Source organism: Chanos chanos, chromosome 11 (genome assembly GCF_902362185.1).
Source record: "Chanos chanos chromosome 11, fChaCha1.1, whole genome shotgun sequence".
Classification (NCBI taxonomy): Eukaryota; Metazoa; Chordata; class Actinopteri; order Gonorynchiformes; family Chanidae; genus Chanos; species Chanos chanos.
The window spans coordinates 11,482,116-11,544,239 of NC_044505.1; the positions used below are offsets into that span (position 1 = coordinate 11,482,116).

At 41.5% G+C, this 62,124-nt stretch overlaps 4 protein-coding genes across 6 annotated transcripts; 3 read left to right on the top strand and 1 right to left on the bottom strand.

Annotated features, from left to right (window-relative positions):
* Positions 1-6,506: 6,506 nt before the first annotated feature.
* Positions 6,507-12,099, top strand: bdh2 (3-hydroxybutyrate dehydrogenase, type 2). The gene is made up of 10 exons (XM_030788366.1): positions 6,507-6,538; positions 7,298-7,395; positions 8,518-8,596; positions 9,186-9,282; positions 9,616-9,724; positions 10,133-10,193; positions 10,509-10,622; positions 11,189-11,247; positions 11,594-11,686; positions 11,917-12,099. Exons 2-10 carry the CDS (start codon positions 7,324-7,326, stop codon positions 11,968-11,970), a joined length of 738 nt encoding a protein of 245 aa, XP_030644226.1. The 5' UTR covers positions 6,507-6,538; positions 7,298-7,323; the 3' UTR covers positions 11,971-12,099.
* Positions 12,100-12,104: 5 nt separating this feature from the next.
* Positions 12,105-25,181, top strand: si:dkey-162b23.4 (sodium/hydrogen exchanger 9B2). 3 transcript variants are annotated; one of them, XM_030788364.1, is made up of 14 exons: positions 12,393-12,432; positions 13,043-13,085; positions 13,175-13,378; positions 14,135-14,342; positions 14,775-14,945; positions 17,263-17,405; positions 17,543-17,670; positions 17,914-18,089; positions 19,273-19,379; positions 20,513-20,662; positions 21,644-21,752; positions 22,109-22,245; positions 22,592-22,775; positions 24,242-25,181. In XM_030788364.1, the coding sequence occupies exons 3-14, from the start codon at positions 13,286-13,288 to the stop codon at positions 24,295-24,297; spliced, it is 1,662 nt and encodes a 553-aa protein (XP_030644224.1). In that variant the 5' UTR covers positions 12,393-12,432; positions 13,043-13,085; positions 13,175-13,285; the 3' UTR covers positions 24,298-25,181. The 3 variants fall into 3 exon arrangements, with proteins under 3 accessions (XP_030644223.1, XP_030644225.1, XP_030644224.1); XM_030788363.1 differs by having other exon boundaries at positions 12,105-13,085; XM_030788365.1 differs by lacking the exon at positions 13,043-13,085 and having other exon boundaries at positions 12,105-12,432.
* A 1,302-nt stretch (positions 25,182-26,483) lies between these two features.
* On the bottom strand, positions 26,484-30,306 carry cisd2 (CDGSH iron sulfur domain 2). The gene is made up of 3 exons (XM_030788367.1): positions 30,204-30,306; positions 27,776-27,990; positions 26,484-27,360 (listed from the first exon to the last, which is right to left on the bottom strand). Exons 1-3 carry the CDS (start codon positions 30,304-30,306, stop codon positions 27,271-27,273), a joined length of 408 nt encoding a protein of 135 aa, XP_030644227.1. The 3' UTR covers positions 26,484-27,270.
* Positions 30,307-31,086: 780 nt separating this feature from the next.
* suclg1 (succinate-CoA ligase GDP/ADP-forming subunit alph) lies at positions 31,087-46,812 on the top strand. Its single transcript, XM_030787951.1, has 9 exons — positions 31,087-31,157; positions 32,975-33,075; positions 35,060-35,176; positions 36,068-36,280; positions 36,617-36,674; positions 37,851-37,934; positions 38,067-38,218; positions 43,731-43,919; positions 46,284-46,812. Exons 1-9 carry the CDS (start codon positions 31,124-31,126, stop codon positions 46,308-46,310), a joined length of 975 nt encoding a protein of 324 aa, XP_030643811.1. The 5' UTR covers positions 31,087-31,123; the 3' UTR covers positions 46,311-46,812.
* Positions 46,813-62,124: the final 15,312 nt, after the last annotated feature.

Consider the following 62,124-nt stretch of genomic DNA (forward strand, 5'->3'; position numbering starts at 1 on the left):
AACTTTACTGCTCCTGTCAGTCTTCGGGGCCCCGAACAGTAAGTGGTTAGAAAGCTCAGTAATGGTCAGATAGACTGTACTTGTTTTCTCAACCTCAGAGATGTACCCTTATAAAATGAAAAGAAGTGACACGTAGACCTCAGTGCAAATTATATGTTTCCCAAAGAGAGAGAGGCAGAACTCAACATAACTGTCAGAAATGACATACTGCACTGCATATAATGTCAAAATTCTGGTATTCCTGAAGGACAGCTCCACTGACCGAGCACCTACAAAGCCGTAAGAGATGATGCAACCGTAAAAGAAAATAAAAGAAAAAATCCATTTTTGGTAAGCTTAACAAAGCTTCATTTTGGTGAGTTTAAAAATGTCTTCTTATTTGTGGTTAACTTTAAAAAGCCTCATTTTGTTAAGCTTAAAAATCGGCAACAAAGCCATACTGTTTCCATTCTAATGAATACAAAATAAGCCTGTGGAAATCGGTGGTTGCCTGAACTGACTATGAAAGGTAAATGAGTGGTTCTGTCAGTCCTGCACACTGGACAGCGCAATGAAAAAGAGAGAGTGAGATGGAGGAAGAGCTGGTGAGGTCTACTGTATTCACTACACACAGTGTCACAACCCTAATTAATCGTCTACCTAATTTTGGGCCCTGTCATTTGGCATACGCCGACAGATGTGTGTGTGTGTGTGTGTGTGTGTGTGTGTGTGTGACAGAGAGAGAGAGAGGATGAGTGATCCACTTGCCTAAACCTGCTTTTATTGACTATGCGCCAGCACGTTTACCTACATGTTCTCTTCGAAAACACGTAGGTAAACATCTTCGAAAAACATGTTACGATTGTTCATGGATTGCCAATGCATTCAGAGCAGAACTTATATTCATTCGGAGCACATGTCGGACGTCATGAATCCATGTGTGAGAAATGGCTTATTTTCTTTCTTTACGGAGGTTATGTTCCTACTCTTTTTAGGTGTCATCCACTTGACCATCCACATTTCCTGTGCGCTTCTCATTTTCTCGTGGACATGCACCTGCTCCCTCAGGGTGATACTCTTGGGTTTGTCATGTCCTCTGGTTGCTATGTGACCGACTGGTAATCTTTCAGAAATCCTGTGAAAATGTAAACAGCCGCCAGTCTTTGCAGAACGTGCGGATTCCATTCTTTGATTTTTTTTTTTCTTTCGTTCTTGTTCGTCTCACTTTCTTTCCTTTTCGGCCTTTTTCCTCTCGTCTTTTTTTTTCTTTCTCTCTTTCTTCCATTCGTCTTTACTAGAGACGTGCTGGTGTTTAATTTACGAATTTTAGAAGTGTGAGCGATTAGCCTTTGCCAGCCAAATCTGATATGAAGTCTTGCTTTAGCAGTTAGCCACACATATCTAGAGCTAGGTGTAAAACCTTTTACAGGGTTTATCTATGGTTCAAAACTGTTTCCCCACATACGGTCCCTGTCTGTAGAAGTGGAACTGTTTCCTCTCCTTTTCTCCACTTTCGCATACCCACATTGTCCAGAATGTGAATTTTATCTAAAGGGAATCCCCCCCACCCCCCCCACCCCCCCCTCATTGTTGCGTTCTCGACTTGAAACAGCTCTGCTGGTAGAGGCTAAATGTATATTAAAATTTTGAATGAACATTACTAATAGCTTTTTTTTGTTCTAAATTGAGGTATTGCAGCCAATTAAATGCATAAAACAGACATCAGATTATTGTTTTCAAATATATGTGCTTGGTGTTGAAACTTAATATATTGGCAAACATGGCGTAAAAAGAAAGTAAATTGTTTTTGGGGTTTTTTTGTGTGTTTCTAGCATAACCTAGCATCCACGTTCACAGTAAAGTTGTACCCTAAGTCGCGACAGGAGCTGCTGTCTCTTGTTTATGTGACTTCCATTAGGATCTGAATTCAAAATTTGTATGCGCCACCAAAGATTTAACAGTAACCCAGGCCGTCACTGCTTGAATATACTGATATTCACCACATAATCGTCAGTCACACCATGGTGTCCAAGGTCTTTTTACACGAGAGAATGTTTCAATGGAAAATTCCCTCCCTGTGTTTATAAACCGTAACAATTGGTTTCATGAATCATCCGCTGCCTTTTCAAAACGACTGCCAACATTCATTCCCTGCAAAGGTTGGTTACACCAATAACCATAATATATGACTCTTGTTTGAGGAAACCACACGCCGTGAGATTATCGCGTGGTTTTTGAGAGGTTGCGGAATAGTTTCAAATGACCCCTCCAGACAACCTGTCACACCTGCTATTCTCTACTTCAATTCACGTCCCGTCACCCATAGAAGAATTCTCCCTTTGCTAATATTGGTTTTAAGCTTTGAGACAGGCTATTGCCATTTATATGCTTAAGACCATTTTCGTTGGTACAGAACAGAGAAACAGTGCACGAGCCACTGTTCAGTGACAAACAAGATCCATAAAAGTATTTCAGCTCCGTCGGTTACACAGCAGCCCGTAATGTTGTTTTAATGACGCGGAATGTCGGAATTTCTCTCAACGCGTTTGCAAAGTCGCTCATGGCTGAGCTGCGTATAGGTGCTTATACGTCAAAATAATTAAGATCTTCCATATAGACAGGCTAATTGATAGATTGTAGGACATGAGAATTTGCATTCTGTTCATTAGACCCTGTGTGAAGAATGAGGGTTCATAATTATATTCAGCGTTTATGTGCCGTTCAAACATTCTTCGTTATCTCTACAGCTCAGCCTTCGACTCTTCGCCACACTTTGAGCGTTTGCGTTCCTGCCAAGGTTCAGATTTATGGAACGCTGATAGAGTAGCTGTTTCAAGTGTTTCTGCCTCATGACTGGGAAAAACAAAGCTATTCCAGTAAGGCTTGCTCTGTGTGTGTGTGTGTGTGTGTGTGTGTGTGTGTGTGTCTGTATTTGTTGAGTTCCCCACCTATGTTGTTCCACGCCTGCAGACGGCTTGTATATTTTGGCATGTTAACACATCTTACCCCTAAACTGTTTGTCTCATTCCTCAGGAAACTGTTTTTGCTTTTATTGCGTTTCTCCATGCGTATAATTACAGTCACTTTCGGTAATAAAAATTTATTTTTCTCCCTTCCCCTTGTAGCCTGTATCAAAATGCTCAGAGAAACCATTGCTTTTCACACTTATGTGTGAACTGTTAAATCAATGCTCAAGATAAAACAGGAATTAATTCTGCTCATTCTGTTGCTATTCTTTGCCTTTGCCTAATGGTGTTTCACATGGTGGGTTTTGTCAGCCATCTCTTTTAATTGATTTGCAGGAATGTGATGGGAACAAAGCACATATGGTAATAGCATTGATCTATCGGTAATGTAAGGGGCCAGATGTCTGTTTCCTGGTCTTGTTAATGAAAAGACTGTTCGCTAATTAAGAAGTGTGTGTCCATTCGTTACGCTCGCCCGAGGATGAATTCCCACTCGATGACATCTGCAGTTCTACTCAGTGGTTGGGGTCTGTAGAGGGCAGTACAACAAAGTTTATTTAAAAAAATCCAAATATTACTTCTGAAATAAGAAGCCATGCAAACAATTTCTGTATTGATTTTTGCCACAGCACTGATACTTGTATCCACCTAATGCGGCGTGTGTGTGTGTGTGGTTGTGAGAGAGAGAGAGAGAGAGAGAGAGAGAGAAAGAAAGAAAGGAAGGCGGGGAAGGGTAAATTGAAGTTATCTTGTGTTTTCAGCTCACCAGAAATGACCACTAACTACATTCTGCTGCTACTTCTACAGAACGTTTAAGCTCCTTTTTTTGGTCAATTCCTGCAGCAAAATATGGGTTTTTCTCTCAATTTTTTGTTTTTTTTCTGGAAAGGTCCATTCTGCCACTAACAGTGCAAAGTGCTTCCGTTACTTCCATGACCAGTTACAGTCATGTCTAATGAAAGGTGAGAATTCATAGAAATCAGGGAAACTTTTTTTTTTCTGTCCTATGTACTCCATGTATGCGCTCTGTGCTCCATGTCCGCTCTCATTCCATGATGAATGGATTCATTAATGAGGGGCTGAAAGAAAGAAGTCTCCCAGTGACCACAGAGTTAAAATGGGCAGGACCTCAGAGAAGCCTTAGGCCGTGCGACCTGCTAGCTTTCTCTTTTCATTTAATCAATAAACCATTAAAAGTTCCCTCAAACCTTAATAAGATGTTTTCAGTCACAGTCGATAGATAGGTAACCTTTTTCTGTGTGTTTATACACCCTACAACGACATGAAATATTAAGTTGTTTTTTTTTTTGTTACATTTATTTTTGGGATAAGATTAATCAAAAAATGCATGGAAAAAAATGAACTTATCTGGTTTCCGAATGCAATCTGCTTTGGAATGTTTGTCGCTGTGGAACTGTGAAGTGTTGGCCCTTGACTGAATGCAATACAGAGTGGCTCTTGAGTCGTAAATGATTTCCGGGGTGAGTTGGACTTGAATCTGTGTTCAAAACATTCTGAATGGTGTCCTCTGATAGTAAGTACCCCGTACTTACACACAGACACACGCACACATCCCATACATACACGCAAACGTGTACAACTGAGGAAACGTCAAGTCAAGTGATTTCTTGATACTCAAGCAGTAATTTACTTCTATGACGTTTGGGCTGCACGTGCATTAGTCTCTCAGGCAAGAATCAGACTACGTGGGCGGAACGAGCCAGTGTCAGTAATGCGCAAGCATGGCTAGCGCACAAGGCTAATGCCGACGGGCGATTCAGATCCCGACACACGAGTGTATGTATCCCCTTGTTCATGACATCAATCGCCCTTCTGCCTCGTCCGCAGGTGTGGTAATTAGGTCGGGAGAACACTTATGGTTCGATATAGTCTAGAAACCACTGGGGACACATACCTATCTATTTAGCTCAAGCCTTTCGACCAGCCGCGTTCAACAAATTGTGCCGGTAATAGCATCTGATTGCGTCAATGATGAAATACGAGACGTAAAATTTGCATTCGCATTGACGGTTTTCTGTCACGTGCTTGAGATGTTTCTGAGTCAGAAGAAAAACCATATCTCAAAAGATTTCAATGAAACTCAGATGGATAGTGTTGTCTTGCAAGAAATTGATCAAACAATAATCTAGGCCTATTTTAGCTATGATACATCACGTAATAATACTAAAGTTAACATAAATATAATAAAATGACGGAGTCCTAGAGCCTGATATGTTTCATGCTTCAAAGTCTGTGATGTCATTTAGTTATCATAGCACCATAATCATATGGAGCAGGCTAGTAGCAAACGTTGTATATATGACTCAAACAGCCCTTGATTATCAATAACATTGTAATGTATAATACATAAAGTAAATATATGTTGTAAACCTAGCCTGAAATGTACCTAGAGCAAATGCAGTAAACATCTTATCAGTGGCACAAACACTGTTTTGAATGTGTTTCTGTTGACTCAATGCTTCGGCATCCATGTGATATATGTGTTGGGTTTTGTGAAGTTTTATATTGATTTTCCTCCCTTGTTCAGCTAACTGATGCATCATGTTTGAGGCCGCTGATCTGGAGTCAGTCACAACTCTCTACTTATAAAATGCTCCACAACAGTCATCTTTGGTCTACTTTAACCTTAAAATGAACTGAAGTGACCCAGGAGCGTGGAAATTTACATAACAGAGGAACCGGCAAAACATGGCTAGAGAACAACGTGGACATGTGATCAGTAGTTATCGATATCCCACCAAAATAAAAGATGCGTCATAATGGATGTCTTTTGTGTGTAGTTGACGACCAATGTAGTTAAGGAAATCACAGATGGATGTTGAATTCAGCCTTAAATTCTACAATTTTTATGTTTTTTCCCCAAGGGTGCTGCTATTAATTATTATTTATTTGTTTGTTTCTTTGTCTATTGTAGGAAGAAAAAGATTTATCACTCACAGGATTGATTTTTTTTTACTTAGATTTCAGCCTTTTACTGATGCAGTTCTGCTGTCTGTACCCCCACTGATCTTGGCTCACTCACCAGTAAAATCTGATCATCTGTAATTCCTAAAAACAGTTTATCTTGCGGTCTCATCCCTTTGAGAGGGCCAGTTAGTCCCAGGAGACAATGCTCTAAGTCTCTGGCGATGTTTTGCACTTCAGTGTCCTTTCTTGTCTGGTGTTTAAATTTTGAATGTGATTTTGAATTATTTGAGAAATGCGAAACTGTTGGAGACTAACATGCCTTTGATTTGGGGCAAAAAAGAAGCTTCTGGTACTTACTCAGCCATCATACACGTAGAGATACATGCCTTTACAACACTGCTGTAATATATTCAGAGTACAGTATATATTTGAAAACCTTTTCTGATGTTTAGATGAAAAAAGTCGTAAATTCTCTGGTAGTATTTCAGTAATGCTGTCCACTTTCTCTCTGCTGTTGTTCTGTCTACGTCCAAACCCAAATGTGCTTCATTTGGGAAGACCACAATTAGATAACTCATCGGCTTAGACGGCGACTTTTATTTTGATACAATCTTTGTACTTTGCACCCTCGAGGTTGACGTGCGACGCGAGAGAGTTGTTGGAAAGTAAGTAGCCTAAGTGCATGCGAAAGTGGTCTTAGTCTTAAGAATGCACTTATCAAACTTCATTCGCAAATCAGCACTCCGCTAATTATTGCAGATGTGACAAATTGCCTGCTATCTCAAGATTTCTTTACCCAATAAATCGCTCTGTCGGTCGTCGATCGAATTCAGTGCTTTGCTCATGTGATTTTGTGTGTGTGTGTTCGTAACTTGCGGTTTCTCTGTCCAACGGAGGCCTATTTTGTTGGGAGTTTTTTTTTTTTTTTGTTTGTGTGTGTGTGTTGCTGAATTGAATTATTCTTTGTGGCCTTTTCAAAGTATTTCTGGCGCTCTCATGCCTCTGCTGCTGCGCTGAAGCGGTTTCTTTGTAATAACTGATTCATTTAACTGTCCATGATGACAATTGATAAACATATGAATGAACGTCCGTTGCTCTCACGAAATTTCACTTCTATTATCAACCCTAGGTGTTACTTCCAGTTAACACATAGGAGTCACCAAGCCTTGTCTCTGGTCCCTGGGGCAGGCTAAAGTCTGTTTGCTGGGAGACAAGCGCCCCCTCTTTCCTTCCAAACAAAGTCATGGTTTTCCCGAAGGAGGCCATCCTATCATGTATCACGGGAAATAGATACACACCATCAAACAGCAGCTCGGTTAAACATGAGATTCCATCAAATGCAATTTCACTTTCTGTGGTTGTGGCATGTGCTCATGTCTGCTGTCCACTCGGGTTAGCAACCTTTTTCATGATTTGATCTCTAGTCACGTTCGGGTCAGAGGAGAGGAGAATGGGTCGACTGGACGGCAAAGTGATCGTGTTGTCTGCAGCTGCGCAAGGAATCGGAAGAGCAGCGGCCATAGTAAACCCTGTTATTTTTTATTTTTATTTTTTTTATCTAATGATATTTTAAACACACAGGAGACTCAAACATATGATTGTTATTGTACAGTATTGCAAATTTAATGTAGACACATTGTGGTCATGTCGGTTTATTACACATCTTAATGACGAAACAAATCTCATCACCCCACAAGCACCCCACTGATTGCTTTGTTTTAATTGGGAGAGAGAGAGGGAGAGTGATAGAGAGAGAGGGAGAGAACAGGAAAGGAAAAAATCCTTTGGTAAAAATCTGACTAGTAGGCAACAGTCTGGTCACATGGCAACAAATTAATAAACGAATTCACAGCTTGTAAAGTTACATGAGTAAATTTTTTTTTTGTCTAGGGGACTGCGACTATAAGATTAGAGTGGTATTATGTGAATCAATCAATTTTCAATTTGGGGTAGATGTCTCTGTTTAATAATAGAATATCCATTGTGTAGCTACAGGCTGTTTGGAGACTTTGAGCTGATTGTGTGAATCAGCCAGTGAATAACGTATTGCGCAAACAGTTTATTTTTTCATGACAGAATTCCATTAAAGTGTTGAAGAACCATAGTGCAACAAACATTTGCAGTGTTATGTTGTGTTATTAGTAAGTCCATATAAAATTCTCTGTCACTTTGAAGGTGAGAGAAGTCTTGTAACCAGTTTGCCCCTTAGTCCTTAAGCAACGTGTAGCTTATGGGCGAGAACCGTGGACGTGTTGTAGAAAAATAACCTAACAGTGAACGAAACCCATTACCAAGACGGATTAAAAAACGCACTGCTGACCAGTTTATAATACACCAAGGAAAGTCTCTTCCATGAAAATGTCTTTATTGGGAATGTACAAGGTGGGAGGTGATGGGGTAAGCAGTGCATGACATTTGTGCTTGTGACTTTAAAATAGGCATGGCTGAAAAAAGAATTTAGACCCTTGTGCCAGTAAGTCAAAAGTATTTAGACTTCCTGTGGGGGTTAGCTTTGTTTCACTGACTGGTGGTTCCATCTATTTTGAGTTTGTCACATGCAAGTTTTGATTAAGCTCAAAGTTGAACATGCTTAAATTGTTGCATGGAAAACAGGTATAAGAATATGACATTGCAATTGTTTTAGGCCTTTGCCAAGGAGGGTGCACAAGTCGTGGCCACAGACATAAATGGAGAGAAGCTGAAAGAACTGGATGGCATTCCAGGTACAGTGACATTTGTCTGGCTCACTGCTGCCATCTATTGGACATAGGTCAACAGACAAGCTGGTTATGAAAAAAAAAGAAATTAATTAGTTTATTATGGGCTTTTATGTCTGCTTTCCCACCTCGATTTCATCTAACTTTGGTCATTCATCTTGTTTTGTGAGATGCCTTTTAAAACTGAAGTGACACTAACTGTCAGCTTTTTACCATGGCCAAAAATACATGAATGAATAAATAAACAAAAATAAATAAATAAATAGATAAATAGATAGATAGATAAAGTTAGCATTTTCCTTTTGAAACGTTGCTTTTCTGCTCTTGTGTTGCTCCGACTAGTCAGACGTCATGCCCATATATGGTCATATCTCCTATCAAACAGAGTAACATCAAAGGTTAATGCTATGCTTCTAAGCTTTCGATATATATGCCTCATCACTCACACACACTAATCTCATTCATTTGGACATTAATGGCTTCACGTGTCCCTGGGGGGTATTCCTACTCTCATTGCTCTTACCTTTCACCTCTGCAAGAGTGTTTTTTTGTGTTTTGCGTTGACTTTTTGTGCTTTTGAATTATTTATATTAAGGAATCAAGACCAAGCTTGTTGATGTAACCAAAAGGGACCAAGTGGAAGCTCTGGCTAAGGAATTTGACCGCGTGGACGTTCTGTTCAATGTTGCTGGGTAGTTGCTTTGAATAGTAAACATAATCACAGACACACACGCACACAAAAATGCACACTAATAGTGACGAACAGGCGAACAGGAACAGACTTTTCATATGCATTGCAAAAGCATGTTTTTATATCTGTGTGTGACTTGACACTTTTTAATTTGTCACAATAGCTTAACTCTCTTCTAAACACTCTATCTATCTATCTATCTATCTATCTATCTATCTATCTATCTATCTATCTATCTATCTATCTATCTATCTATCTATCTGTCTGTCTGTCTGTCTGTCTCTCTCAATTGTTTGTTCTTTCTTTCTTTCTTTCTTTCTTTCTTTCTGCCCAGGTTTGTCCACCATGGCTCTATACTGGAATGTGAGGAGAAAGACTGGGATTTTACTATGAACGTGAATGTCCGTAGCATGTACCTGATGATCAGAGCTTTCCTGCCCAAGGTGACCTTCCCATTGTCCTCTACAGGATTATCTTATCCTGCATGGCCTACCGCTTTGTTCTGTTTATCCAGAGAAAGAGCAGTTCTGTAGGCAGAGCCATGTTTCTCCCCTTTTAACATGCCATCAGATTAACGTTGCTACGACACAAGAGTTTAACCCATAATCCTCCTTTGAAAAGCAAGCACTGACAAATTGCCCTGTAGTGGACAATTGTCCTCTCGCTAAATGATTCTGATTACTAAAGACAACGGTCAAAAAAAAAAAAAAAAAAAATCCACAAAGCGCCCTTTGGCTTAAATGAATGAGAAAGGATTTCACTGTACCTATCTGCTTTGAAACTTGTTCTGCCGAAGAATGAGCATGAACCTTAAATCCACCGTAAACTCTCTGACCTTTGTTTCAACTCAGATGTTAGCTCAGAAATCTGGAAACATCATCAACATGGCGTCGGTGGCATCTAGCATCAAAGGTAAAGTTGCTTTTACACCGATAAGAAGCAACAAAACTACAGTGAGTCACAAAACCCAGCCCATATTGGTTCTACAGTAGAACATTCATAACTTACAATCAATATACTTCTTTCTGACTCAGTTCAGTCAGCGATACTAAATACATTACCCACTTTTTTTCTGTTGTGCAGCTGTGACTGGGACCATATAAAATATGAATAGTTCTTTCTTTATTAATTTACTGAATATCAGGGTTAGGTAGGTTAGGCACATAATTTGAAAAGTTTTGGATGTATACTCTTCATGTATTTGTTTTTCTTACATATGAAATATAGGTGTGGTGAACCGTTGCGTTTATAGCACCTCCAAAGCCGCTGTGATTGGTCTAACCAAATCAGTGGCAGCAGATTTCATTGAGCAAGGGATTCGGTGTAACTGTATTTGCCCTGGTATGTTGCTTCAATTATCTTTTCAATACTAAGTGAACTGATACTATTTTTCAAAAAAAAACTGTCATCAAAACTGTTAAAATGATTACACCTTACTGTCATTAAAGCCTAATTTCACTAAAAATAGCATTCACAATTTTTCGTACCATCTACAAAACCAGCAATATGGTCAACTATTTATGCAGATTTGAGATTGATCTGTTGATCAAATTATGAGTACTGCATATACAAAAAAAGATATACAAAGGATTTTCATAATACTGGTCCACTGTTGAATGTGTTGCGGGTTTCATTTTACAATCTACTTTTTTTTTATCTGCTATGTAGCCTCAGAAACATTGTGATATTATTAATTAAAGCAGCTATCCTAGTCAGAGGAAGCCCTTGGTAATAGATATGACTTTGACTTTCCATTTGTTGGGAAAGACTAATGCATTGTTTGAAATGAGGAAAAGGATCGAGCAGGACCGACCGTAGTTTCTGACCAATCTGAGCATTCATTGTGGTAATTTGGTCATTGCCGTGTATCTGCTGTGGTGCTAAGCGTTCTGGTTTTGTCTCCACAGGGACAGTGGACACACCGTCACTCAGAGAGAGGATCAATGCCAGGCCTGATCCTGAGCAGGTGCGTATTTCCGTCCAATCGCTGTGTCTTCAGAACCGTCCAATCCCAAATTCCTCTTCCTTCTCTTCTTCATCTGTCATCCGAGGAAGAGATCTTGAATGACTGGATAGGTTAATCCAAGACGGTAGACTTAGTTGCTAAACCAGTTGTCACCTATTTTAGTCCTTTCTCACCAAGTCCTGTCCTCTGCAGGCCTCTATGGGAAAGTTATTGATATGACTTTGGGACTTAGCCTCGACTCGCAGTTTACCTTAACAAGCCTGATATGTTACATACTGTACCTTTTGCACTATGCCATAGCATTGCTCTGTTGCCATTATGTCTGGCTCTCGTCTCCTGTTCTCAGGCTCTGAAGGACTTTTTGGCCAGGCAAAGAACAGGCAGGATGTGTACTGCTGAAGAGGTGGCCCACTTGTGTGTTTATCTTGCATCAGATGAGGTGAAGATACTCTTTCTCTCTCTCTCTCTCTCTCCACATACACACACATATACACAAATGTGTGTGTGTGTGTGTGTGTGTGTATATATATATATATATATATATATATATATATATATATATATTGCTCTATTACTGGTTCAAACTCTGGTCAGGCACCTCTGTGTGTATCACCAGTCTAATGGAACACTGTGTAATTTGACAATGAGTGTGCATTAATCCTCTTCCAGTCTGCTTACGTGACCGGGACAGAACACATCATTGATGGAGGATGGACGCTCTGAGGAACATAAACAGGAGGGCCTCCCAATGGAGCTGACTCACATTTGAAAAATGTACTAATCTGCTATAGAATAATTGCTTCAGCTGCGCCTAACATCACATAACGTCTTTGTACAACCCCCCCCCCCCCCCCCCCCCCTAAATTTAGTGGTTTTTGCAACCTGAAATCCTGAAATTGTATTTGACAATAAAATGTAAAATGTTACATATAAAAATCAGTTATGGATCATTTATGATTTAGAATAAAACGGATGTTGCAAAATAAACGTTCTATCCGACAATTGTCATGATTTCCTCAAATATAACTTGCTACCTGCATGTAATATTACTTCTAAACTCCGTGTGGCACATAGTTGGACAGTACTAATCTCCTTTACTCCCACTTGGTCCATCTGTGACTCTGAGCTATCTTAGTTTACATGCAGCAGCAAAATGCACCTGGAAAACACTTACTCTGAAATAAAGTGAGTATCTTTTCCACTCTTATGTACTACAAACCATATAACAATTTCATTGATAGTTACTCTCAGGTCAACTGACGTTAGCTTAAAATTAGCCAGGGAAACATTTGTCGTTATGATGCAAAGGAGTTAACCCCTGCTAGCTAATTTAGCAACTAGCTAATCTGTCTTTGTAAATATGACCTCAGTAGTGCTGTACAAATATGATTGCAAACCGTTGTCTTTTTGTGTCCTGTCAGAACGTTTACAGCTCATTCTCATTCTCTAATTTAGCTCGCTTGCTGAATGTAATGTTGTAATGGGCTGAAGTCTGTCTTCAGGTAGTCAGTTCAATTAGTACTAGCTAACACTTACTGTGAGAGCTGGTAAACATCGACCATATGTCCAGCTGTCAACCAAAGAGCCATATGGTCTTCCAGAGTAATACACAAGCTTTGATTAGTGTGTTAACGTTCGTCTTTGTCAAAATCGGATTACCTTGTTCGTTTAACTACGTTATCTAGCTAGCATGCTGTTCAGTAAAACAACTACAGCGTCGAGTAGGGAGACACTTTAATTTACGATATCTAAAAGAAAGTTGTTGTTGTTGTTTTTCTTACATTTCTGCGTTGAGCTGTCGGTGAATCAAACACAGGTACACTTTTGTCTCGGACTAGGTACGTTATAACGTTTAAGGACATTGTACATTGAAACAGCGGGTATTGTTTCCAAACTTGTGGCTTTAACGATACGAATACACTCCCAGGTGAACTCTTGAATGGAAAAGCCCAACGTCGGGGGCCAATCGTACAGCAGCAGCTCTCCAATGGGTAGTGTGTGAACGGTTCGAGTAAGATATTGACACACTGGTTATGCCATGGACGAGGTCCAGTCTAGACCCATTTCTGCTCACTCTACATATTCTCAGAAGACGGATGATGGAGCTTCTGTCATTGGAAACCACTCAGAGGTAGACCTTGACATTTTGTGCTGTATTGAACATTTTGGAATTGGGGTTAAGGCATCTGGTAAAGAAAAAGGCTTCAGGAAATATGATGAGATCTTGAAATAGTGTCGTTTGAAACCTAGTAACATCACACATGACAGTTGTCGTTTTCCTTAGCAGTGTAGACGCATGAGACATGTATTGATGAAATGAATGATGTTTTCTGGAGTTACATGTTATTATGTGGTTAGTCATAAGGACTTCTAGATACTGATTGTATTTTGCTTATGGAAGTTATACAAATCACCTTTGTCATCATGTAATTACACAAGCATTAAATCAGATTTGTATGATAATATACAACAAGGAAGATGGCAAGTAAACAATGTATTAAACTGTAGCTTTGCTACAGTTTGTATTATTCTATAACATAGATGATAGTGTGATATTTATGTTTAACAGATAACTTCAAACTTTAAAAAAACGTAGTCAGTATCAGAGCATTTGAAAATGTCTGGGATTGATTTTTTTTTTATACATACAGCACTGTACACTATGAGTGATGGGTAATTTACCAGTTATTACTGCTACAAGTTCAGTGGGACTTCAGGTGCATTTGGGTGTTAGAAAGAAGGCAGCAAAACGACCGCTGGCATTGTTAATATACTCATTTTGCTCTCAATTATATGTGACAACACAGACTCTGTGCAAAAACAAACTCTTGTTTGTCTGTTTGTTTGTTTGTTTGTTTGTGTGTTTGTTTGTTCACCCCGCCACCAGCACCACCTCACGGTCAATCAGAGCGTGCAGGTGGTGGCCAGGCGTTCGGAGAGCCCCAGCGTAAACGAAGAGACGCTATGTTTGCCCCGCATTGTGCACTCTGTGGACGCCAGCACCAACACGGACCCGCCGCGCAGATGCTGTGGCAAGCTCCGTCGCATGTGCCCGTGCCCCCCGCGGGGGCTCCTGGCCTCCCTCATAACCAAAGGTCAGACTCAGACTACAGTAACGCGAAAAAAAAAAAAAAAAAAGGAGACCTTTGCATTCATTCAAAGGGCTCATTGTTACCGTAAGAACGCGACGCTGTGGCTATGTTTGCGTTTCGCGCTGTTTTTAATATCTATCTGATAGCTGCCGATCTGAGTGTGACGTCCGAGGACGTTTGGTGTTCTGTCAGCTGATATTAATAATCTGCTAATTGTCAAGAGATTAAGTTGTCTTTTTTATGTCATCAACTTAGAATGCTTCCGTACCCTTGCGCTGTTCGGAGGTCTTTCTGAAAGTTTGAGCGCGTGTCAGTCTAGCACCAGTAGCAGTCAAGCGAATGACCGACTGAGTTTTGCTTCAGGTACTTTTTCACAGTAAACAAACGTTTCAGAGAGTCGCTTGCTTCCGTATCTGTGTGTCCTGTGCTGTGCAGTTAGCCTAGCTTTAGTGCTTTTCGGCGTGGTGTGGTCCATCACGGAGGAGGAGTGTCTCCCAGGACACAATCTGTTCGGCATCATGACACTGTTCCTGTGCGCCATCACGGGTGGGAAACTGGTGGGACTCATCCGCCTCCCGAACCTGCCACCTTTCCCCCCGCTGCTGGGTAAGAAGCACTCTCTCTCTCCCTCTCTCTTTTTCTCTCTCTCTCACTCTCTCTTCTCTCCCTCTCTCTCTTCTCTCCCTCTCTCTCTTCTCTCCCTCTCTCTCTCCTGCTCCCTTTGTCTTTCTCTCTCTCTCTCTCCCTCTCTCTCTCTCCCTCTCTCTCTCTTCTTTCACTCTCTCTCTCACTCTCTCTTCTTTCCCTCTCTCTCTCTCTCTCTCTCTCTCTTTCTCTCTCCTGCTCCCTCTGTCTTTCTCTCTCTCTCTCTCTCTCTCTCTCTCTCTCTCTCTTTCTCTCTCCTGCTCCCTCTGTCTTTCTCTCTCTCTCTCTCTCTCTCTCCCTGTCACTCACACTCTTACACACTTATTTCTTTGAAGAGGAATATGTGCAACAACTTGCTCTTCACACCTTATGGTAAAATCTCCCAAGTCATAACAAGGGTATTATGGAGTTTTGGATCAGTGATTATATATTCATTTTTATGAACATGCAACATGTGGTAAAAGAGGGCTTTGGAAAAACACGGTCGTTGAAGTGGTTTTACGACACGGTCGCTTAGCTCTGGAGCTGGACCGGTTGCAAACGGAGGTCTGATTAAGGCAACGCAGAAAGATTAGCAGATGATAAACACCAGATTTGATACTTTGACATTTTACAATCTCAACAGTCACAAAAAGAAATGCGGACTTCAGATTCCGGTCCGTTCAGAGCTGCACAATCATATCAGCGTAATCCACCGACGAGATAAAAATAGCTCTCAGGCGGGGCGTCGTCTCCTTTGTGCGCGGGGGGCCCGGCCCTTAGAGGTGAGACACACGGGAGTGGCGTCTCACTGGTACAAGTAAATCACATCCATCCAAAATTTGTCAACGGGTTCAAGCCCAATGTTCTATCATTGAAATAAAGCCTCACGCACACATTGTCATAAATGCCCCCATATGAACGACTTTATAAGATCCACAGGAAATGAAACAGCAATCCGTGCCTTGTGGGAGTCCGTAAAGATCGCATTAGTTTGTGTAAAGTAAACAAATCAGTCGATTTCGGAACGTTTATGACGCCATACGGAGCCTTATCGTCGGGGACCCATGTCCCTATTACACAGAGTGACATTTTCTTCTCGTCACTCACTGCCCTGCGACGATAGCGCTTCCCTCTCTGTTGACTGTACACAACACTGTATCGCTTTAACCAGCAGAGGCTGTTTAAGGTAAGGGCCTGGCCCCGCGCTCTTCAGTTAAAGTACTTTCACTGTTTGCTTACCCTGATAATACAGCAGATTGCTGAATTAAAATAAAAACAAAACAAAACAAAAGAAAAAAAAAACCCAATTTGATAACTGTGCTTAGCACAGAGATTGTGTTGAGGTGGAGTACAATACTTTCTTTTTTTTTGTTGTTGTGAGAACAGCTCCGTTGAACCCTGCACAGAGTATGCTTTTCTTAATTCGGTGTGCAAGAAAAAAAAAGTTTGGAAAGTTCTTAGCTTTTCCGTCATCACAAGAGAGGAAGAGTAGATGGAGGTCTTGATATGAGAGCAGGGTTGATTTGAATCATGAGTTCCCAGAGGACTTTTCTTCTTCTTCTTCTTCTTCTTCTTCTTCTACTTTTTTTTTTTTTTTTGAAAAATCTGACATCAAAAGGCTGGACCCAGTTAACCAGCAAGAATGTGCCTGTTCTCCAATTTAAGTCCAAATTAATAGCTCTAATTCGGTTACAAAGCCGACACACAAAAAAAAAAAAAAATTCCTGCTTGCCTTGCTTCACTTTAATGCCGTGTCCCCGGGCAACCGGAGCCAAAAAAAAAAAAAAATGAAAAAGTCATTAAGGTCAGGACAAAACTTTTGAAAAAAGTACAAAAGGCTCTAACTTTTCACTCTAGTTTATTTAAGTGAAGACCTGCTTTGAAATTTCTAGGAGAGAGAGAAGAACCTTGATTAGTCTGTGTCTGACTCTTTGTGAAAATTATTCTTGAGTTGTTCTTCAATACACTCCGCGAAAACTTGGAGTTCAAAAATAAATAGATTAAACTTGAACTCCGTGTACTTTTCCCACACAGAACAATAATTTCTGTATTTTGACAAGGTGTGTCTCTTGCAATGAGAAACGTCTAAAGCTTTGTGTCTGAGTCTCAGTTTCGTGTGTGTCATGTGTGTGTGGGAGTAAGAGTGTGTGTGTGTGTGTGTGTGTGCGCACGTAGCGAGTGTGTTTGTTTTTCTTCAGGCTTCCAGCAGAGGTGTGTGAAAGAGAGTCTAAAACATTACACAGTACTGTTTATGTTCACAGTGGTTTGGAGTCAGTTCTGTCTGTGTTGTCTACAGGCATGCTGCTGGCAGGGTTTCTCCTCAGAAACATTCCCGTCGTAACGGACGCCGTCCGCATCAACCACAGGTGGTCCGCCTCCCTGAGGAACATTGCCCTGGCTGTCATTCTGGCCAGAGCCGGACTGGGATTGGACGGCTCGGTATGTCAGTCATGCTCTCGCCCCGCCCCCGTTAGAATATGACACTGTAATGTATGTGTTTTCACGTTCCTCGATCTCTCTCTCTCTCTCTCTCTCTCTCTCTGTCTCTCTATGTGTGTGTGTCTGTGTGTTTTCAGGCTCTGAAGAAGCTGAAGGGGGTGTGTGTGCGTGTGTCTTTGGGGCCTTGTCTAATAGAAGCCAGCACCATAGCAGTGGTGTCACACTTCCTAATGGGCCTGCCTTGGGTCTGGGGCTTCATATTAGGGTAAAACGAAACAAAACAAAAAAACAAGCAAACATTCACTTTACTTTTCCCAATATAGCTGTAAGATCCACTCCTAATGGTTCGGCCACAGAATCGTGGCTGTGTTCGTTAATGTCTCTCTCTCTCTCTCCCTCTCTCCCTCTCCCTGTCTCTCTCTCTCTCTCTCTCTCTCTTTCTGTCTCTCTCTCTCCCCTCTCTCTGTCTCCCTTTCTCTCTCTCTCTCTCTCTCTCTCTGTGCTACAGGTTTGTTTTGGGTGCCGTGTCTCCTGCAGTGGTGGTGCCCTCCATGTTACTGCTGCAGAAAGATGGGTACGGGGTGGAGCAGGGTGTGCCCACCCTTCTCATGGCTGCTGGCAGCTTTGACGACATCTTGGCCATCACTGGATTTACCACCTGCATGGGCATGGCCTTCGCCACGGGTACGGAGAGAGAGAGAGAGAACGGAAAACCGACTTCACGGTGCCGGTCTAGTGACTAAAAATATAAAGAAACGAACCCTGTAAGATACATCGGAACTAGTAACGCTTCAGCGAAAGCCCGCGGCTGTAATACCGCATCACAGCTGAGCAGACCACATTGTTTCTTTCTCTTTCTTTCTTTTTTTTTCAATTGAGGAGCATATAATATGTTCCTGAAGAGATCTATAGTACAGCTCACGCCAAATTACTTACTTTACGATTTGTTGGATATCGTTTTGAAGTCATTTTGTGACATCATAGATGTAAACTATTACTTTTTGTAATGAAGTGAACATATATAGTGTCACCAAATGACAGTTATTCTCAAACTTTATACAACTGTTACAATAGTTTGAAAGCTTTAACAACAGCCCCCCCCCCCCCCCCCCCCCCCGGCCACCGTGGTTATCTGGCTGTGCAGACGCTTTTAACAATAGGGATTCGATGCACTCCACTTGCTGTGTTGAGTGTGATCTTGAGTTACAGAGCGTTAACGTCTGAGTTCTCAGAGCTGGGAACAGTGGGAAAGCAAAGGCCTAGATTTGACCTGGTCGGACTGTGGCCTCCCAGTTGTTTCCAGTTCAAGTTGTCAATCATTATAACGTTCGCCTTTTCACAACCAGTGGCATGCATCCAATCCCATCGGACAGAGCTCCTTTGAGGTCATAACATGAGGGTAAGGGGGGGGAAAAAAGATCCTTACCGTGAGGTGCATGTAAAGACATGCCTGGAGTACACGTGTTTGACCATTAGGTGGCACTGAAGGGCTTTTGCAAACTTGCTTTCCTGCTTTGCCAGCCGTTCACTTTGCTCAGCAGGGCATTCAACGCATGCAGCGAGTCTGCAACAGAATCTCTTTGCAGCATGCATTATTAAGTTTTCCAAAACTGCAAATTCAGTTTATCCTTATGACTCATTCATTTACAGTACTGATTTTTTAAAAAAAAAACGTATTAGTAGCCAATTTTAATTCTTGATTAATGACATCTGTTTCATCTCCGGCTCTTTAAGTCTGACAGCGATTCTGACAGAAGTTGATAAGAAAGTTTTCTTCATGGTGTGGTTAAATGTGTGTCTCTCTCTCTCTCTCTCTCTCTCTCTCTCTCTCTCTCTCTCTCTCTCTCCCCCCTGTTGTCCTCTGAAGGCTCTACGTGGTTTAATTTGTTGAGGGGGGTGCTAGAGGTTTTGGGGGGGATGGCTGCTGGGGTAGCTCTGGGTTTCTTCCTCCGTTACTTCCCCAGCAGAGATCAGGTCAGTGAATGTATGTATGTGTGTGTGTGTGTGTGTGTGTGTGTGTGTGTGCGTGTGTGTGTGTGTGTGTGTGCGCGTGCTCAGTCAGTCTCTGTTAGCTGCCTGTCTATGTGTATCATTAACGTGTGTGTGTGTGTGTGTGTGTGTGTGTATTTGTGTGTGTTTTTGTGCTTGCTCAGTTGGTTTATGTCAGCTGTCTGTGTGTATTGTTAACGTGTGTGTGTGTGTTTGTGCACGCTTAGTTGGTTTACGTTCGCTGCCTGTCTGTGTCTGTGTGTATTGTTGACATGTGTGCATGTGTGTGCTTGTGCATGCTCAGTCAATTTATGTTAGCTGTCTGTCTGTGTATATTGTTAATATATGTGTATGTTTGTGTGTGTGTGCACATGCTCAGTCAGTTTATGTTAGCTGCCTGTCTGTGTGTATGGTTAATATATATATGTGTGTGTGTGTGTTCATGGTCAGTCAGTCTATGCTAGCTTGCTGTCTTTGTATATTGTTAACATATGTGTGTGTGTGTGTGTGTGTGTTTGTGCATGCTCAGTCAATTTATGTCAGCTGTCTGTCTGTGTATATTGTTAATATATGTGTATGTTTGTGTGTGTGTGTGTGTGTGTGTGCTCAGTCAGCCTATGTTAGCCTCCTGTCTGTGTATATTGTTAACATACATGTACGTATTCTCTGTACCGTGGTCCTGATTAAAACTAGTCTTGCACTGAACTGCGTTTTTAAATTCAGAGTTTGCCTTCATGGTGTCGTTTAGCATAACACTGGACACAAGCCTGGTCTGAGAAAAGAGCTCTAGGCTTGTATTTGTGCACTATAAGCATAAGACTTACAGTCTGATATATTGAAGAAGCAGGAACCTACAGGCCTGCCTCTTTTTAAGACTCTCACTGACTCTTAACTTTGACACATTGCTCTCTCCCTTTCCCAGTTTGGTTAGGCAATGTGCTACAGACAGTAAGGCTGTCAGTGTAAATGTGTTCCGTGTGAGTTTGTTTGGTTTCTCTGTGAACTAATATGAAACTACAAGTGGCATTTTGGCTTTGAAGCCGATTTTGTAGCCTGTAAAACGTGTTTATTTGTATCTGTGTATATTTTGTGTGTGTGTGTGTGTCTCTCCACTGCAGAAACACTTGGTGATGAAGCGGTCCTTCCTTCTGCTGGGTCTGTGTGTGTTCGCCGTGTTTGGCAGCAACGTGGCCGGGATCCCGGGTTCGGGCGGGCTCTGCACGCTTGTTTTGGCCTTCCTGGCGGGACTGGGCTGGAGAAAGGCGAAGGTCAGGGTTCTCTGCGGTTCTTTTTTCGCGAGCAAAAACGGACCGGGCCCCCCCCCGGCGCCGTCGCGTTGACACAGCTGCGCTGGCGCTCGGGCTACCGAAACTCTTATCTTACACCCACAGCCACACCCTCCCCCACCCCCACCCCCTCTTCTCTTCTCTTCTCTTCCTCTTTTTCTCTCATTTCTCTAATTAAAAAAAAAAAAGCATGTGCGAGAACTTATAGACAACCTCTGTGGTGAGCAGTTTTTGTTTTTGTTTTGGCCCCCTGATCTCTCTGGGTTTTCCCACATACGCAAAAACCAGTTTCCTTTGAAAGATAAAACATCTCTTCAAAAGTGTTTTAATGACAAGCATCTATCTTTCGACAGAACCCTCTAATATATGCATCTGAACATGCTTAATCAGGGTAGAACTAGAGTTATTGAAGCATATGTTGTCTTTGAATGATTCATATGTTTTGCATTGCATGTGCCCCTCAGATTTACCCGCAGTAAGGTCCATTTATTGAGTTTTTTTGATGAATGGAACAAATCAGATGTCTTGTGTAAGCTCTGTAAACAAGGAATGCAGTTCTAGGAAAAAGACATTGGTGAAAATACTATTTTCACTTCTCATGTTCAGTGTAGCAGATGTAGATAGATCTGTCTTTTCACCATTTCATCTATGTAAGCGTCATTTTAACTTGGTTGCACAGTGACAGTTTGTCTGTCATTAACGTCCTTTAACATCTCTTGGAACGCAAATTAAAACGTGTCTCACACAAACACAGGAACTTCACTGATAGGACCCTTTAAATGTTTCTATTTGGATCACGTTTAAAAGCTAGCTTCTGGAATTTTCTCTGGCCTTGCTCTGTTGAAACCTGTAAGGCATGAACTAACAGAAACATTGGTGCTGCTTGTGTGTGTGTGTGTGTGTGTGTGTGTGTGCATGCACTTGCACCTGTGTGTGTGTGTGTGTGTGTGTGTGTGGCTTCAGGTCCCGGTAGAGGGGGTGGTGGGACATGCCTGGGACATATTTCAGCCTCTGCTCTTCGGTCTCATCGGAGCTGAGATCACCATCACGAGTCTGGACGCCAACAGAGTCGGTGAGCGTCCGATAACTGAGCATCGTTATCAACCGAGTACCGTTATAATAATCAAAAGAACAGAGCAGACACTCTGTGTTTGAGTCATATCATAGCATTCATGTCCTTTGCATCAAGACAGTTCTGAATGTAGGCTATTAAAATGCGTCATTCGCTCTTTACTAAAATGACGCATAGAACATGGGGCTGAAAATCACGTTGAAGTTGTCTGACTCAAACTCGTAGTCCATTCGTCAGCAGGTGCTGCTGTTCGATAGCTAACTGTTCAGCGTGTCTAGTTGACTGTTCTTTTCTCCTACAGACGTTTAGCAGTAAAACTCTCTCTCTCTCTCTCCCTCTCTCCCTTGTCCTCATAGGCCTTGGATTGGCAGCTCTGTTTATTGCTCTGACCGTGAGAATCCTCTTCACCTTTGCCATGGCGACGTGCGCAGGCTTTAACCTAAAGGAGAAGATCTTCATCGCTCTGGCGTGGATGCCCAAGGCCACCGTCCAGGTAAAGCACAGGTCACCAGAGAAGATCAAAGGGTTGAACCCCCATGGTGGTTCAGTGGGCTATCACAACTAAATCGGCAACTGAAAACTGATACCACAACCGAGGCCTACACCGAGCTACCGGCAAATCTTTGATTTCTCTTCCAGAACGCATTCTGTAGACATTGTACCTTTCTGACAAAATAAGAGTCTGGAGATTTAGAGGAATTCTGAGTGCTCCAGTAATAGTAGTGCTTTTGCAGATATCTCCGTTCATGCAGTATATAAGACATGCGCTCCTGAATGGTGGTCACATATTGATGCGTGAGCGTGTAAAAGTGTGCATTGGCATTGCGGTCTTTCTCCAGGCTGCAATCGGCTCCACGGCCCTGGACGTGGCTCGGAATAAGGAACAAGAGGAGCTGAAGAAGTACGGGATGGATGTGCTCACCGTGGCCGTTCTCTCCATCCTCATCACCGCACCCATCGGCGCCATCCTCATCGGCCTGACGGGACCCTGTCTCCTGCAGAAACCAAAGAACCCTGCCTGGGGTAACACACACACACACACATACACACACACATGCATGCAAGCACATAGACACGCCCATACACATGCACATATGCTCACATAGGCATGCACTTGCATGCACAAAAGTATGCACACACACACACACACACACACACACACACACTCACACACATGTACAAGCATGCACACAAATCCAGATATGCTCACATATACATGGGCCTGCACGCACATGTATACAATGTATACACATGCAAACTCTCACTCATGCATGTACACATGCTCTCATATGCACACACACACACCCCTCTTCAGTTGAATACATTTTTATTCTTACAGATCTTTTGACTCACAGTATTCCAGGAGCGTAATACGGAGGGTAGTTAATGTACAGCCTTATTGTGCTCTCTGTTTATGAGGCAATGGGATCTGACTGATGCACTTATTTTAAGTCGCTTTGGCTAAAAGCGTCTGCTAAATACCAAATTGCAAATTGTAAAAACCTAGCACAAGCATGACATAACACAGATCAGTCCTGCGTCGACTTCAGTCGATAAATGACGTCCCTCCTCTGCGTCTTTGAGGAACCCGTCAAATTTTGTCGCACTTCCCGATCACGAAAAACTCTTTGAGCCTCGTAGACACGGCCCCCTGTACGCGTAGGCCTATGCAACGGTTAAAAGAAAAGAAAACTCCCTGTTGCTTTCAGGGCCACTAGGGGGTGTGTTCAAAGTGCTTTGTCCACAATCTCATGACATCTACCACAGGGCGGAGAATTTGCATGGCCTGGAGAAGATCTTTGTTTGCTTTGTTGTGCTCCCGTTTATTTATTTATAAATTTTTTTTCCTCATCCATCCGAGGCTCTTGTTCACAGCTCCGGCTTTGAACTTTAGATATTATTTTCCATATTCTAACTGCCAAACGTCTCGGCGAGAGACAAAAGAAAAAAAACAAAAAACAACACTACACACAGTGTCTACCCAGGAGTGTCCCATTAGGAAATCATAGAGCTTTTTTTCTTTTCTTTTTAAATGAGTATTTAGACTTTTATTCGTTCCAGATAAAGATTTAGTCTATTCCTAGACTAATTTTCACTGTTAATGGGTATTCTCTGTTGAATAATCCTTTATAGTCCTGTACTTGATTTGATCTGTACTCTCTGAAGTTTACAAACTTTCATCATCTGTTCATTTTACAATCGAATGCAAACTAGTCTTAATCTTTTTCTTGGAAACCAGCCCATGATGTAGGCTGTTATCTGTTACATATCACATGAAACGTCTGGCTCGTATCCTAGCAACTACAGCTCTTCATCTGCTCGCAGATTAACAAATTACAGAATGACTTCTCAGATGAGGATTGATTTTCGGTTTGGGCTAAACTGGATTCCGCACGTAGATGATCCCTCCAGGACTAGTTCTAATGCTCGTTGAGGAAACCACTCAACATCGTGACTTGACTTAAACTGGAACCTCTCTCCCTCTTTAGGCCGAAGTTCTCCAACAAACTCGGAAACACCGGTGACCTACGAGAGCGCCATCTGAATCCGGGCGGAACCTTCCTGAATGCTTTGCCGCTTGCTTTCCAGGAGAAACAGTTCAGGAAGTATCACGCCCCTGGAAGAGAAGGCGAACAGCAAAGCTACTGCCACCATGGTCCTGTTCCCAGGGGAATCTCCCCGCCCCCCCCCCGTCCCTCAAAGTCACCCTCTCTCGTCTGACAACTTGAAACCCCCCCCCCCCGGTGTAGGGGGGAATCTCCATGTATATTTATAGTCGCTAGTAATTTCCAGTCTGACAGCTTGGGGCAACAGGCCAATGTTGAACCTCACTTTAGAATCTGATACCACTCAATTCTGCAACTGCATCAATAGCCCGCAAAACAATCATCATCATCAGTAGGTAAGAACAGTACAGTGTATACCCGTGGACGTGTTTTATAACGATGTTTTGGTAATACGTTACTTGAACTGTGCGTGGCGAGGTTGGTCTAAACGGCAGTCGGTCAGTAAAGGGCCGCGACAGCCTCTCCTTGACAAAGTACTCCTTGACAAACCACATTCTGTGTCTCCGCGCGGGCTGTGACAGAAGCGGTCATGACTGTGTGCCAGGTCAACAGGGACACCTTACGGTGTAACAACACGGCAGCGTTGGCTCTGTCGCCGATGCCTTCCGACTGGTGTGATTAGCAGCGTTTTTGTACTGAAAAGCTGAATGTGTCATAGGTTCTGACTGAGTAGGCGTATAAGAAAAAAAAAAAAAAAGAATGGATTTTTGTATTTATCGTTAGAGGTAATGTATTGTGCACTGTTTTCTTATATAATAATGCTCTAGCAATGACAACAGAAACTCTGGTCTCCTTGACAAAACAGCCATGACAAATGACTTGCAGAGAATGTTCTTCGAGTAATCCTGATTTTTTTTTTTTTTTAAATGATTATTTTATGAGAGGCACTTCACGAACGATGTTGCTGTTATGTCCAAAAATCTTTTCTTCCCCTTTACATTTCATATTTTCTTTGTATTATGAATGTGTATTGTTTACTTTGAATTTGTTACTACACAAGGTATCAGGAGTTATGTTGATAGAGATGTATTTTATCATGTATCTTGTTTTAAATGCCATTTCAATAGATTACAGAAAGACTTGTATCGCTATATACATTTTACAGTGTCCTGCTCGTAAGATTCATTTACCCAAATAAATTATTTTAAAAATATAAATTGAGTGGCCGGGCATCATTTTTACCCAATATAAATTGTCTTTTATTTCCGGAGCATAGGTATTTTATTATGAGTTTTAACAAGTATTTTTCAACGGCTGCACCACGGTGCTTCACAATGGGGCTGACAGAAGGCGATATTAAACCCATGGGCGTAGGAAAGGTAAAATCCCCGATTTCTCATTTGAAAGCATATCATTGTGGTAATTTATGCAAAACAGATGTAAATTAGGTTGCAGTACCAGGTACTGTGAGTACGAAGACTGAATATGGCCGTCGCACTTGTGTATGCTGTGTGATAGATTCATGGCAGTCTCTGCGTTAAGGTCTGACCCACCTGGGTCAAACGCGTGAGACGGCAATCGGGAAAGGTACAGTTTTAATAAGATGTTACTTTAAGATGTAATTTAAAAAGTGATACTTTATTTTCTCAGAGGTTTTTTGTTTGTTTGTTTGTTTTGAAAGAGGACGAAAAACACATTAATGGTGAAAAAAAAAAGAGAAAAAGTCACTTGACATCTTTTTTTTTTTTTCTTTTTACAAAAAAGGGGGTACATTCCAGCTACAAGTTCATAGTAACCTTGACATTGAAATGAAAATTAAGATCCAGTCCACATCTGAAACGCAACAAAATGAGAAGGGTCTCACCCCCCCCCCCCCATAGTAAATGCCAAAAACATACAAAGAATATAAGAGACACGAAAGACAAAAGGAACTAGTATTCTCTTGGCCTGTGATGTGTAGTCTCTCAGGATTGTATATACTGAGATAGCAAATTATATATAGAACATTATAGCATGACATCTGAGGACCAATGTCTTTGATTGTACAGATATTAAATATTATATGTAATATTATGAACAATGCATATTACTCAAACATTAAGGCATCAGATGCAGGCTTTTTTTTTAATAAAAAGCCTTTTAGTGAGAGATTAGATTACTGAAATTTTAACTTAAAATAAGTTATCAAAAAAAAAAAAAATTCACTGGTAAGAAAAGGAAAAAATGAAAATGAACAATCATTAAAGATGAACAGTAAAGAAGAATGTGTAAGAAAAACCGACAAATAATAATAATAATAATAAAAAATGATCCCACCATAGTGAATTAATACATAGTAGCACTAATTTTCTTTCAAAACAAGGTTGTAAAAGTCTGCAGACAAAATACAAAATTTCATGGCTGCACAATCTCACTTTGTGTGCTCACTGCAACTGTGTTTTTTTTTTTTTTTTTATAACCACTCATACAGAGACTGAGGAAGTCAAGACAGTAAAAGAAGACACACACAGGGTCAAAAAGCCACAAGGCCAAAAAAGGGTCACTGATATTTCACATGCGTGGTGAATAAAGATTGTACAAGTCAGACCAACTACGCAGAACGAAGATTAAGGTGAATTGTAATTAAATTCCTTCACAACTGGCCCAAACAACTGTAAAGGAAAACGCAAGTAAAACATTGGAACTTGAGTTACACCCTGTCACTGACAGTAATATGATGTAATGATAAGGACTTGTGTGTCATGGCTGGACGACGGCATCTACAGAGTAATGGTCAATAATAAACAATAGCAAAGCTTAAATGTGCTAAGCTATTTAAATCCCTCAGATGATAAGAACAGGAGTATATTGAACCAAAGAGAGTCAAATAAACTTACAGTACACCAGCTCTTTGTCAGAGACAGCAAAATATTACAAAAAAAAAGGGAAAAAAAACCAAAACAGCTAGTGGCTCAAAAGAGGAAGTATGGTGCTAGCCAGTCTCCTCCCCAGTCTTCTAGCCAAACGATGAATTATAGAATCTTCTTCTTCAGTATGAGTGGCCCGACGTTGTCCCCAGTCAATTCGTTATGCTTAATGTGTGATTTATCGCAAACAGGAAACTGCAACAGGAAACACAGAGCAGTATTAAATGGTGATAGTAAGCAGAGACACTTCATTAGACGGGTTCACTCCCCCCACCCACAACTTCACCTCTTTAAAATGTAGTTAAAATGCAAAAGCCGACCCCCCCCCCCCCCAAAAAGCAGATGATTGACTCCACTTAGACCACTTCACAGATGAATGCTGACTCATCTGTATCCCTACATCTCTTGGGATTTTGTAAAGACTGGGGCAAATGGAGCAGAGTTCAGAAATTAAAGCGATGTTTCACAATTCGCCAAATTGGCTGGGGGGGGGGTTCAATAGCTGTCTCATCGTCACGTCCTGTAGTCTTTTGTCAAGACAGCTAGACTTTGTGTTGGCTGCATATGTAAAATCAAAAGTTTTGGGTGCTTTTTTTTTTGTTTATCTTACTGTTTTGGAACGCCAGCATCGGCAATAGCAGACATTTGTGCTTCTCAGGTCCTCTATGTCGATCTCGTTGACCACTTTGGGGTTCTCCTTTTGGATCTTCAAATTAATGAGACTGTCCCTCTGTTTCTTCTTCTTAGGCAGGAATGGTCGGATGGTCAAGTATCCTAACAAGGCCAGTATTCCCAGCAAAGGCAGGAGTCGCAGCCACTCCGAGACTGAGAGAAACACAATAAGTAAAACGTCAACCTCAGGAGGCGCTTACACACTTGGCGTACAACCGGGGCGATCGAGTTCTCCGTGAGGCCCTAAATGAATACTACACTTGTAATAAGACAGTAACGGCATGCTCGGAATGCTAACCGATATTAAAGCATGAATGAAGTAGCCTTCCAACTAGAAAGCAACGTATCAAGAGTCGAGTAACTAGCTTCCTCTTCTGACTGCACTTAAAGTGGTTACAAATCACTTTCGGAAGGGCTGACGATTAGGCCTTGGTTTCTTTACATTACTTGTGTTATGATGATCTAGCGCTAGCGAATCAACCAAACTATATCGTCTTTCCGTTTTCCAAACCAGATCTTACTCATAGCATTCCACCTGGGAGGTGCCCCGTATCAAATTGGTATTACATGGTTACCCTTAAGACGACGGCCTCAGGGTTAAACATAGCTGAATGCAATAAAGAATGGTGAAACGCTGACTCATTTTTAAACCATTGAGAAACCACACGTGGGCATATATAAATACGCTTAGTTCAGTGCGTCTGAAATCAATGCTATTGGTTGATATGGCACATTTCTAAAAGCCTGCGATGGATTATGTCCGATTCAGCTGGTTGTGCTCACTGGTAGGGAAAAAAAGAACTGCTTAAGGTGAATTCTCACGTTAATAATTTGACATCCATCTTAGAAGTAGGCTACATGGTTAATTAAGCATTTTTAAGCCAATTACGTTTATCTCACCTTCAAAGAAAAATGGCAAATACCCACTAATCCTAATAAAAAGGTCCTGATTCTAATAAAACATGCACCATTGAAGCAATATTGAATCTTCATAAATGATTTCTTCAAAGGAAATGTTCTAACTGAAACTCAACAACTTCGCCAAGGGTTAAATGAAACGTAAACATGGAGCAGTTCTACGGATTTTTTTTTTTAAATTGCAGTCAGGCAGACATCAAAGTTACCGTGTGTCATCCAAAGGGGAAAAAACATACTTTGCATTCCGAGCCGACTGTGGTAATTATTTCAGTAGGTACATGTATCTCCTATAGATCTGCATGCAAACTTCTAATTAAAGTTAACAGTATGTAGGTTTCTGCTGTATGACTGTAGGCAGGGGTGCTGCCAAAAGTTTTTTTTTTTTTAAACCACAGACTCTTCACTTCGCACGTCACTTTCCACTGAAGTATGTCAGCAATTCTGCCCGCGCGCTGGATTGGACTGAGTTTGACCGTTTACAGCACACGACATTTTCCATAGGCAAAAAGGTCAGGTCTGGACCTCCGTCTCTGTGACACCTGAACCTGATCGTTGGGTGTCAAATAGCCACAGTTAGGCTTCTAAAAAAAATCTCATACTCATATGAACAGAGCATATGGTGATGTATACCATGGACAGAAACGTCTCTGACCGTGTCTCTCAGTTCGTTTCGAAGTCCAGAATTTTGCGGGGTTGGCTACAGGAAACCCGGTGCAATGGGGAAACAGATGATCATTAATATTAAATCATGCACCATATAATTCGTTCCTAAAGCTTGTACAATAAATGTATGTTTACACAGCATTCTGACATCTCGGGAAACTGCGATTAGTGTACTGATTGGATGCCTCAATTCTCAGACAAGGATTAAAAATAATAATTATAAAAATAACTATAAATAAAGAGGGCAAAAAAGGAAAACAAATAAGAGAAAATACGTACAGTAACGTTATGTTGGTTTCAAGTATGATTCCTCTCACGTCTCGCAGAAAAAATAAATGTGTTAGTCACGTTGGACTGTGCCAATAACAGCTTAATTCCCCCACATTCCAACATCTCACAGAGAACTGTTAATGCTTCGGAGTACTGTATTAAATGTATGCCGGTTTACTGTACTTGGGTTGTGCTTTTGCATAAAAAGCATACATCGACGTAGTACACACTTTGGAAAGCACTTCTGTCTAGCTAGCTAAATGACTATGCATCATTCGTGCAAACTGATGATATCGAAAGCAATATGAGTTTTTCATGAGTCAACGCATAGGGTTCAAATCATATATGTGCAATAGTTATAAAACTAAAAAAAAAATGACAGCATGCGCCGCCAGTGTCCACTAGTGTTCACTTGGATGGTTCAGTTGCCAAACCGGGCATACATGTGAAATTTTAATTGTCTTACCGCTCCGACTCTATGTCGAGTCATTTGCAAAAGACTAACATAAAGTTACCTGTCAAACGCGTAAAGCCCCCGATAGTCTCTGGCAGTGGTAGCTTTTTGAGGTATGCTGGAAGTTGTACTTTAATGATCCTTGAGATAGTTTCTAACACCATCTTGAATGAGTTTGTATGCAGTTTTGATTCACTCACGAAGCAGGATATTTCCTGGGACCTTCATGTCATTACGTTTTGTCCGTGGCGTAAATGCACGGCATGCTAGGAAATTCAGAACTTAAAAATTACGTACTCGCAGTGGTGAATACAACAGTTACGCGTTACAACACAAGTCTACAAGCCAATCAGACCGCGAGTTGGTACCAGAGTTGGTAATGCCCGATTGGCTAGCCTGCATTTGCCGATGAATTTTACAAATGTTCCGTCATTAATTCTGTTCAGCCATCAAATACAAGTACACCTTCATACTGGAACCCGGTATATAGATATCTAAAAGAAATATAGTTTAAAATCAAAATCAGTTTAAGAATCGCACTGCTCCTCCACAATTTTCAAACAGGTCAGAAATAAGAATTACGAATAGATTTGATACGTTTTTTTTGCTCTGTAATAATCAGAGATGCAAGGCGATTAAAAAAATAAAAATAAATAAAAAGTAGTATAACTTACCCTTCACGGTACCCCCTTGTGTAGAGGGCAATACATATAATACTACATCATCCAGATTCCTTTGCGTAGCAGGAAGCCCTTTTTTGCCTGATTCATTTCGTCGTCTTTACGGTCACTATTTTACCTTTAAACAAAAAACCAACTGAATATATAATTGATTTCAAAATTGATTTTGAGTATGGCAGATATATGTACGAAAATACATGTACTTTTTTTTTTTTTATATCAGGCACATATTTAGTGAACTGCCCAACTGACATTTAGGTCCTTCCTTCTCCTGTCCCGTGTCATTGCTGAATGACCGAAGATGTCTCATAGCAGGTTGTTTGCCCGGCTGCTCTGTAAGTATAACCGTTATGCAGCTTCATAACGAAACTCATAATGTCTTTATTTTAATTGTGTGACCCATGCAGCTATAGCTTTGGGCCATGCCCCCTTATCTCTGTACGAGCAGTTAAAGGTATTCAGCTAGGTCCGGTGCTATGAATGCAGCAATGCTAACTGTCTTAGCATGCTCATCAATTTCTAGGCCACAGTAAACACCTGAACTTTGACCTGTCTTGCCACAATGTATTTAAATATAGTTTGACATATGTTTTACAAGTATGCACAGTCCATATGCAAATTTTTGAGAATTTGACATTGCTTTTAGTTAGTTTTGTATGGGCATACATTGATCAACTTAGCCTCAAGCTTAGTTTCATGTTTGCTAAACATGAACACGAAGAACTCATGCAGTACTTTATGTATTCATTGAAATTACTATGTTCTTCTTTCGCTTTGTTCAGGCCAGTTCAGACTACCAGGCCTGCAAATGATAAACCGGCTTATACGACAGTTAACAGAATGTATCATTAAGTCTATACAGACAATGTAATGTGTTGACATTCGTCTGAGCTTTGTTTGTCGTCATTACAATACTAAAAGTTAATAAGAAGAAAACTGAGTTATGATAAATAGAACTACTGCAACTCGTATTGCTTATTTCTTGTGAGTGTCATTGTTTCGCTAGTTTGTCTTATATAGAGTAATTTAGTAACACGACTTTTGTAGTGCACTTACTCCCGTTGGACGTCGCTGGACATTTTCTGCAACCTTTCAGAAGCAATAAAGCAACAGAATTTATGCATAACCTTGTTCCAAAGCATTCTGATCAAGATAGACTGGAGGCATCTGTGTTTTTCAACAGCCTAGTAATGTACATAGTGTTCTATACCACCTTCATTTAAATATACATTGTACACAAAATCTTGATCTAATTCCATGCTTCATTAAAGATTTGGGGTAGTTTGTCTTTCCGTTCCTTGAAACACAGTCTTGTGTAATTCGCACCAGTATATGTTAGTCAATACTGGAATTATTGTCCAGATCAACAGAAATCAGAGCTATTGCCCAAGTTCCTATGTCCTTGCCACAAAAATATCTGTCATAAACTAACTAACAGGATATCGGAAGTTGTCTTTTGCATGGAGTCCACTCCAGTCAAACTACTCTGAAGATGTTTTATATTTACTACTGGTGACTCCTCAACAAATAATGGACTCACAGACATAAACCACAGCGTATGGAACATTTATTCACATTTGTTTATTGATTCATTCACATGTCATTCACATACAGCAAACTGTTTCATTCCTGAGGCTGTTAAACTGTCTGTTGCTTTACACATGAGCACAAAGTTCATGGACTGTTACCCCCAATAGTGTTTTTTTTTTTTTGTTTTGTTTTGGTTGTTCAGTGGACTGTCAGCTAAACTAGTTTACCCGAACACAGTACATTTTCTGTTATTGATATGCCCTCTTCATTTCAGCAGTATTGACCTCTCACTCTTTAGGCTGTTAGGTCTAGAGCTGACATGCTTTGTCGTGAACACTTGTTGGCGCTATTGTTCCATAAACAGTGTTGCTTCTCTTTGATGAAATATTGGCTTTCCTCCCTCAAGCCTCTTCCCAACACCCACCCCCCCCACCCCCCCCTTCCCCCTTCCCCACTGCGCCCTTCCATCTCAGAGAACGGTTCAAAGTTGAGTCAAGCAAACACTAAGTCATCTGTCAACAGGCCTTAATGTGGACATTGGCTCAAATTTATCTGGCCCAGCTGTCATAAAACAAAGCTTTAGACTCCGAAGCGTCACACTGTTCTTTCTCTTTGTCTTCAGTGCAGCAGACTGGGGTCAGGCACTGTTATACTGCGAGCAGAAAGAACCTGTACATCGACAAGAACACCAAGGTCATTTGCCAAGGTTTCACAGGCAAGCAGGTCTGTACCTCTCATCCGTTTCCCTTTTAACTCCAACCTCACTTTGCTTGGCAGCTTATTCCCAGACATTTGTTTTTTTTTTTTTTGAAAGAAATTTCCTCAAAGTCAAAACAGTGGAGATGTTTTGGGTTGTGTGAGAGAAAAAGTAATGTCTGATGACCAGAAACGTTTCTTAATATTATTGAATGATTCTGTGAATTAAGATGGGAAAATCATTTTAGAAGAGTTAATAAACATTTGTCAGATGATATTTCAAATTTCCAACTATGTTTATTGTATTAATGTAAGTCATCTTGTTGCAAAATACATTTAGCATAACGTCTGTGTTATATGTACTATGTATACAGTGTGTGTATGTGTATTCACATGTGTATATATAATGTGCTATTTTTTTACGTTCAATTTAAACAAAAAGGAGAACGTGAAAGATTTCACTGTAGACCTTGGATCTGGCGTGTGTGTGTGTGTGTGTTTTGTAGTAGTAGCAGCAGCAGCAGCAGCAGCAGGTGTGTGTGTGTTTGTTTGTTTGTTCCAGGCACCAGCTGTATCATAGCAGAACTCTATTGTTTTAGATGAGGATGGAGGGCCATACTAATAGGATTTGAATCCTGCCCAAAGGGGGAGGGGACGAATGGCAACATTATCCAACGAGCTTACACCTCTCACCTTTTCTGATTAATATCCCCCTCCTCCTCCTCCTCCTCATCGCCCCCCCCCCCCCACCCCTTTCTCTCTCTCCCTCTGTCTCTTTCTTTCTTTCAAACGACTTCTTAACATAATAAAGGCTAATTAAATGAAGTTCTAATGTACGCTCATAATAATTAGAGAGAGGATGAAGAAAGACTAGAGTGTCATCGCCCCGCATTGACTTTCCTCTCCGGCTTGATAAGCAAACTATAGATCAGCTTCACTGGCCTATCATTAACGCCAGCGGAGCACGGGGGAGAAAAGAGAGAGAGAAAGAAAAAAAAAATGTAGCGCAACGCTTCGCAATAAATGTGAACGGAAAGAAGAATGACGGTCCGAAAGCTGGCACGATACAGTTGCGGGAAAATGGGGGGGGGGGGGGGGGGCCTCTCTGAGAAGGGGCTCATTTTTTAATTTATCCTTGCTCCGAACACGAGTAATTATAGAATGAACATTAAGGGTGATAGATTTCGTCATGATAGTCGACCCTTAAGAGGTAATCCATAATTTTTTTCGCACCGTCCTCAATAATTAACATAGATGGACCAGACAGCTGTTTAAAAATTCATACGCACCATATTTATGAGCTATCTCGATCGCACAAAGGCTTTGAGGCTTTAAAATACATAAACAAAGGCAGATCATTTCATATATTAATGCTGATATGGTTGTAGGTGTTGGCAAGGTGTTACTGTCGTTTGATTGGTTAGTTGGGCAGATGGGCGGGTTCTACAGTAAGACTCTTTCTGTCTGTGTGTGTGTGTGTTAAGGTTAAACTAACTGAGACAGGTGTCATCCTGCGTTTATGCTGCCAGCGCCGGCATCCTCGGAGACCTTTCTAATCGCAAATGAAACAGGCCCCGTGTCACATCCTGTGAACGTTCATTTTCTAGTAAATTTTGCCTTGGAGTTCACCGCTTCTGTCATTTGTGTAATTAAAAGTTTGAAGATCCTCGTTTTTTTAAATCACGAGAGCTTGGGTCATTATGTGTGTGTGTGTGTGAGAGCCTGACCTGAATGTCAGGTGTGTTCGCTTACAGAGGAGTGTGTGTGTGTGTGGGTGCGTGTATGTGTTAGTGTGTCTCGGTTTGTGCCAGGTCCATTGCGTGTTCCTTTGGCCTGGCCCAGGTTCCTGCCCGGGTGATAAATTGTGCGTGGCAGCCCCTCTCATCGTCTTGCTTCCTGTCTTTAATGATATCTCAAGGTCGCTATGGCGAGCTGACTGTGGTACCGCTGGAATAAACCCACTCCCTGCTCAATCCATCACTTTTCTCTCTCTCTCTCTCTCTCATTTCAGGGCACTTTCCACAGCCAGCAGGCGCTGGACTATGGCTCACGGTTAGTGGGGGGAGTGTCCCCTGGTAAAGGGGGGAAAACCCATCTTGGTCTGCCTGTCTTCAACTCCGTAAAGGAGGTAATGTGCTATGTCTGTAGTTGCTCGCGGTAGTAATAGAACGAGCGCCTCTCATTAGACAGCCGGTCTGTGTCTTATCCAAGGCCGTATCCAAGGGCAACCGTGAGAACTTCTTGAAAGACGTGTATTTAGGACACGGCTCCTTCCAAACCTGTCCGATCAGTATTCACCTGGGTCAGGTTTAGTTCACGTGAGAACTGCAGTATCTCCGTGCAAGAGAGTGTATCACCAGTTAAAACCCAGAATGTGATATTAAGAGGGTTAGTGCTATTCTGTGTGGCATAAATACAGAAACCACATGAAAGCAACACTTTTTTTTTTTGCCTTTTCTCAGTGGCATAAACACACAAGCACACACATGAAAGCGACATTTAGCTTTTTTTTTTTTTTAAAACATCAGATTTGATAGCATGTCAGGTTGCAGTGATCCAGTCATTGCTAGCGGGTAGGCCATGGTAAACAGTCTCTAAATGGGCCAAAAATTCTAGTGCTTTCACAGATTCCACACATTTGTTTCCATGGAGATGTATTACTAATTGCCATCTGCCTGTAGAGGTGGAGGGAGAAAATGTCATATAATGACAGTAAACAGTTTACGGCGATTTTGAGAGCTGCAAATGGAGGACAGGATTCATAAAAATACATTTTCCCCCCTCACATACGTGAGTCCAGAATGTTTGATTCATCCCACTTGTCTACAGTGTATCCACCAATGCACATTGCATATGAAAATGCGTTTTTAATTTACCTGTACATCACTCCCTTCTTGTATTGAAGCCCAGAGTATTCAGTTTGGGGTCGCATCTAAATGGTGTGACTGCGACGTTGAGTAGGCAAGCCGCCACCTGACCGACGCATCTCTCTTAAACTTACCCCCCCCTGACCCCGCAGGCTAGGGAGGCCACGGGCGCGGAAGCCACCGTGATCTATGTGCCGCCTCCGTTCGCGGCGGCGGCCATCGTGGAGGCCATCGACGCGGAGATCCCGCTGGCGGTGTGCATCACCGAGGGCATTCCTCAGCAGGACATGGTTCGAGTCAAACACAGATTACTCCGTCAAGGCACCACCCGTCTCATCGGCCCCAACTGCCCGGGAGTCATCAACGTAAGACAGAGACAGAGAGACTCGCACCTCCCCGGCCGTGTTATACTCCCATCATTAAATATGAGAAGTAGAGTCTAAACCCATCCTCTAATGGGAAGGCTGTATGTTCTGCATTTGTAATAGAAAGACATAGATTTCGCCCAGCACGGTTCTGCTTTTTAAAAGTTAAGTAACTGTAAATTGATACATACTTTTTTTTTTTTTTTTTTTAAGTCTCAGTGAGGCTACATCATACCACGTATGCCACTTAAATTCGGCGATTTCTTGGGGATACTGATGCTCTATATATTCTTTTTTCCCTTTTTCTTATTTTTTTTTTTCCGTCTTCTCGGGCAGCCTGGAGAATGTAAAATTGGAATCATGCCTGGACACATTCACAAGAAAGGGAGAATTGGTAAGAATCACACGTGTCGATCTTTTCTCACAGCCTGATCATTACTAGACGTTATTTGACTTTGTCGACTTCACATTTCACCCCACCCCCGCCCCGTTTTTTTTTGTTTTTTTTTTCCCTTGACAGGGCCACGCCGGCTGTCTGGAAAGGGACTGTTCTTTTCAAATGGCAGAATGGCAAATGGCAGAATTTTGTAAACAGTAGAGATGTTTTAATTGGCAACACAAAAGCTTCCGCAAAACATATTTACTAGATGCTTTCATAATCCAGCTCGAATATTCATCTTAGCAAGACCGTTTTGCAATCAGATCGTATCCGTCACTCTGATTTATGAATTCTCTTTTGATTACACGGGGCACAACTGAGGTATCACTACAGCTGCAGATAGACTGTTAAAAAAAATAAATAAATAAAAAATGTGACTATTCCCTAAAGTGGCTTTCTGCACTGTTTGCATGTGAAAAGAAACTTAGCGTGGGGCTAACAACCAGCTGAATGACTGCCTATGTTCGGAAACGACGGCCTTGGAGATGAATGGCCCTAATCAGAGGGTGCTAGCGGGGTGCCAGTCAGTTCTCTTCAGAACCCTTCTGACACTGAAATAATCTCACAAAGGAACTTCGGTTTCACTTCATTGCCTTAGCGACGTGAGACGAGTCAAGTAGAGATGGCGTTCGGTACGAATAAGTGGGTCGGAGACCTTGAGCGGGGCGCGAAAGCCGGTACGTCCGCGTCGGCGTGCCACGAGAAGAGACAGTCTGACTTCTCAAACGGAGCGCGCGTCTCGTCAAACCCCGTGCAGCTGGAGGTTTTGATAACGTGTCACCGTGCGTTAGCGGACCTTACGCTGAGTTAGCGACAGGGCAAAATGCTTTTATGTTCAAGTGCTCTTAAAACACGACAGATAACTACGGGTTTCCACACGCCGCTGTGTGGTCCACCAACTTCACTGGCAAAGCCTGACGTTTTGAAATTACAGTATTACACAAGCAGAACCAGAACTTTAAATCCTACACTTTTCCATGAGGGAGATCTCTGTGGACTAGCCATACAACACTAACTGCACATCCCATACTGTAGTATTATTCTATATACAGCAGAACCCTTTAACGTGATTATTACATACAAGAAATCTAACTAAAACTATGTACCTGAATATATTTCCCCTGTTTCCAGGTATTGTGTCACGGTCAGGCACGCTCACATATGAAGCTGTGCACCAAACTACACAAGTTGGATTGGGACAGTCTCTCTGTGTTGGTACGGAAAACTGTTTTGATAATTACTCCTTTACAGCGTATACGGGAATGTCCCTACGTACGTGTGTATGTGAGTGAGTCTTTGTTCTGATTAGTATTTGGGCTCCTGTCAGTCAGTATCTGTGTGTTTCAGGTATCGGAGGAGACCCGTTTAACGGCACCAACTTCATTGACTGCCTGGAGGTTTTCCTTCACGATCCGAAGACGGAGGGTATTATCCTGATCGGAGAGATCGGAGGCAACGCGGAGGAGAATGCTGCCGAATTCCTGAAACAACACAACTCCGTAAGAGCCCATCTCAGCAACAGCACAAGTGGCTCCACTATTTTAACAACCCGCTAGAGCCTCCACAGCGAGTGTACAACACTTATTCATTCATTCGTTCATTCATTCATTCATTCATTTATTTGACAATTTTTTTCATTCACGTCAGCCCTATTGAAGACAAAAGGCCCCTCTACCCCTAGTGTGTTGTCAGAACTAACCCCTGTACTAGACTGCATTTAGACCTAGAGAACGTAACTTCAGAAAATCGACCTCAAAACCTGAGTGTACGTCGCGAACGTGTTGCGTTGAAAAACAGAAATAGGGGCTTTTTTCCTATCCGGTCAGCTCATTATGGTTAATCACAGAGAAAGCACACGGCTCAGTTCCTATAAGTACTCCCTTCCCATACATAGTAATGTCAGTGGAGATCCAAGCTCATCATCTGTGAGATGGCTGAATAATGAATTGGAGTTTGCTTCCACGCTTTTTCTGCCTCAGGTGTAAATTTGGGCGTTACGGCCAAAAATCCATACCTCGATAAATCGATTTACCTGGTTAACTACGTAGCGTAGAGCTTTTTTTTTCATTATGATGTTATAAACCTTTTCAACCTTTCCCTGTCGAACGCAGCACGTCGTTTGTGAAAATTCAGTGCAGATGCGCGGACTTATGGGGCACGGCTGGGTTCGGCTCGCGCCGATACGATTTAAATCAGAATTCATTGCTGAAAATGTAGTTCCACAGTAGCGTGGTCGTAGTACTTCCCGTAGTATTATTATTATTTTTTCTTCCATTGTTTGGTTCATCTGAAGTAAATACTTACAGCACACGCTTCGCCACAAGAGCAAAGCATGGACTTGTGTTAAAAAGGGAAAGAAAAAGTGGCACGTAATGACTAACATTTCTGATGCGAGGACTGTTACTCGAGCGTACGGTCTTGGAGTTTTGGGGGTTGGGGGGGGGCGGGGCGGGGGGGGGGTGTATGTATTTGGTGGACCAGATGTTTTTCTTTTTTTTCTTTTTTTCATCTGACGAATTTCACAGACGCATCTTGCCCCCCTCTTCCCCCCACCCCCACTCCAAGTCACATGACTCTCAACAACCTTATTGTACATGCTCTGACACTGACCTAAATCAAACCCCCAGGCTCCTTCGAGGAGCCCTATAGGAATGAGGTGGGGTTTAGGAGGGGCAGCGTTTCCTCCAGGATTGGTGTGTCAGCTAAGGAAAGGATCCAAAGTTCACGTCTCATTTCTGGGGAGCCTGAAGGGTGGGGGGGGATCAGAGAGCAGCCTGCAGCGGCGGCGTCTTTGATCCGCACGCGGCACATCTGAAACCTGTCTAGGTAGACAACGGAAAGTCTGGTCTTTGGGACCTCCTAGATTGATATTTTTTTTTTCCCCTCTTCACAGCCTAGGGACTTTTAATATCGCGTTCCCTACCTCGAGCAAAGCCGGGGTAGCCTTTCTACACCTCGTGGCCCGGATTTGTAAAGACAACCAGACATCTGATGAAGGAGAAATGTAGTTTTAGACCCAAAGAAAAGAACAGCTTACAGGGGCCTTGGTGTAACATTTTCAATTCATTTGATTTGCGCTCTCTCTCTCTTTTTTTTTTTTTTTTGTCCAAATGTTTACAAGCCCAGCATATCCTCTCTCACTCCCATATAAACTCTTACACATAGTAATTAAAATAGTCCTCAGGGAGACCGTTAGCTCCGAACCTCACCCGTCTGTCTGAAGATTAGCAGAATAGCAACGTGTACGTGCTTCAAGCTAGGAATCAAGATGGCGCTAAACACTGCGTCAAAACGCTTACGTGAACAGTCACTACATTAAGACACCTGAAGTCAAACGTTCTTTTCAGAGCTTCACGTGGCGTGACCATCACTCTGTTCAAATGACCATCACTTTGTAGATGGTCAGAAATTCACAGAAATGAAAGGAATTATTGAGGAAGCAGTTTGCATAACTGTTCTGGCTTTTCTGAAAACCACAGTTATAAAGAGGTGCTCAAGCTAAGTTACTGCATTAAGACAAAGTAAAAAAAAAAAAAAAAATTTTTTCCTTCTGTACTTTGCACAGACTTTTCTAGATGGTCTAAAATTTATGGAAATTGAAGGAATTATTGAGGAAGCAATTTGCACAGTGGTTCTAGCTCTTACAAAAGCACGGTTATCAACATTACTTGACATGATGGAATTCTCTGTGCGTTTTTTTTTTTTGTCCTTGCTTGTTTCAAACAATTTGAGAGAATTTTTGAAAATTACCCCTTTTCCATTATGTGCCGTTTGTGAACTCTAGTTCGCAGTAAAGCCCACATTAAAAAAAAAAAAAAAAAAAAGAAGTGTTAATATTGCGTAAGCAAAGATGCATTTGCATTTGTCTACAATCATCTGAGTTTTTTCTAGGGTGACACACTTAAAAAAAAAAAAAAAAAAAAAAAAAAAAAAAGGAAAAGAAAAATCCTATAATGGAATTTTCTTTGGAAAATAATCCTTTGCATGTGGGTGTGTTAGCTTGTCGGGCTTCTTCTATCCCTTCAACTGTCCGTCTTTCTCCTTGCTACAGCAATGACGACATTCAATCATTTTTTTTTTTTTTTTTTTTTCCCCCAGAAGATTTATCACATTAAGTTAATGAGTCCATTCACCTCGAACAGCGTAAAAATGGCCTTGCCTAGCAATATGCGAATGATGGAATCAATGGCTGGTCATGCTACATTACATGTATCGAATTCTGCTCGGGAAAAAAAAATGTATTTAGCGACAGAAGCATTGCCGTGTCCGGAGCATCGTTAACACGAGTCCTCGATTGATCCGACCCCTGCGAATTTGCGAGTCCGAAAATTTGACGGTGTAAGTGGATGATGTATGCGGAGGAGTTTTGCTTACTGGGGCAAGATGGAGTAAGTTGTCTTGGTGACTTTTTTTTTTTTAAGGCTTTTGACAAAACGGTACTTTCGCCAAAGTGAACTTTGCCAGTTGGGTTTGTTACAGCCTAGCCTCAGTTTGCCATAGATCAGCCGATAACTGTAAATAATTTGAAGAGTTATACCCTCTGCCCAGCGCTGTGGAGTCGGAGCAGGAGTCTTGGAGCCAGAGTCAAATATTGGGTTGTAGGAGTCGAAGGTTTTGCGTACCGAATCTACAGCCCTGCTGATGATTCGAGTCAGTGCTGATGAAATGCCTTGTGTGTTGTGTGCTTTCAGTCAATATAGAAAATATAATTAGTCTAATTACAAATAGAGGAGTCGGATTCGGAGGTACCATAAGTCGAGGAGTCGGAGCCGGAGTCTAAGATTTTGTGTACTGACTCCACAACCCTGCTTCTGCCAATACTGTCTCCTCTGAGAAGGGGTGTGTGACCCCTCTGTAGGTCCATTTGGAGATATCAGTTCACGTCATTCATGCATTGTCTTGCCCAAGAAATACATGAGCTGAAGGAGCAGACATTCTAAAATTGACGGAGCAGACGTTGTAAAATTGACAAAGATGAAAGTTTAGCGTCGGGAGCCAAATTTGTGATTATGGCCTGATGAAGAAACTTAGGTCAGCGCGTTTTTATTTTTTACAAAGAATAATCGTTTTACTTAACAAGGTTACTTTCACTTCAGAGATCTGCGTAGGCAAAATCTGTTTTGGCAGAAGGCCCTTTACCCAAATGCCAGAGAGTCCAAAGAATTCGCCTGTGACCCTTCGCAAAACAAAACAAAACAAAAAAAACCAAAAAAAAAAACCCCAACCTCCGCCGTTTTCCTTTAGCGCGCTAAGCAGCTGTGTACGCCTCGTTTCAAAGCCATTCCAGTTCATTCAGTTGAACTCCCCATCTCCACACAGGGCTTCAGGAGGGCTGTTCTCTTTTCTTTACGAGCTTTGCAACTGTCTCTTATGTTGCTATCTCAATCCCTAAAAGATTACAGTTTGGCGTAGCGCTGGCGCCTCGTTTGAACTGCCAAGGCCCAACGCTCCAGTCAGTGAAGGGGGAGGGCAGGTTCCACTTCTCCTTGTTTCATAATGAAAGTAATAAAGCGCTGTTGGTAACAATAAGAACAAAGGCAGGAATTTGAATGCTAATTTAACTCCTTTTCATGTGTTGCACACCTCAGTGGGGAATGAGGATTAATTGCCTAATTATGCTCTAACCTGTTTAGGTAGATTTAAGAGTTGACTTTACTGGAGGGGTGGGGGGTGGGGTGGGCTGCAGTCATCAAAGCAGGCATTAGCAGGAATATTGTGTGCGCTGTTGCTCTTGAATAGACCACAAAGCAAAGTTCACGGTCAGAGGTTAAGGGAAGTTGTGTAAACTGCTCTAAAACGTTGAGTGCATCAATGTCCCTTAGTATTAGAAAGGGCTTCTGTGTGTGTTTTTTTTCTTTTTTTTCTTTTTTTTTCCCGTTTTTTTGGAGGGGGGTGGTTTGATGAAGTTGCATACTTGAGTCCTTCAAAATGAAAACTGCTTCTGTTTTCTCTCATGCGCGCTCACCCTCACATACACACACACACACACACACTTGTACTTCTGTCTTTGTGAGGACACTCACTGACATAATGCATTCCCTAGCCCCTTATCCTAACCTCAACCATCACAACTAAATGCCTGACCCAAACTTAAACCTAATTCTAAGCTGAACCCTAAAACCAAGTCTTAACCCTCAAACAGCCCTTTGAAGAAGTGAGGACCAGCCAAAATGTCCTCCCTTTCCCCAAAATGTCCTCACTCCCAAGGTCTCAAAAACTCAAAACTCAAACTGCTTGTCAGATTCACACATGGATAGCTGTACAAGTACACACACACACACACACACACAATTTTTCAAGGCAGCCAGCATAAGCAAAAACATTTTTCCTTACACGTTAGGTATTTAGCTTTGACAGCCTTCAGACAGTGTTTTGGAGGAGGTTTCCCCTCGAGGCGTGGCCAGAAAAGAAAAAAGGAAGAACGAAAACATCTTCCTATCAGAGGCAGTTTTTCCTGCCATCAGGATGTTGTTGTAGAGAGAATGAAATATTAGCATAGGGCTCCACCAGGATCTCAAGTGTTGAACATAGCCATCCATCAGCAGGTGTACGGGCAGGTGGATAGCTAATCAACACTGACATGACTAATTACCCCTACCAGAATGAGATCATATTAAACGACATGACTGAACTGTTACCTACTCAAACACCCACGCGCGCTATTAAATACTCTGGCCAATTTTCAGCCTTTTTTTTTTTTTTTTTTTCCTAATATAAAACTTTATATAGGATAATGTAATGGAACGTTATGTTCTTCACCGGTTTTTCTGCTCTATTATGTGAACGCTGTGAAAAATAGCTTATCAGGGCAGAAAGAGCTTGTGGTAACTTATATGGATGGTCTGGAACTGACTTCCAGCACTAAGTTCTTCAAACCCCCTCCTCCAGTTCAAGTCTGGATTTCTCCATCAACAATACTTCTCATGTAGCCACATTTCTCGAGAAAGTATTTCTTTGCGATCGAGCCTAAACTTAAGTCGGAAACTTTTTTGACTGCGTCTTTTCAATCAGGGTCCTAACGCCAAGCCGGTGGTTTCCTTCATCGCCGGACTGACAGCCCCCCCGGGCAGGAGGATGGGCCATGCCGGCGCCATCATCGCAGGAGGCAAGGGCGGAGCCAAAGAGAAGATCGCCGCCCTCCAGTCGGCGGGCGTGGTCGTCAGCATGTCCCCTGCTCAGCTAGGCAGTACCATGTTTAAGGTGAGACCGGTTTCCACCCTCAGAATAGAAGGGAACCAATCACACAGCACCACCTGGGATGGGTCGGGCAGGGGAGTTTATATACAGTCGAAACACAAGCCAAACGAGGACTTTGGCCAAGCTAAAAAGCTGTATCACTACATTTAGCCACCGAGGTTTGTACGAAATGTATATTTATGGTGCGTGACAGGATACTTTTTTTCTAAAGGCATACCTACAATATCAAACAAAGCAGGTTGCAGGGAGAGAAAGTAAATAAGTGACACTCCGTTTATACCAGTGAGTTTGGAGCTCTGCCATTTTATTTCAGCTGTACCGCAAGCTGTTTTTTTTTTTTGTTTTTTTTCTTTTTCTTTTTCTAATGAGATAGATGAAAAGTGAAAAGCTATATTACAACCATTTATCATCTTAGTCTTTCATTAAGAAGGAAGACAAGCGCCTTCCTCTGCACTGGTACAAGGTTTATTTTGTTTGTTGGTAATCATTGCTAGTAACGATGAAAAACACACAGAGTGATTGTTAATTTAGCAGATCGTTGTGTTCATACGTCTCTGTTAAAATCGCCGGCTGCCTTCAACACGCAAACCCGCAAAATTCATGCGCTTATGTGCGCTTATGGCAGGATGGAGTGTCTTAGGAAAGGGTATGCTGGGGACAGGCTCCCTCAAATGTGCTTTCTTCTCTCTGTCGCTGTCTCTCTCTCCCTCTCTCTCTCTCTCCTACTCCATTCTTCCTGTTGAAACACATGTCTTGAAGTAAACAGATTTATTCTCTCTCTCGCCCTCTCTCTTCCTCTCTCTCTCACTCTCACACGCACACACACACACACACGCACACACACATATCCGTTTGTCCCTCTGGGCTGTAACTGTATCCTAGTAGACTAAGGCTATGTCTTACCAAATTCCATCTTACCTTCAACCTTTCGCCCAGTAGTGGACCCAGAGGGCAGCTGTCAAACGACCATCTCCTGAGACACATGCAGTCTAGATTTCACTCTCTCTCAATTTCTCTCACTTACACACTCAGCAACTTGCATACACATTCTCTCATATGCGCCCCCCCCCCCACCCGCAAACAAACAAACAAACAAACAAACAAACAAACACACAAACACACACACACTCAGGCGCGCGCACACACGCGCACACACACATGCACACGTACACTCGCAAAATGTCAAGGGGGTAACCTTCAAGTGTGTATACTGTTACCAAAACTCCGGATGGCAACACTGAAGGGCAGTGCCGCCGTGCTCCAGAATATTCCATTACACATAACAAATAGGCCTTGCCCAGTTCTGTTCTGTGTCAGCGGTTGCATAAACCAAAGGAGGCTTCATAGCGTCTTTTTCTTTGTTCCTCTGACGACCACTAGATGGCAATAAAGCATCAACGAGTTTTACAGGACTGCAGTTTGTGTAACTTAACTGCAAGTGTCTGTTCTGCAGACCTGAAAAAGTAACATTAGCATAGGGGAATTCTCAGTGAAAACACAACATTTTCTGATGCACTCAGAAAGGGAGAAATGTGTTTAAGAGCTAGGTTCCTAGGTCCTCCAGCTGTTAGCCTTTGTGGATTGACTGTGTAAATAGCTCTATGCTGTGAAGTAGTTTACTCTCGTCGTAGTGTGGCTTCACTTAGGCCTGGTTATTTAATTTAAAAAGCAGCCACAAATCCTCAATTTAAAACACACACACACACACACACATATATATATATATATTTTTTTTTAACTACACAGTCTCCCCCTAATATACATATACATCTTACTTAATGTACTCATTAATTGGCATGACTGGTCACTCAAAGTATTAATATAATAAAATGACAGTTATGTTAGTAAGGGAAAAGAAGAGAAAAGACATGACTACAGCATGACCCTTTAATCCATCATATATGGCCATATCACGTATGTATTTGTTGACGTAACTTCACAGACACACATAACTGTACACCCCCAGGTCCTTTGGTGTTGTTTTTGGGCTGCGCGTAGGCAGGGGCTGGGTCGGGAACAGCGGCCGAACCCTGCCCGTCCTGCGGCCCACTTTTCGTCATACCGGTTGTGATTGTTTCCTAACGACATTGCGTGAGCTGAGTGGTGACTCCTAATGAGATGATCAGTCGCTAATGAAAGAGGGGCATTAATAAAACGCACAGGACACGCACGCAAACGTCTGCCTTCCCTCTCACCTCGCCAAACGCCACACGCGTGACAAATTTCTCATCCCCCCGAACTTCCCGGGCACCCTGCCATAATCCCCCCCACGTTTGTTTAAATCGGCGGGTTCTACGCAGGTCCAGGCTAAAAAAATGTTGTTTTTTCTTTGTCTTCCTCTCTTTGCCTTTCCTCCGGTTTACGTAGGAGTTCGAGAAGAGGAAGATGCTATGATCTGCGATTGGCCTCCAAGAGTCCGGGTTCCCTGTTGTGGCAGACTTGCCTCCTGGATCAAGAGGTCGTACGTCCCTGCCAGAGTTTCCCGAACCCTAACCCTGTGACTCCTCCACTACAACCCGCACACGTTTCGATGTTGTAAAACGCCTCAGATCATACTGTCCTGCATTTGCACCAGAGGAAAATAAAGTATTCAAAAATAATTAAAAAAAAAAAAAAACCCACACACACACACTGAATTCATAGTTTTCCTTTTTAAACATATGTACAGCACAGTAAGACATTGAGTACAGCTTGTTCTTTCTCTCTTGCTGAGAAACGTTAATCTTGTTAGTCAAATCGGAGGGATGAGGCTGTAATCTCTGATTTGATTCAGTACAACCAGTTTTTGTCTCTTTTGATGTACCAGCGCTGAGAGAGTCTCATCTCCTGTGTTCACTAGTTCTCCATCTGATGCAGATTCAGTTATGAAATATAAATACAATTTGCTCTGATCTCCCCTTGTTGTAGAGTGGGTTTTTTTCCCCCCCCTCTTCTTTGCTCTCGCTCTTTCTCTCTCTCTCTGTCTGTCTCTTTGTTCTCATGCAAATAGAGTAACCATCTGTCCAAGTTACACCAAATTATACCTTGTATTGTAACCATTGTTATGGGCATAAGCAATAATATGGCTGTGATGTAATTGAAAACACTGACAGGACTTGCTGGATGTTAATATTCACTCAAAGAAGTATTAATCTTACAGGCAAGGTGACGGTACAAGACATAAACATGGAAGTTTTGAAGTTTCTTATAGCGTTTAGAAGAACGCAGGTGCCCACTAGACCACTAATTGTACCAAACACTCTGGAAGGAAATATCTTGTCACCTTAAAGTTCAAAGATAAAGAAAAAACTCCTCCTCTGTTCCTTTCATTTTAATATGCGTGTGTCAAAAGGCACACGTAGCGAGAAGTTACATATTTAACCGTATTTAACAAATGAAAGAGCACCAAACCGAGAGAAACAAGAAAGCACCAAAAACAAATCAACAGACAAAAAAGTAATCTGTGAGTTCCTCATATTGACCGATATTTAATGATTTTTTTACAAAACACTTTTCATAAAATGTACCGGGGGGGGTCTCACCGTGTTTTGAAAAGTTGCATCTCAGAGTCCTTGAGACTGATTGGTTTCTGGTGCTTCTCAGTTTTCACAATAGACTGAACTGGAAGGTTGGGGGCGAAAACGGCAAAAGCAAGGCTCGCATGTCAAGCGTTTCGCTACCGCGCTCTCTGATAATGGAAAGGCCTTGATAGACACACCTTACAGGGTCGCGCGACCATTATCAAAGCGAAGGCGTAATCATCTCAAGTGCACTGCTACCTTATTCCTGGAAGTAGCTTTCAAAAAGAACCTCCTCTTGCCACGTGATTCCGCCTCTCCTCAGGCTACCTTGGGAAGTAGGCAGGAAGTTTTTCCAAAGTTCAACGCCTAAAGGTTGACAAAAGGCCACTCACCCCCCACCCCAACACTGCATGTTTCGGCATGTTTCCCAAGAAAAAAAAAAAAAAACTCTGAGGATAACTTTTTACCATAATAATTTTTTTTTTTTTTTCCCCTTTGGTAACTCGGTCGAAAGTGAGTCTCTCGTTTCTCCGAATTTAAGTCAGTTTAGAGTACATGACAGCAATCTCCTGTTTTTGTGCTGCAGATGTCAACCATTTACACTTTTTTTTTTTTTTTTTAAAGGGAATTTGCATTTTCAGGTATGTGTTGATTAATTCTGATGTACTTTGCTGAAAGGAGATTAAAAAAAAAAAAAAGAAAAAATGTGTGGGAGGAATTTTCCCTTGCCTTATAATTGCGGATCCCCTCCCCCCCCCACTCCGGTAATGATGTGCGTTCAAATTTTACCGCAACGAAGAGCGGCTATGCTAATTCGCCCCCTCGCTAAACTCGTAAGCTCGAGACCCGGCCACGCGGTCGACGGGTGTTTACTGCTCGGGCGCGTACGTTCCCGAGATCAAACTGCACGTGGTTCGCTCCAGAACTTTCTCCTTCCTCACGTTAGAAGATAAATATGGTCTTCACATGGTAGGACATTTGGGAGGGTGTCTCGACTAGGTCAGTAAATGTTTTCCGCAGATAAATGTACAGGCTATATGCTTATGGCCACATAAAACATTCTGAAAACCTACAGCCGCTTGAATGGGTTTTTTTTTTCTTTATATATTGTGCTGGTGCAAAAAAAAAAAAAAACCCTGACATTTACATTTTTTTTTTTGTCACGCCATTGAGATGGAAATAATGGAAAGATGGAAAACGCTGTAGAAGGACAGTGACCAGCAATACGTCTGTGGAAATATGTCTCTGCCCATCTACTCATATAACTACGTCTACAATTTATCTTTTATCTGACCTCTCTGTTTTTTGTTTTCTCCAACCAACCTGGTAGAGCTTCACTAGGAAGGGCTGACAGATTGAAATGTTATAATTTTTTGATTGCAATTAGTTGAGACCTGAGATGCTTCCTGCTGAATTCTAATCCACTTCAGGGGCAGGTTTAGCCATGAGTGTCTGTGTTTTTCTTTTGTTTGTTTGTTTTTTATTCCATTTTTAAACATGAACTTCCATCAAAGTTTCATCATTTTTACACAACCTAGACTGTTTTCCCACAATTACTTTTTTTTTACTTTGATAAATTAACGTTTCATCTGCAATGAGAAATTCCCTTGTCCCTGCTGATGAAAAATTGCTTTTTTGCCTTGCAGTAGAGATTTTTTTTTTTTAATTTTATGTGGATGAGGGTGTACAATGTGCAAACAGAGGCCCTGTCAAACCACTTAGGCCCAAAATTAGGTACCAAACTTTTGCCACAAAGCAACATTCTTTCACAGGAGTCAGTAAAAGCTTTCATGGGTGATGCTCTTCACCATTTCACCCTATATATTCCATGCTAGTTTGGGTTTGCCAGTTACGGTCATAATTTCCAAATCTGCAGAATTTATCACTGGTAGCCTACTGGTACACGGAAAGAAACTCGTTTGCATGTTCTAACAGTCTGGACTGGATTAGATTTAGGCCTTAAAGCCGTGCTGGAATCATATACTATCCATTTCTTAATAATGGTTTTGACCTTGCATCAAAGCACATCTACTAAATGCTATTGGTTTTTTTAAAACAACACCCTACTGGTCAATACCACAGTGATGTCTTGGAAAATACTTTTCAAACAATTTGAAATGCGGTTTTTCACACTAGGCTGTAGGATATGTCGAAAATGTTGAGAGTGGGGCTTGACAGCACAATTTTATCAACCGACCTGTAGATTTATAGACGTTGCTCCAATAAAACGGTAAAAGACAAATCCTCAATTAGAAGGGACAGAAGATCAATGTTTTCTGTTTACCTGGGCAGTATTTGCTTTAAAAGTGCTGTGCGAACGTGTGAAATTTCTTTATGGTTTATGAATACGGAACTTGCACAAACCTTCTGTTGTGGATTTAATGCCTTCACACTGTTCCAGATACACTGCTTCAGTGCCATTACTAAAAGATCATATCTCAAATTCGTATGATATTTGGTGGATGGCGGTAAATTGTTTCTCTCTCTCTCTCTCTCTCTCTCTCTCTGTCTCAAAGACATTTAGTCAGCTCTATGTCAGGGAATGTTTTTGTCCTAGTAGACCATTTGCTTTTCTTTGAAACGGAGTTCAAACTGATTGCAATTTTAAAGCACAGCCGTGGATGGATAGTTTGTAATACGAAAAGGAGAGAACTGCCGTTGAGCATAGAAACAACGACACCGAGGGATTTTTTTTTAAAAGGTGTATTGTAAATTCAAGGATTATTGCGAGAAATGGGGCGTCAAATTGCCCCCTTCTGCCGGACATCTTTTGAGTTCTTATCTCATCCACTATGGCAGAGAGATTATCCTGTGTACACACGGTTACCAATTATTTTCTAATCGGCGTTGGAGCATTACCATAATAAAGATTGCCGACTGAATTTGTGGCAGTATTTGTTTGGGGGCTTAGGGCGTCTATTCTCCCGTAACGTTACAGTGGACAAGCACAGTCACATTTCTCGTTATCTCTGCACACAGCTAATGAGAGCGCCGTGGTGCGTATAGCGTCCTCTCGTCCCAATCCGACAGCTTCGATCTAATGGACAGAAGGTAAGAGCTTCTCCCAAGTAGACTGACAAGTGATAACACCGAGAGCCTTATTTAACTCTTCCTTGTTCCTCCCTGCAATTTCTCTCATGCCAGTAAATGCTCCCATGTACGTTCGCTCACAAAGATATATTCAACGTATGAGAGCTGACAAGACATGAAGTTTTGAAGGTGTTTGTATGTGAGTGCGAGTGTGTTCTTTCTTTTTTCTTTCTTTCACAAATGCTTGAGCACACACATCTTTCAAGTCTTACGATGCTGAATGAACACACCCGACACTCAAAAAGGCAGGAGATTGTAAAAGAGAACCAGTCGCATTGTCAAATCCAACAGAGGTCAGAGTGTCAAGTGGATTCCAGTTGCCTACACTGTGCAACAAAAATCACTTTGGTTAAAGAAGAAGAAATAAAGAAAAAAAATCTGTAAAACAGCCTCTTAAAATAGCATTCTTACCCACACTACCCGAAACCATTGTGGAATATGGATGTGATGCCAAACTTTTCAGCTTCCTGTTGACAAAATAAAAAACTGTGGACAGCCCTTGAAAATTCAGATGTGAGATTTCACAAAGTGAAATTTATTTTACACACACACAGACACACACACACACACAAAACCAACAATAACAAAAACAGGAAACGCTGACATTCTGAGGAATTATGATCTGTAAATTTTAAATTTAAATGGGCCGAAGAAAGGCTTCAGTACAGGAGTTGATATTTTAGAGCCAAAAATCTCGTGACTGTTTGCTGAGCATAGATTTTGCTACTATAGGTTATGTGCAATTGACTTGCGGCCATGTGTTTTGTTTGGTTTTTTTCTTCTTTAAACAGAGAATTTATAATGTAATACATAATTAACAGTGGACAATAGCTACGAGTAAAAATATTTTACCAAGGTTATCTTAATACCCCTCAAACTCAACAATGTAATCTTTAGTAGCCTCTTTCAATGCTCTTTCAGATGTATCAGTGATATCTGCTCTCTGCTTACTGTTTGAGGCATGCCATTCCACAAGTGACCGCGTCTCCTTGGCAACAGGCCCACAGAATCCTTGGCAGTGAATTAGCCTTATCAAGTCACGGGGCTAACTTAATGAATACAGTCATGAGTAGTTTTGATGACAAACACCCATCTTCTTGACTTACGGCAAGGTCCTCATTACCTGTTGAATACGCATTTCATTTCAAGCTTTTCATTACACAAACAGTCTTACATAAAATGACCTAATGTATTCGGCAAAAGTAGGTTGAAAAATGAACTTGAGTGACTTGCATGTAAATTTTAAACCAGGTCTCATTACTGGGGTTTGCCATCGAGCCGATCTGATACCACAGAACGCCTCTTCCCTTAATGTGTTGTTTCTGTTTCTTTCGCCAGTGTATGTGAGCACGGCGTGTTTGACGCCCGATGGGAGCTTTGGTGTTGCGGGAGTCTCGTTTGCTTTAAGGGGTTTTTTTTTGAAAAACCTGTCACTCAAAGTGGTGCTGTGTATGAGTAAGGGGTTCTGGAGTGCTGAAAATCCGTCCTCCAAAAAAAAAAAAAAATATATATATATATATATATATATATATATATATATATATATATATATAAATGTATAGAATGAAAACATGTTCTGAAACCCATCACCAAGCACAATAAATGAACCAAACATAGCTAATATGGGGGGGGGGGGGGGGGGGGGGGGGGGTGCATGTGTGACTAAACAAGCAGAGCACTTAGAAAACCATGCGATTAACATACGTCGGTGTTTAATGTATTTCTGCAGCACACAGTAATTGGTCAGTGCTTGTGTTACCGCAGATAAATATGTGATTTACGGGCAGTGTGATTTGTCCTGACACAACAACATATGGTTATCACAAGCTCCATAATAGAGAGAGAGTGAGAGAGAGAGAGAGAGAGAGAGAGAGAAAATCAGGAGAAATGACATTGTGCAATTCGAATGAAGTAGCACTGTTTAAATGCGACAGCTGCCTTAGAATAGCTGCAAAAAAAACAAAAAAAAAACTTCATATGGAAAAGAAAAGAAAAACAAAATAAACGGAGAGATGGCAAATGTGAACTGGCTTTTGTTTTTCACGCTTGTGAGACCGCTGAGATGGGTACAAAGCGATAGTTTTTACAAAATGAAGAAGCTATTGTTTTGTTTTTCTTATAGGTGACACGTTGCATGAAAAATATCCACTGTGGTTTTGAAACCTATGAAGAAACTCAATCCCAAGCACAGTTTCAGAGACATATTTGGAAATGTTTCATAACGCACTCGAAAGCAAAGGCGCATTCTCTCTCTCTCTCTCTCAACTGCAATAGCATTTAATTACTTATTGTTGAAGAGTTTATGTGATTTCTCCTTCTCTGGTTCCAGAAGAATGCAAAATAAAATGAATTTAAATCAGTATTATTATAAGACAGATCACAAACTTCATTGTTATAAACACATCCAGAAAAACAAACAAACAAACCAAAAAAAAAAGAAAGAAAGATTACACAAACACTTTTTCAGGAATCCCTCTTTGTAGCAATCTGCTGAATTCCACTGATCTGAAAAGAGTGGAATGGCTGGTGTGTGGGGGGGGGGGATATTTTGTTGAATTAAATGAACACTTCACACACAATGTAGTAAAACGTTCAGAAAATCCCAGGAGCCGGTAGAATGACTCATACAGTGTTTTTTTTTTTTTTTCTTTTTACAAAATTGCTATGGTGTGTTTCACAAAAAAACTGTTTGACTTGGGGGCTAGAGTGACATTCCGTATTGTGACACGACGCTTGGACCACCCAGAGTTCCACATACTTCTCTTGCCCTTAACGGGCCTTACATCTGTGGTGATACTGCCCCTTTGTACGCTTTGTCTGAGGCATTTATTTTCTTTTCTGACATTAACTTTGGATTTCCCACTCATGATCTTGCAGAATAGGAAAAAAAAAACCCAACAAACAACACAATACTTCTTTACTGCAATGAGGGTTTTAATGCCAGTGTATCATACCAGTCATTGAGCATGACAGTAAATACTGGCTTCAAGCTATCACCCTTCCTTCCCATTTGAACAAATCGTTGGGCATGTTTCAATCTTTTTTTTGTTTTGTTTTTCTACTTTGTTGCTTCAGGTTTAGGCTCATCAAAGACTTCTCAAAGAGGGGAACAGACTCAGATGTTCCCTAAAACAGGCAATGTGCACCAGGAGATACAAAATCTTTAACATCCTGTAGGGGGCATGACTGAAAGTTTTCACCCAGTCAAGTTATCATTTATCGAAAACTTCCTCTGTTTGTAGGTCTGTAGGTACGTAGTATGTAGGTCACATGACTTGGTTCAGGTTATCTGTCATCGTTTAGTCAGCCTGCTCAGAAATCATCATGGCTGCCAGGCGTGCAGGACATGCTGAACGGGTGGTAAGTAATTATATATTAATCATAGTTATTTTTGATAAGACAATAACGTAACTTCATCAAACTAATTATGACTATTTTATTGATATGCTGATGAAGAAAAAAATGGTCTAACGGTGTTCGTGGTGTTATTCAGCAACTTTTGAAAAGTATGTATCCCCCGAGACACATTGCCAGATTAGGGGTAGAAAGTTGGTCGATGTATAGCATTCAAAATTTAGTTTCAAACAGGAAGACATGTTAATATTCACTCCAAAAACAGATATTATCATGCACAGGTATGCACATTATCACAATATAACCATATATTTTCCTGCAGGGCATCACAGTTAGATCATTTTATGGCAAAAGACAGGCGAGTAGAGGAATGAGAGAGAGGATGAGAGTGATGGAGGGGATCCTTGCAAGCTCTTCAGACTCACACTCCAGTGATCACGATCCCACCGATGGTACATGTGCCTCTTTTTTGGCAAATGGCTGATAAGGCCATCAACAGTGGATGGCTGCTGTATCGCCGAGATGCCAATAGCCATGGTGTGCAAAAGCACAAGTTCAAGACATTCAGGAGGAGAAGAAGAGGAAGAAGAAGAAGAAGTACTTTATTGGTCACACACTAAGCAGTGAACAGTGAAATGTAGCCTCTGCATTTGACCCGTCCTACCACTAGTGAACACGCTACGAGACAGGAGCAGTGGGCAGCTGCCGCAACCGAAGGTGCCCGGGGACCAACTCCAGGTCTTTTTGCCAGTGCCTCTGCTCTCCTACCCGGGAGCAAACCGGAGCACTCAGAGAAACCCACGCAAACACGGTGGAGAACATGCAAACTCCACACAGAAAGGACCTGGGACCAAAGATTTGAACCCAGGGCCTTCATGCTGTGAGGCAACACTGAGCCACCATGAAGGCCAAATGGACGGAGGACGGAGGTTGCAGATTATCCACGGAGGAAAGAAGAAGGGAAGGCTGTCCAAGAGAATGGAGGAGGATGTGGCCACCAGATGCATCCAAAGACCCCAAGACCCATGGATGATGTCCGCTATGAATCAAGCGAATCACTTCCCAGTTTTTTTTACCAACAAAGAGAGGATGCAGGTTCTGCCCAGATGGACAGACAACCATCTCCTGTCAGAAATGTGGTGTCGTTCTGTGCATTGTCACCGGAAAAAGCCCACGCAACTGCCTCCAAAAGTTCCACAAAAAAATGAACAGAGAAAGAGAGTGAATGTGAGAGTGAGAGGCATTGTTGTTGTTCAGTTGTATGTGCCTTGTCCTTTTAGAATCAGTTGAAAAACAGAATTGCAGTGTACTTTGTGCTACTTTTTTGTGGTTGCTATTCACTTGGTAGAACTGGATGGGTAGAACTGAAGGTTGTGGTAAGCCTATACTTTGATAGAAATGATAAATATCAATTTAAAAACTAGTATGTGTGATGTGATACGTTCTTGTTTTCCCAGGTCATTCACTTCACTTCATCAGATAAAACATTAAAAACGTATCCTGGGAGATACAACTCATAAAATCCAAAATGTACAACATATTTAAAAAAAAATTTTCACTTAGGTGCAGATGAGGTGTTTTACTTAGGTGCAAATGAGAAGTCGTAACACTGATTTTTTTTTTTTTTGTACAACTCATTTTCTACTCCTGCCTGTTTAAGGGTTAAATCCAATCATTTCCAATCTCACAAGGCTTTTGGACTCACAAGACTTTTTTTTTTTGATTGCTCACGCTGCGTGAAAAAAATGGAGAACCACAGGGTCCACTGAGGGCCCTCCCAGGTCTAGAAAACTGCTCTAACCTGGACTGACTCAACCTGCTGTCACTACCCCCACGCTGCTATGTTCCCACCATTCTCTGATGGAGGGAGAAAAAAAAAGAGAGAATGAGAGAGAGAGAGAGAGAGAGAGAGAGAGAGAGAGAGAGAGAGAGAGAGAGAGAGAGAGAAAGAACGGTAAGCTAACCCCCCTGACACTTTCCTGCAAGCTGACGGCTTGACATCTTACTCAAAGCTAACCATCTCCCCCACGAACATAAGGCAGAATTTCCCCTAAAGGCATTCATCTGAAGGTTCGCAGAGAAAAATCTCTGTGGTTTTTTTTTTTTTTTCCCTGTCTTGCTTAGCCAATACTTATTTCATAACCCCTGGAACTGATGAGGCAGACTTACTTAAAAGTTCTCCCAGACAGGGGCTAATATGTAGTGAGTGAACCAACCTCTAACTGTTGGAGTTATGTTACTGTTTAATACATTCTTTCTGTTTTTCAGATATCAAGTAGACTGCTTCCTCTAGCTAGGCCTCTCAGTCACGCTGTGAATCTACTAGGCTGTACTTGCACCGCCAAAAATATTTCGCTTCTGTTGTGGCATCTCGGGTCTATCGCTTTCTTTCACTCACAAATGCAAATGCCACTTAACCTGCTGTCCTTTCTCTGATTGCTTCAAGAAGTGGGGAAGCGCTGCAATTCCAGCTTTATATGACTTATCGTGAACACATGGCGCTCCTCCTGGAGTGATACACTTGGAGGGGAGAGAGAGAGAGAAAGTAAGGGCAGCACATCATCTTGCTTGAAAGACTCCATCTATCCTGATTTCTCCACTTTACCCTTGTCTCCTGTGCTAATTTGATGGCAGACTTTTCCGCACAGTTGTTGATTATGGCATCTTCATTCATCATAGCTACAGGCGAGCGCTCGAGACTGCTTTGTTTAGAGAATGCGACGGTACCGTTGAGCCTTTTTCTCCCCATTATAAACAGTTTACTGACGATTGGCCATCCATCCATATTACGAGCCAATCGCTCATGTAACGTCTAGGCAGCTCTCTATCACGTCTGAGGGAGGAAAAAAAAAAAAAAAAACCCTGAGTGGAGCGACACTTCCGTTCCAGCGCACTTGAAAATAATCTAAATGCTGCCGTTTAAACTAAATTCCCTGTTTGATTTCGCTTGAACAAACAAAGCTCCTGCACTAACTTTCATTTTGTTGGCGGCATAAGAAACTGACGGTTAAGTAAGGAGTTAAGTACTTGTCGTGATTGGCTAGTATAACCACTGTTGTTAAACCGCCAGTTGCACGAAAACGTCACCGTTTGCATCTCGCATTGAATTGTTCAGCTGACTGAACAAAACTATCATTCAGCCGTGTCATTTACATTGAATAGTAAATATGTTTATATTGCGTATTCTTTCACCCTTGTCCTTGCTTCCCCTGTTGCTCCGCGGAGTTTTATCTACCTTGATTTGTTACGCTCCGTTCGTTTTTTGGAGTGTGCAGCTCTCTGTGAAATTCAAACTTTATTTGATTTTTCGGTGACACGTCTCTTTTAAATGAAGTGGCATTTGATAGCTGTCATGTCGTATTCTCTGATCAGTGAAGTGACACTCTGCGACTTGGGGGCACAGGAGGTGAAGAAGTCGTCTTCACATCACAACAAAAATATTGTAAGGTATCCAATTCGGTAAATTCTGAGTTAAAGCACCATCTCTCATATGTAGACTGTTTCCCTGACTGTATATATTCTTATTTAACAGCTAATTAATAGTTATTTCATCAACCCGTTATGTTGTTTTATCCAGTATTATCCAGTATTTGTGCTTGAACTAGGAACAATCTCAGTCTCTCTGATTTCCTAACCTACAGAGCACAGGTAATCTACCTAGGTGTTTTTCAGAATACCGAGGGCTAAATTTAAATTCATCTCTAAGACTACGACTTATAAAGTTCATGTCACAGTAATGTCAGAGAGACAGGTTTATGATTTAAGGTTAAGATTTGTAACATTTTCTCCCCCAGCTCATGAAATAATTCACCATTAACTTCTCCATTCCTCCATCAACTCAGTGTATTTTCATGCATACAGGCCCTCTCAAAAAAGTGGTCCTTCCCCTAACACCACACACACACACAGTGACACACACGCACACACATATATATATATATCCATATCCATAGCTCTTTATATGAACTCATCCACACTAGTATTTTAAAATGACATTAGTGAGATAGCCCCACTTTTTTTTTTAATAATAACAAATTCATGTCACGTTAGCATTAGAAACCATTAGGTGAAAAGTGTCATGGTCACACGAAGAATAATAAGTAGCTTTGACCAAGGTAACACATGGCTGTGTATAACAGAATGTGGATATTAAAAAATAGAATAAAATAAAAAAGCTGTTGAGATCCTTCACAGATGACATGAGATCAGGGGAATTGAGTTGTGCCTGTGTTTTTGTTTTTTGTTTTTTGAACCTGTGACAGCTATCTGTCATATGATGATTTAAACAGTTTGTTGTTTGTTGTGCTTTTATGTCTTCCTTTGACATGTTTTCACTTGACATCCTGCAAACAGAATGAAGTGGTTCACAGATGGAATGATGTGTTTTCACGTTTTGTTTTGTTTTTTTCTCGATAACTCAAGTCTGCGGCCTTGTTTTTGTGTTTAACGTGATTTTGGCAGTGCGTTTGTGAAGCTCCTTGTTTTAATGGTTTGTTGATGACTCTTTGCATATTGTTAACTGAATTAATAGTATTACTATGTATCATGATACTTCAGGTATTTTTGCCGTTTCCTCAAGTGTACTTTACTAATCCATCATGGTTTGTGACTGTGTGGTCTTTAATACTCATCTGTATGATTTTCCACAATACTCAGTTACACTTGTGCAGTATAGTTTTCAAAATACTAGGACTAGAGAACCTGTTCATTTCCAAAAAAGTACCCAGGTAGAGCCCCAAGTCATTTTCAGTTCTTGAGAAGACAGAGCAGGTTTCTTTTTTCTTTTTGAGGGGGGGGGGGGGGGTGTTTATGTTTCAGACCTGCCAGGAGGATCACTCTGAGCATTACATAAAGCAGCATGAATTGGAGAGATGAAAACTCGTTTGAAACTCTAAAACTAGCAGAAGCTAAACATAAATTGTGAATGAGATATTTGGTGCAGAGACTCGCTTTGCATGAAAGGCCAAGCGACTAACTGATCGATCCTGCAAAATTAACGTAACAAATGATAAAATAACTATTCTCAGAGAAAGAAGGCAAAATTCAGATCGTGTAAAGTGGAAGCGTTATTTCTCAGACTGTTTCTCAAATGATTCACTTGAGAGAATTGTTTGTAAATCCACTGTTTTGGTTGAGTTTGTTAGTGTGTGTGTGTGTGTGTGTGTCAACTTGTGATGCACATGTGATGTATTTTCACAGAACGGTCTCCTTTTTTTCTGTAAGTAATTAATCGCTGTTTTCATCAAGATGAATGCCCAGAAAATCAAAAAAATAAACATTGTTCTTGTTTGTCTTGCTCGTTGTCCAAGCTCCCCGAACATTGCCAGCATCCACGCAGTAAGCTAGTTCTGATTAGCGCGTCAGAAGTTTTGTCCGTTTGGAACTCTCACCGCGCGCACTCTCGACCCAGGTGTTTAGATTAGCGCAAGAACGAAGACAGAGTTTAATTTATCAGACTGGAGTGGTGTACTGAACTATATGAAGTCCCAGAGTCTGGAACCTGGTTAAACGTGTACATAAATAAACGCACAGGTTGCCTCTGTGACAGCTTTTGAGCATTTTTAAACGGAGAATGCTGAATTTATATCTCTTAATGACTCCTGTACCTTCTCCTGAGCAATCAAAGCCAAGCTCAGTTCAAGAGAGAAATTGCTGTATATCTTTTGAGGACCGCTCCTCCCATAAGTGTTGCTAAGTGCATTTGGAGAAGAGCCTAGGTTTAAATCATTTAACTCCGTTTTACAGATCAATGCCTACCAACTTTTTGAGCCTAGAGAAGCGGGGGTAACATTTCGGATTTATGCCTGATAGAGTAAAGCTTTCAGAGCGTAACCGCCGCGTTTATCTCCGGCTTGAACTAAACTCCGTGGCAGCCACCAGAAAAGATATACGGACACAGTCAAATGTATAGGTAAATATTTATGTTGTGTAAACACAAGTCAAAATGCCTGCTCTATCTTTTTTTTTTTTTTTTTTTGAGGGGAATGTTTGGGAGAGGTCTAATCTGCTTCCACTTTAATGTGGAATTAATTCAGAGTAAATTGGTGTCTCTGTAGGTTTTATTAACAGTAATCGCTCTGGGGTTAGTTCTTACGTTCACCAAATCATTTCACTTCTCTGCTGTAACTGGATAACTGGTTTTTATACTATTTATTTATTCATTTATTTATTTGTCAGTATATATATTTGTTTAATTATTTTTTGTTAGCTAATTTATATTCATGTTTGTGCCTCTGCGAAAGCTAGCAGGTGATTAGTTGCTATGGTTGCAAGTGCATCAACTCCCAACTGAAAAACTGTGGTCTCTGCAGACTGGGTATTGAACTGATAGATCTTGATTATTGGAATTTTAAATGAAAGAATTTTCAGACAGCCTCTCTGGAACCCCCTGCCTTCCAATTTTCAAGACATTATATAAGCAGCTCTTTCCTAATCCTTACCCTCAATCTTCTAAGCAACCCACAGTCTCCTCTTGTATCACACTCTTTTTCTACGAATCCCGCTCGTTTTGGTGTCATAGGGAGGTTCAGAGCCAAACTCAAACTGGTTTCAATCCATTTCCAGCCAGACTCTTAATGAGTCGAAGATGCCACTAAGCACACACCATATCCACTGATTGACATTACTGCTGCATCTTGTAGGCCGGCTTTCAAGATTCATTAAGTCTGAGATGCTAAACTTCTGAATGACATAAAGAGGCATTAATGATGCGAGCTAATAGTTAAAAAGGAAGTTCTTCATCCACAGATTATGCTGGTGGATCATGAGTTTGGCCTCTAAAAAGCACACTCTCTTGGTTTTCCTCTGGGCAGATGGTAACCGAATGTCAAGGCAGTTCTCCCTCCCGACCATCATAACACATTCCAGATCGCTCTCAGCTTTTGTTATCGTACTGGATACCATTAATCAACCGGACACTTTAAGATACAGACAGACTTTATTGTTAAATGAGTAATAACATGCCCTCACTCTAGCTTGGTTTATGTCTCCCTTGGCATTAGAAAGGGCTCCTCTTGCCAAAAAGAGGTTATACTGTCTCTCTTTAAATGACATTGGCAAAGCTTTTCAGAGGAATATTAAAATGCGTATTTTAATCAATGCGTATTTTAATGGGAGAGAAGTAGGGAAAAAGAAGGGAGATGGGGCAGTGGGAATGATTGCGAGCCGGGCCGATGAATCATCAGGCTGGATGGGGGGAGGAGGGGCAGCAGTGGGGCTGTGGTGGTGGTGGTGGTGAGGGTGGGTGCTGGGGGGGGGGTGGTGGTTGGGGGGCGGGTTGGAGGTGAGGGCAGGAAAACGAGCGAGGGTTTGCAGAACGTTTTTAGTCTTCATTTTCCTGGCTGTCAGCTTAATGGCCATTGGTCAGTCTGGCGTCTTCCTCTCGGACAAGGACGTATCTGCGTGATTTATGCCCGTGTATAATTGAGGAGGTAATGGTACTGACGGGACCGGCGTCAAACAGTTTGTTCTCTTAATATTTGCTTGGCTTTTCTTCAGGTCCTAAGACATTAAAAGTGTGTATCCGGGAATGCTTAAGTCCTTTAGACTGAGTCATTACAGAGTCATTTACGCTGTAACACTTCTTTCCCACAATGCTATTAAATGCCAGTTAGAATGTCACTATTTGTAAGGTTGGGTAATTCACAACATCAATCTCTGGAAATCAAGTCTACGATGCCTTCTAAAGTCGTTTGTTTTTCCTCTCTTTTACTTCTGGCGTCTGGATTGCACAATCACCTTTAGATGTCAACATTTACCTTGATAAGTGAGCCAACTGTTCAAAATGTCCTTTATAATGACACAAGCACCGTGCTTCGTAATTTTTTTTTCCTCAACTGATCTCAATATGGATTTCCAAAAACATTCAGCTCCATCTTCCTCACCTCTGAGAGTCGAATGGAGTCCGTTTCCGGAACTTTCCGTGATCTTCATGTGGTATAACAGGAACCATGCTTAGCCGTTTGTGATTCTGTAATGGATTGTGAAGGGGGCTTTTGCAGTGAGCTGAACTTGGACTCATTTGTATTAAAACTTTTAGCAGATGTTTGTATATGAAGCTCATGCTTGAGGCGCTCTGGCAACTAAAACTCTCCCACTGAAAGTCTCATCTTCTATCCTCACCGGACTAAGAAGCTTATAATTAATGCATCTAAAGCAGCAGAGTGCCGCAATCCAAACCTGGAGCATCAATATCCCGCTGTTTTTTCGTATCTGTAAAAACCGCCGTGGTCCATGATTTTTGCTGAAGACTGCTCACACCTGTT

Bases quoted from the DNA above. Each gene is read 5' to 3' on its own strand.
- cisd2 (XM_030788367.1), bottom strand. From the start codon at position 30,306: ATGGTGTTAGAAACTATCTCAAGGATCATTAAAGTACAACTTCCAGCA. The intron at 27,991-30,203 runs GTAACTTTATGT...TGTTTCTCTCAG, and splicing joins GGGCTTTACGCGTTTGACAG to TCTCGGAGTGGCTGCGACTC. The intron at 27,361-27,775 runs GTAAGATAAACA...TTCCTGTTGCAG, and splicing joins GATGCTGGCGTTCCAAAACA to TTTCCTGTTTGCGATAAATC.
- bdh2 (XM_030788366.1), top strand. From the start codon at position 7,324: ATGGGTCGACTGGACGGCAAAGTGATCGTGTTGTCTGCAGCTGCGCAA. The intron at 9,725-10,132 runs GTGACCTTCCCA...GTTTCAACTCAG, and splicing joins TCAGAGCTTTCCTGCCCAAG to ATGTTAGCTCAGAAATCTGG. The intron at 11,687-11,916 runs GTGAAGATACTC...ATCCTCTTCCAG, and splicing joins TTTATCTTGCATCAGATGAG to TCTGCTTACGTGACCGGGAC.
- si:dkey-162b23.4 (XM_030788363.1), top strand. From the start codon at position 13,286: ATGGACGAGGTCCAGTCTAGACCCATTTCTGCTCACTCTACATATTCT. The intron at 21,753-22,108 runs GTGAGCGTCCGA...TTGTCCTCATAG, and splicing joins TCTGGACGCCAACAGAGTCG to GCCTTGGATTGGCAGCTCTG. The intron at 22,776-24,241 runs GTAACACACACA...CTCCCTCTTTAG, and splicing joins ACCAAAGAACCCTGCCTGGG to GCCGAAGTTCTCCAACAAAC.
- suclg1 (XM_030787951.1), top strand. From the start codon at position 31,124: ATGTCTCATAGCAGGTTGTTTGCCCGGCTGCTCT. The intron at 31,158-32,974 runs GTAAGTATAACC...CTTTGTCTTCAG, and splicing joins GTTGTTTGCCCGGCTGCTCT to TGCAGCAGACTGGGGTCAGG. The intron at 43,920-46,283 runs GTGAGACCGGTT...CGGTTTACGTAG, and splicing joins TAGGCAGTACCATGTTTAAG to GAGTTCGAGAAGAGGAAGAT.